Below are 72,089 nucleotides of genomic sequence, written 5' to 3'. Positions count from 1 at the left end.
CTCTCTCACATATACACATGTTCAGTTCTTTAATAGTAAAATCACTTAAACTTAGGGCTGTTAGCAGGGGAGACCACTAATCTAGGAACACACTAACAAGTTAGGACATAAAGCTTACTGCTAAACAATAACTTACAACAAACAGTAGATATTTATATATACATTTAACAGTTAAGTACCCATACCCCTACTTGTGCTTCTCTATGCTAGGTTTGATTTGTTAATCGAGTGCATCTATACATCAGTTATGAAGGACATTGATTTATAGCTTTGGGTAGGTATTGATTCAATTAAGGAATTAACTTAGAAAGCTACACCTTTGCTGAAACCATTTACGCAAACTACCATTGAGTTGAACCAAAAATATAGACAAACTTAATTGAAGTGGTTTTGTTGGCTGGGATACTTGATTTACACGACCACAGTGTCCTTGAAACTTGATCAGAACAACTCATCGTTTCATCCCTCAAAAGCCACAGGACATTGCAATTTTTTCACATAAAAAACTGATTATTAAAATGGTGATGTTTCCAAGTATTATTGGGCAGTTAGAGAGATTCAAGATTCGGACAATCTTAAAGTGTTTGTTTTCTTATGTTTGGCTATATTCACCTTTACTTTAAAGTTAGGTGGAAGCAGTGTGCATTAGTGTTTATTGTTTGGAAAATGTTAAAGCTTATTGAAACAAATATTTGATTTATATATTTTGCTCAAACCTAAGATTTATGAGATGTGCAATGAAAAACTATCAGTGTTTTGAAGTAATATTGTTCAAGTATCATACTTCTCATGTTGAATGTTGCAGATGGTGGAATATTTCAATCAAAAGGCTAATCTTTCTGGGGCCTTTCCTCTCGGTAATTTTAATGCTTCATTCAATTTCACTGGCACGAGGCATATTGACGCTGCATCCACAAAGACCCTTTCTATTGATGGATTCTACATTCCACTTTCCAAAGTTCAGCTTATGTCCCCACTTGTATTGAAAGAAAATGTCAAGCGAGCTGTACCAAGCAATTGGGACCCAGCAGCCTTAGCAAGGTATGCATTTTATAATGTTAGGTGAAATGTGACGATAAGATATTCCTGATCCCTTTCTGATTGCTTTTCTTTTTCCTCTTTATTAAGCTTCATAGAAAACTTCGGGACACATGTTATAATATCTGTAACTATTGGCGGGAAAGATATGATCTATGTGAAACAACATCAGCACTCATCCTTATCCACCTTAGAGATAAAAAACTATGTCCAGGATATTGGAAACCAGAGGTTCTCTGATGCAGATTGCAATACGAGCTCAGGTCCATTAAAACTCAAGGATAAGGCTAGTACCACACTTTTGTTTTTCCTTCTTGTTGCTTGATTTTTCTCAATTTTATAGCAACTCAACATGTTTTCTTAGTTTTTTTTTTCTGAATCCAAATTTTGTGTTGTTTAGGGTGTTGATCCTGGTTTATTTAACAGTCAAGGAGTCTATCCTCAACCCACCAACGCTTCATATCTTACTACTGCTGGGAAAGAAGTATGTATAATTAGTCTTATTTCTGTGCATAAATTCAACCCAGCAATTTTTATTTGTTTATTTTGTTTTTGTTCTGTGAATCTTTTTCTGTTTAATATTTTCACACTAACGGATTAATTGAGATTCTCATACACATCTTTGAGGAGACTTTATTATTTGTTTGGAAAAACTTAATATAAAAAATGATACCGCGCAAACCTTTTGCTTCTCTCTCTGGACTGTTATGCTCTTCTCTTGTGCGTGAAATTTCTTATTCTGCTTTCAATATTCAAAATTTCGTTAGTCTTTCGAGAGTTGTGGCATTCATTGACTCTTCTGTCTTCGGATACCATTATAAGATTTTCCTTGGTCTTCAGTTTCTGGTAATTAATAGCTATTGTTTTAATTTGAATTCGACATTAATTTTTATGTGACAAAATAAACCAACAATTGACCTTGGTCTTTCGAGAGTTGTGGCATTCATTGACTCTTCTGTCTTCGGATACCATTATAAGATTTTCCTTGGTCTTCAGTTTCTGGTAATTAATAGCTATTGTTTTAATTTGAATTCGACATTAATTTTTATGTGACAAAATAAACCAACAATTGACCTTTTCTTTTGCTAGCATAACTTAATGTCAGATTGATAGATAAAATTTTGAAGCGAAATCACGCACACACAAACAATTGGCCATTGTGTGTGTGTGTGTGTGTGTTTTCTTCAAAATTTTATCTATTTATTAGTTTAGGGATGAAAAGTAGGTATAATTTAATGTCAGTGTTAAGTTTTGTTCATTTGTTGTTCAATATGATGTTAAGTTTTTCTAGTGTTCACTAATAAGTTTATTTCTTTCTTTTTATTTATTTGTTGTTTGTGTTTTTTACCGATGTCACAGTTTGAAATCAGTTCACTGCATCTCCAGAAGGGCTTAAACTAAGAATTCCTTGAAACTGATATTTTATGCAGGATGTGACAGTCATTTTCCGAAGAAGGGGAGGAGACGATCTAGAACAAAACCACATCCGATGGGCAAGAACCATCAGGTCATCACCAGATGTCATTGAGATGACATTTTGTCCCATAACAGCTCTTCTTGATGGGGTAGTTGGAAAGGATTATCTTACTCGTGCCATTAATCTTTATCTTGAATGTAAGACAACCAAGCTTCAAAATGGGTACTATCATTTTCCTGTAATGTTCTGTAGTAGAGATTAAAAATGTAATCCTGCTTAATATATTGATTTATATGGGGGTTAATTTTTTTTTTACAGATAAGCCTCCTGCTGAAGAACTGAGATATTTTCTGGAGTTTCAGATTCCTCGACTGTGGGCTCCTGTACACGACAGGATTCCTGGCCACTTAAGAAAGGAACCTATTTGTCCATCTTTGCAATTCAGCATAATGGGCCAAAAGCTTTATGTCAGTCAGGATCAGGTACTATGGCTGTAATAGAAATTTTAATTTTTTTGAAGGAAAACCAGCAGTTGCAGTGCATTTGTATTGTGCCGACTAGATTAGTTACTGTCAGTTGTAAAAAGAAAATGACTTGAAAAAAAGATGTGTTGTTGTTATAATTCGGAACTCGGTTTTCCTTTTGGTCATAATGGGTTAATGTTTCCTTGATATACTTGAATGAAACTAGAAAACCCAAATAGACGAAGGAAAACTTCAAGTGAAAAACAATTCATTACTCGAGTCCTAGTATCGTATCTGTCATTCTAATAATCTGATTGAGTCATAATCCAATTCCCGCACAGTAAAGGAAGCTCTTATGACTCAGACCTTGAAATTTTATTGCAGGTATCAGTTGGGCGAAAGCCAGTAACAGGCTTGCGGCTGTGTCTGGAGGGAGTTAAGCAGAATCGGCTGTGTATTCATGTTCAACACTTAGCCTCTCTTCCAAAGATCCTTCAACCTTACTGGGATACCCATGTGGCAATCGGTGCTCCTAAATGGCAGGGACCCGAGGAACAAGATAGCCGATGGTTTGAGCCAGTCAAGTGGAAAAACTTCTCCCATGTGAGCACTGCACCTATCGAGAACCCTGAAACCTACATCGGCGACCTCTCTGGAGTCTACATAGTCACTGGAGCACAACTTGGTGTCTGGGATTTCGGATCAAGAAATGTCTTGTACATGAAACTGTTGTATTCTAGACTTCCAGGCTGTACCATACGAAGATCGTTATGGGATCATATCCCAAATGAAAAATCAAAAAAAGTATCAACCGCGAAAGGTAACTCTAATTCTGGAGACTCAAGTTCAGATTCTTCAAGAGAACACTCCGGTGGTAATAAGTTGGCGAAATTCGTTGATATGTCCGAGATGAGCAAGGGACCCCAAGACCATCCGGGGCATTGGATGGTTACCGGGGGAAAGCTGGGTGTGGAGAAAGGTAAAATTATATTGAGAGTGAAATACTCCTTGTTAAATTACTGATGTGAACTTGTACGATGATGTAGAGTTAAATTTTTGTTAGGTAGGGGTGGTGGTGTCATTTTCGGGTGGCCGGTATATGAAAACCTTTTGCAGTGTGAAGGGGAATGTTTAAATCCTTTTTTTCTTCTTTTTTTTTTTCTGGCTATTTCTCTCTTATAGTAAGGTTATGGCAGTTTTTGGTAGAGTTGTTTAGTGTTTTGTAAGTCTTAATGAAGCAAAAGCAATATGAATTATGAATGTGTTTATATTGATGCATATAGTCCCCCTTTTTGTTTTTCCCTATAATTATACATATATAAATATTGTGTAATTGAAGTAATTTATTATCAATTGTATCATTTTGTAAGGTTAAAAGTGTTTAATTGATTAATTAAGTGCTAAAAGACAATACTGGTGCCTAGCATCTTTCTTGATGTTATACCGCTATTAGTGTAATTAAGTATTGAGTTTCATATTACTTTTTTTTTTAGAGAATATCGTTAATCAATTGTAATGTGCTGAGTATTACTGTTGGTTTCCAATAACAATATTCATTTACCATTTATTTTTCTCACCAAATTGTTCTTAAGGGCTTGTATATTTTGAAACCCTTGACTAAATTAAATAAAGGTGAAAACTATTTATTCTCACGATTTAATTATTAGGTAGAGAAAAGGAATATAAACCCACCAAAGAGAGCTTACTTTAATTAAGTAATGCTCATTTTTTTTACATATACATTAATTGGTAATTAATTATAATTACACAACTCTAATTCATCATTACTCTCCCCCCACCCCACCACCAAAAAAACTAAATGGAATATTAGAAATAGAGAACAACCTAGCCCAAATGCCATAAATCTGGACAGGTAGTAATAATAATACTTACTATTAGCCCCACCTTTTTCTTTTTTACATACCAAAAAAGTTGGGACCTTTTTCTTCTTTCTAAACTTCTTAAATATCCCTTTTGTCTCTAATCAATAAAAGTAGGTTTTCAAAATTTAAAACCCCTTTTAATATCAAACCAAAGACATTTAACCAAACCACATCTAACTCTCTCTCTCTCTCTCTCTTTCTACAATATTGTTTAAACTTTTACACTCAAAAACAATTTCATCAAACATGGGGTAAATATATATATATAAGATAATAAAGTCTTAATAATTTTGATCTAATTAAAATTGAGGACCCTCAAAAGTTTGGCCAAATTGCCAATCAGCTGGTGCCACGTCATTGCATGTGATAGTACTTCCATCACTCCCTGTGACCTTAAATGAGAGTTTTTGACCATTGAGATAGGAATTGCTTTGCCAATTCTGACCCCAATTTCTTGACATCGGAACCCAACCCGTCCTCGACCCTTTTATCGCCACCGATTGTACCTCACCGGCACCCCCAACGTTTGTTATGAGGACCAAGTTGAAGTAGGAGTGTCCATTTATGGTGAACCTTATTCCTCCTTTCTTCTCACATGGAACTCTGCATGCATGCATGTCTCGCCATTAAATTATGCTAATAATAATATTACGTACACATTGATAAAAAAAAACTTTAAGTATATCAGTTAAATTACTGGCTAGGATTTCATTCAAGTTGAGGCAGAATAAAATATTAAAACATATAATCTACAAATGTAACTAAATATATTTATTTAGAAAGAATAGAAATTTATTTTATTCTATGTAATTAAACTTTTTATAATTTTTTGTCTTTAATTATAATTTTGCAATGTAGCAAATTAAATTTATATAAGTATTGCTATATGGTTCTTTCTTAGGGTGACCATAATTTAACTCCATTATATATCTTGCTAATTGTAATTGTATTGTGGATTTTATTTTATATGAGATTAATATTATTGGTGCAATTTATATAATTAGTTGAAGAACCTGTAGTACATATACCATTTTTTTAAAAAAATGTTTCATGACATTTCTCAATGTATAAATTATATTTGTTAGCAATTATTAATAATAATAATAAAGTCCTAGCAACCACAAGAAGTAATAAATATAAATTTGTCCACACAAAATATTAGACACATTAATTATAACGTGATAATAATTGATTTGAAAATTTACCACGTTTGGTTCATATTTTGTGTGTTCCCAATTAATAATAATAATAATAATAATAATAATAATAAGGCACTAGTAATATCTAATACCTTCTGAAGAGTACTGGGACTATTCCAGCACGGTACTCAGCAATTTGTAAGAAAGCAGGCTCAGCCAAATCAAAGTGTTCGCGAGGAGGATTACACCAACCACCGTTGTCGTTAGGCAAAGCCGAATTCGGGGGGCAAAAGTTGGTGGCCGTCACCGTGATCACACCCGAACGACACCATTTAGGGTCATCATTGCAACGCAATTGATAACACGCGCCACAACTTAATCCACTATTGAAAAGAACCGTGCTTAGCGCCGCGGTGCTTGTCCCATAACCTTGGCTGTACAAGTTTCCATAACCACAAGCTCCTCCTAATAAAAATAAAATAGAATTCACATTATTATATTATTAATTATTATTATTATATAGACAAAGATTCACAATTTAATCTTAATTTTTTTTTATAGATTAATCACACTAAATACAATATTTATCGAATTATTAAAATTCTATTATAGAATTGAGGCTAGTATCTGGATTTAATTATAAATTTAGTTAGTCTAGTAATTTCAACGGTAAAAAGAAAAAAATTTAGAGAATAATTTTTTAAGAAGAAAAAGATAAAAATATTATTTATAATTTTTTTTTAAAAAAATAAAATAAAAATAAAGACTATATTTACATTGCCTGAATATACATGGCCTATAAAAAGAAATATATATATATATATGTGTGTGAGTAAAATATTTTAGGGTGGTTTTACCCATGGTGCCGGTGGCATCACTCCCGCCGTAGAAGGTGGCATGAGCAGGCTGCCAGCCGCCGTCATAGGCGGCGGCGACGAGAGTAGTAGTGCCTTGAAAGAGGAGGTTGAATAGAGGCAATAAGAATAGGAAGGAAGATTTGATTGCCCTAAGAAACCCCATTACTATAGTTTATGGAAGGAGCTTATATTATAGGTGTTCTTCTATATAGTTAGATTTATATATGTTGCTATATATGCAGATTATATAGGAAAATGTGTATGTATTTATAGTTCAAATGAAGAGTAGGTGTGTAGTATGAACAAAAAATGTAATTGGAATTAATGAATGGGAATTGTTAAAAAGTATTATTGGTGTTTAACATTTTCTTCAGTATCATACCGTTATTAGTGTAATTAAGTATCATGTCTCATATAATTTAAGAAAATAATTTTTAAAAAATATCATTAACTAATCATTGAATGCTACCTATAAAAATTATTGGGTACTACTGATACCGAATAACAATAATCTTAATTAGTTTAAAATAGTAAAAAAAAATGATTTAGAGTTGTCACATCTGAGCAACTTAACTACGAAAACTAAATGGATTTTAATTGTAAAATTGAGTACAACAACTGATTATATTATTATTAGTAATATTATTGTATTAGATATGTGCACATGCATGTTTATGGTTTTTGATTGTGGTTATTAATTAGGACTTGGAAGGGGGTAGGATGAGTGTAGGACCCTTTTCAACCAAAAAATAAAAGAGACACTTAATTGGACCATCTAAAAGATAATACTGAAATTAATTAGGCATTAAAACATATTTATTAACAATTTTTAATATATATATATATAATAAATTAATATATAGTCTTAACAGATTGGTTTTTAGCTTTATAAAAATCAAATTATCGGGTCTTCACAAAATGAAGATGCTATCAGTTTATAAATTTGTTAGTTGGAGTAATGAAAATTACAGCTGATTTATCAAAAAATATATAATCATAACTTATCATTAATTTTTGAATAAATTATGCAAATTTATTAATAATTAGTTAAAGTAATAGCATGTAATTTAATTAGAACATTTTCTGTTGGAGACACGATTAAGATTAGAATAATAAAAAAAAACGAACCAAATAATTAGCTGCCTAATTCACATATCGTTCGACAAAAAAACTAAAAAAATTAAAATTAAAAACATTACAACATTACAATTAATTTTAAAAACACTTATATTCATCAGTTAACTTATCACTAATTAATCTATGTATTTATATAATTTTTCATCACAATTATATATGTTGACGCAGTAAGAATTCGTCAACGAAATAACAAGAACTTAAGATAATGTTTCAAGATCTTAGGAGAAAAACACTCAAAGTAAATACTATTCTAAAATTACATTAACTTTTTCTGCCAGAGAGTTCCCTTTACAATGAGTTCAATATATGACTTTATCTATAGTTATTCACACTTTACAACCTTACTAAATTCCTAAATCTTAAGACGTCAAATCACTTTCACACCTGGTAACATAATATCTCAAGTAGTTTGATATATCAGACATCTTAAGTTACACTAAACTGTCTATTTTACTTGTACTTCAGATGAAATGAGCCTTGTCTCCTATACTACTAATATTCATAGGGTAGTCGCTATCTTGTCCATGATCCCTAACTTAAACATCTCTAGCCTCGATATCTTCTTTTTGCTTCCATTTGTATGAGTAGACTAGATACACGAGAACCAAAGGCTGCAAGTGTTTAAGCTGAGCAGGCTGCTCACTACTGTGTGGAGCAGCTCGTTCGAGGAGCTGCCCTCAGCTGTGTGGAGCAACTTATTAGAGGATCTGCCCTCAGCTTTGTGGAGCAACTTGTTAAAGGAACATGCTCTTGCTGCGGGAAGCAACTTGTCAAAGGAGCCTCCTCCTGCTGCATGGAGCAGCTTGTTAGAGGAGCCTCCTCCTCGTACCAACACATCTTCTTAGGTGTATTTAGCAATTTACACTTGACAACTTTCGTGCATAACACTATTGACTCTAAAGATTACACTTAGCAATTTTTGGGGGTCAACAATATACAACAACGATTTTCTAGTGAAATTATTATTTATTTATTTATTATTATTGTTGTTGTTGTTGTTGTTATTATTTACTACAAAAAATCTTACTTTTAGTTACAACAAAACTCAATCGAATTTTTTTTTTTTTTCTTGGACCTAAATAGTCATTAGAGATTTTTTTTTTTTTTTTGCTCTAATACCATGTTAGAAATGTAGAAGTGTATGGTTGAGGAAGTAGGATTAGGTGAGTGTATGGGGTTCCATCTTAAAACCAATTAAAATGGAAGGAGTAACCCATTCATCTTATGTATGATATTTAATTTTTACACATTGTCAATGTGGGACTCTATAACAAGGTTTTGAATAATTTAGTCACAGCTTTCCAAATCCAAATCTTTTTTCTATAATTTAATGAGAAATGCTAAATGGCACCTATAGTGCTATTCTAGCACCCTTATGAGTAGTAATATCTCTATTGTTAACTCAGATTTTTGTTAACAGTAAATGAAACTTTGTAATAAAAAACTGATTGTTTATATTTAATAAATATGTATGAAACATTAAGAACTTTACGTAGTTTTGTAGTTAAAATCTACATACTCCACGAGTCACTATTATTTCCTAATAATATGTTTAGCTTACAAGAGAATTACTATGAATATTTACTCAATCTTACAGGGTCTTTCCATCCCAAAATAATTGATCATTTTCCCCTTAGGTTCTGTCCCTATATATATAGATTTTTTTAGGAAGGGCAGTTATTTCTCATTTTTATTTTGAGGAGGTACGATTTGATAGTTGTCAAAGTCTAGGGGTAGAGTTGCTAATTTACAAAGACATGTCAGTATTTAAATGGTGTTAACCTAGAAATTGATCTCGGTGACATGAATAACAATGTTTGACACGTGCCAAGAAAGAAAAAATCTTGAAGTTGAGTAGTCCTGAGTCATAGCAGTCGACGTGGGAGGGGTCCCTAGCCCTGCACCTAGGTTGACTTCAAGAACACCGGTGTTTGGATTTCGTCAAGTTATTTTTAACTCACTATCTTTAAGTATTATGTACCATAAAGACATGAAGCATCTAAGTCCAAGGCCCGGGAGCTAAAAATACACGAAACAAAACCACAAAAATCAAACCCGGGCGCCTAGGGTTTCACCCAGCACCCAAGTTGACAACCCCCAAGTAGGGTTTCAGTTCTTGGGATCTTCTTAATGTGAATGGGTCAAACTTTGTACTGTAACGTGAAGTATACATGTCACGAACATATTTGAGACATTAGAATTAGAATTAGAGAACTTTCATTTTTGAGCACCTGAAGCACTAGGTGCCCCAGGTGCCCCAGGTACCCAGCGCCCATGTTGACATATAACCTGGTGCACTGGGTTCTGCTTATCGGATTCTGATTTTGTCTTGACCATTCATCTAGTATTTTATAGTGATTGAGAGCTATGAAGTCAGAAGAGTCAAATTTATAATTTCATATTTTCACTTTTTCGGCAAAGTGACTTGCTTGCAAATCGGGCATTTTTGAGTCTCCCGATTTCACAAAACAACAACATCTCCGTGAACTGGTGAACGACTTCACCAGAGCGCAGAAACTAGCTAAGTTATATCACTTAGGCATCAAAATATACCACCCCAACACGTTTTCTCACTTACCCATCGTCCAGTTTGACGTCATAAGTCAACCTAGGAGCTGGGATGTCAATCCGGGCGTTGGTCCCAAAACAACCTTCAGTAAAACAGTCACAACTCACTCAATATTAATCCAATTGATACGATTCAACATGCATATTGAAGCTATTTTAATGCTCTATCAAGTCATGTCTAACACTCCAATCACAATTATAAAGTTATCAACTCCAAATTTTATCCTCAAGGGAGTTACGAATTTAAGCTACAACTTACCGAATTGGTCTGCGGATGCGACTCAAGCTCAAAAATTGACAACCGACCTCCGGAGTTAATTTGACAGTTAGATCATCATCAATGGCCAAAAATAGCCTATGTACTTTTCTATATTTTTTTAGAATATTTTATTATTATTTTAATATGATCTCTTTTCCTATAAAAGAAGAGCTCATCTAGCTCATTTTTTACATTCAGAAAAGTACTCAAAAGGTCAAAGCATCTCTCCCTAGAAATTAGAGCTTTTAAACTTAGCCAATTTTTTGTAATTCTCGTGAGAAATAAAAACTCGAAGTGTAGCTCCATTACTATCGCAACATGGGGAGTGAACTATTATAAATTTTGTGTGTCTCTCTAATTTTTTTACTTAAACTTATAATTCATCTCGTCAATCTAGCGAGCTGATATTGTCTACTTTTCAGCGTCAACAAACAGAATAATGGGATAAAATCTAATTGAAGGACTGAATTTCTACAAATGTAAAAGTTCAAGGAAAATTTTTAATAAGATATATATTTTATAGGACAAAACTAGATAGTGTGGAAAGTTTAGGGAATAAAATTGTTAATTATTCTTATTAATTAAATAAATATTTATGGTGTACGTATATAGAAATAGAGTAATTTGCAGCATAAATACTTAAGTTTAATTCTTAATTGGAGATAAATACTTAAGTTTAATTTTTAACGGTAATATACCTAAGTTATATTTCTGAAACTTCTGCATGTACTTAGTGGTTAAGTTAATGATCATGTGGCAATCCTTGATTGGTCCATGTCATTAAATTTTTTATTTTTTAAATTAAAAAAATATACCAATAAGAAAATAACACATGGATAGACTTAACATTTAATGGCCAAGTACTTATAGAAGTTCTAGAAGGTATTATTACCGTAAAAAATTAAATTTAAATATTTAACTAAACTTAATATTTATGCCACACGTTACTATATAGAAATATTGTCATTTGCAAAATGTAAGTGATTTTTGTATTTATATTATTTGCTCTCAATCTCTCATACTTTTTACCATTTTAGTTTATCCTTTTTTTATCAATTAATCAATTTGGAAAGTAAAATAAGTTAAAATATGTCTATATATTATATGCATGAACAATATATGTTACTTAATTTGTCGCTTAAAAAGACTTTTATTATGGAGGTACTGAATTTTTTATTTTTTTTAATTTATTTATTTATTTATTATTTTTTTTTTTTTTTGAGAAAACTACTATTATATTAATCATTGAAACAAATGAAATAGATATAATTGAAGGTAAATAATCCTCCAATTAAAAGGAAAAATCTATATCCAGCAATAGATTAGATTAGGCCAAAACATAAGCCCCAAGAAAAATAAACCTATGTACAATAAAGACTTGTAAAGTACAAGATTGTAACCATTTCACCAACAAGATCTATTGTACTTAGTTTTATTGATATGGTGTCTTCTTTTGAGTTAATTATTCATGATTGTAAGGTGTTATAATATATCTAAGATTCAAAAGGTGTTTGGTTAAGTTTTTTAAACTATCTACAAACTAATATTGTCCTATCAAGTCTTATATAATTCAATATAATAATTTTTATAAAATATTACTAATTAATTAACCAATGCAAAACAATACCACTAAATGGTATACAAATTTTACAACAATAAACTAAGTCGATTACCATATTAAAGCAAATTTGATCTAGAGCCAAGCTAAATACATCCCAAAACAAATATGACAAAACAAAAATAGTGGCTTTAGGGTATGTTTAGATGTTAGATTTTAATAAGAAAAGGAAAAAAAAAACGAAGAAGAAAAACGAAGAAGAAAGGGCCTGTAGAAAAACGAAGAAGAAAGAAGAAGAAGAAAAAAAAGAAAAAAAAAAGAAAATAAAAGGAAAAAGAAAAAAAAAAGTAAAAAAAAATATTTTTAATTTTTTTTTCTGATTTTTTTAATTTTTTATAATATTTTTAATTTTTTAAAAAAATTAATATTACGGGGACCACTAAAAATTTGCCACGTGTACAAGTGTGTACACATGGACAGTCTACTGTGGCACTTAACGGTGATTTTTGGACGGAGGTGTGCAGAGCAAAACGGAACCAGAGTTTAGGTAGTTTAGCCGCCAAAAATTCAGTTTTGGTGGTTAAGTGTTACAAACCGTAAAGTTTAGGTGGTTTAGCCGCCAATATCCCTTTTTTTTTTTATGTTGATATGAAAATTTTTGTTTCTTTCCATATCAAGTGTGTGAGAATTTATTATTTTCATTTTTTTTCCTACTTTGTTTTTCGTTACTTTTTTCTTTCCCTACTAACATATATACCATTTTTTTCAGTTCTGCATTAATAATCGTTTACTACTATACTAAAAGTTGATAAATTCAATACAGTAACTAGTTACCACTTGTCTCAATTTTGTAGCAGTAAATGGTAGGGGTGTTCACGGATTGGTTTGGTCCAGATTTTCATAATTTTTGAACCAAACCAGTATAACAGTTTTTTGAATATTAGAAACCAAACCAAACCAAAAAATTTCTCAAACCAAACCATTAAGAACGGTTTGGTTTGGTTCGGAACCACGTTTCAAGTGGAATTTATAATTATTCATATTTTTTAAGTAATTAAACTATTTTTACTAAGTTTTTAATTTTATTTTTTAAAATATATATTTAACATGATAAGTAATAGATCTATAACATATAAATAACAATATAAAAATATTCTCAAAAATCAAACATAACATAAAAATCTAAAATTCATGCAATAAAAAACTTGATACACAAAAAAGTTCAAAATTATACATATAGTCATACATAATATATATATATATATATAAATTAATTATTTATTATAAATGGTCCGATCTGGTTTAACCGTTAACTATTTATTACGAACCACAACCGAACCATTACACCGTAAACGGTCCGGATTGACCAAACCACTAAAAACGGTTTTCCCAATTACGGTTTACAGTGGTTCGGATTGTCATGGTCTGGATTTAAACTGCGGTTTTCCAGTTTATATGAACAGCCCTAGTAAATGGTTACTTGTATGCTAAATCTTAGAAAACTACCAACTTTTTCAACTTTTACATAAATAGTATATACGCTCTACTAATAATAAAGAGATTATTTTACAAAAAATAAAAAACAACAAAAAAATTACAAAAATACGGTTTCACGGAATTTAAAATATTTTTACAATTTTAATATTTTATTTACAGAAAATACGGTCTTTTTATGTTGTAATTTTGTAATTTGTTGTTGATTTTTTGTTATATGTATGTTATTTTTTGTTATTATTTTGATGTTATTTTTATATTACTTTTATGTAGTTTTCTTGTTAATTTTATGTTGTTTTCGTGTTATTTTTTGAAAAATCTTAAAAGTGTAAAAAAACATTCTTTGAACATAAAAATATAAATATTTTACAAAAAATTGTGTCATATATAATTATTTCATTAAATTAATAGCATATGTATATATTTATTTATAGATATATATATATATATGATGAAAGTTGTCTAATAATAACAACAATGGAAGTTGAGTTAGTTTTCGAAAATGAAGCAAAAACTTGACAAGGAAATAAGATACTAGAAACATATATAAGTGTGTAAGTATATATATTTGAAGAAATGATCTTGCATATCCACCATAGTTTATTTGTTTTAATATATATATTTTTTTTCATATTCGGTAAGAAATACTCACTCTTATAAATTATGTTTCCATTATACCTCTTAGATTAATGTAAATTATGTGCTAGAGTTAAGTGGAGAGTGAGATTATATTGGATAATTCACTTATAAAAGTTGGTATATTTTACTAAAATTAAATGTGAAGGTATTTTTGATTAATAGATAAAAAAATAGGTATTCCTCAAAAAATACCCACTTTTATAGATATGTTCTCATTATACCCTTTAGATTAATATAAATTATGTGGTAGAGTTAAGTGAAGGGTGAATGTATATTGGACAATCCACTCATAAAAGTTGGTACATTTTACTAAAATTAAATATGAGAATATTTTTGATTAATAGATACTAAAAAAAATATGTATTACTCAACTTATCTTTATATATTTATACATCAAAGCATTAGTGACAGAAGCAGAATTGGCCCTAAAATTTAGTGGACCATTAAAAAAAACTATTTTTAAGCTCTTATTTAGAATAAAATATGGTAGTTTTAAAATCAATTAAAAAATTTATATATTTTTAAAAGAGAAATTTTTTGGGGGGCTCACCTAGATACAAGCCTAGTCTGTCTATGCCCAAGGCCGAGCCTAGGCGGAAGAGAGCCGACAGCTCGATACCGACATAAAGTGTGACACTATTTAGAATAACAAAAATTAGTTACATTCTGTTATATTCCTGTTTTTAACTCTTAGGCTCTTGTAATCTGACTCTATATTGTTTTAGGCAGAGACAGAGCTATATAGATACTAATACTATAGGGTTCATGGCCCCCAAATACTTATTTTTCTTTCAAAATTTTTAGTTTTGATTTCATAATATTTTTATTTTTCATTAAAAATTAATTTAATAGAGCCCCTTCAAATTATATTTTTTACACTTTGGCCCTCCTCACAAATATTTTCTGCCTTCATTCCAATCTATAACTGTTATTATTCAATTTGTAGAGATTGAGTTTGAGAGAGCAAAAATTAGTGTAATTCTTCCTTTGCAGCCTATAATCTCTAGAGTATATATAATATCAACTACATTGTCTGTATTCGAACTAAGTATGTTTGGTGTTCTTTCTTTTATGTTTTATATATATAGTTGGTTTTACTTTATGTTTGATTACTTGTTTCTTCTTTGTTATTATTTTGTGTACTCTATTGATTGGTATTGTGTATATCGTATATCCCAACAAGTATATAGTAATCAAGTATATATATATATATAAAAGTATGGGTGACTATTCAATGGTTACATTTTTATTGTAACCATATGGTTACATTTTTTTTTAACCTGTAATAGCAGGTTACTAATAAGTAAACTTTCCTTTTTTAAATTTAATTAATTATAATTAACCATTTTCTTAAAATAATTAATTAAATAGACATTCCTTTTTTAGAATTATTTAATTATAATTAACTATTTTCTTAAAATAATTAATTAAATATTTAATAAGACATCTTTTAGCAATTAATATTTATATTTAAATCCTTACTTGACTTATTTTAATAATTAAACAATTTAATTATAATATTTACAATAAAATTTATTTTTTTTTTTACAAAAATTAAACTTTTTTTGACACAAATTAAAATTCTCTTCTTATAATAAATTTTCAAATAATTAAATATTTTTAAATGATATTTAATTATTTTGTTACAATTATATGAACTAAGTATGAGGCCTCAAGCTAATCAATCGATAACAAGTGCAGCCATTTTTTTTTCTAAAAAATCCTTCAACTTATTTCATTTTTTACTTTTTAAATATTTAAATAAAAAAATTAAATAATTAAGTGTAATAATTTAAAATTAAGATTACAAGTATAATAAAATTTAAATTATGAAATTATATGTGTATAATTTTAAATTATAAAAAGTTTTGCTATAAAATTTTAAATAATTTAAGTATAAAAAAATAAATTGCTAAAAGATCCTTATATAGTAATGAATTGCAAAAAATTAATTAATAATTATAATTAATTTAATTTTAAAATATAATTAATCTTAATTAAAGTTTTATAAAGAAATAAATGATTAGGTTACTTTCAGGTTACAAGTTATTTATTATTTATTTTTATTTAATTCCAAAATAATCACAACCATTTAATAGTAATCTAATGGCTTAAAAAAATGTAACCATGATGGTTACAATAAAAATGTAACCATTGAAACCTCTTCCATAAAAGTATATACTAATTAAGAATAATTATCTTTTTTACCCCTGTACTTATGACACTATACTATTATGCCCCTTAATCTATTCAGCTTGTTATAAATAGTCCTTGTATAATTTTATATGCATACATTTAGTCCTTCTGTTTATTTTGTTTAAAAATACCGTTTGTATTGATGATGTGGTATTATAACAAAGGATAGAGTAGTAATTTCATCTCTTTTTAGAGGGAAAATTGACTATGAGGTGGCATAATAACTGACAATGAAAGATGATTAAAAAATGATTTCATAACCTTTTAAAAAAATTTAATAAAAATAATTTTATTAAAATAATTCCAATCGTTTTTTAGCCGTTCAAATTAGAAAAAAGTGTAAAATTAGGATTCTACAGTATTTGAAGAGATGGATATCACTAGAAAGAACATGGGATTTTTGGAAAATTAAGGTAATGATATTCTATTTTTTGGGATGTTATTTTTCATTTTTTTTTTTCCTGTGATTGTAATTTTTGTGACTTGTAATTTATTTTCCTAATGGTATATAATTTTTCAACTACTATCTATGTAATGCCACATTATTAATTTAACAGTCAACTTTAGTCAATTTTAACAAAATTAGATAGAAGGATTATACTATTCCAACTGATATATTTTAGGGGTATTTTTAACTACACTTATAAATTAAGGGGCATCATAGTATAGTGTCATAAGTACAGGGACTAAAAAAGCTAATTATTCACTAATTAATTAGTTGTATATACTTCTATAAATATATATAGGGTGTGTTTCAATTAGGGATGTATATTTTTTTTTATAGGAGATTAGGGAGTGTTTCTTTTATTTCTGGAATTATTCTAGAAATATTACATTATATACCTACTTTATTTTATATATTTTTATTTTCTTTAAAATATACTCACTTTTATAGATAATATTCTCATTATAATTATTAAGTTAATGTAAATTATATGCTTGATTTAAGGAGAAGGTAATGGTGTATTAAGCAATTCACTTATAAAGTATATTTTAATAAAATATATAATATAAGGCTATTTTTAATTAATGAATGCAAAAAAAAAAAAAAAAATATTCCACAACTTATCCTATTATTCTATGCCTTTCAAATGCAAATACAGATATAAATATAAATATAATAAAATTAATCATGAAAAGATCAATAATACAACATTGGCGGTTTGCATGAAACCTTCCAACCATGATTTATACAATTCTTCACGTCTAGGACTCATTGGGTAGACCATATAGGATTCTTATTATATTAAATAACAAGTAGTATTATATTTTGGATGAAATTTTATATTGTATTAATTATTGCGACTATAAATTTTAATAAATTATTAATCGTATTAGCATGTATTAGAGGGTTGGGTTGGAGACCCGGATCGTAGCTAGATCCCGACCCCTGCTCCAGAGTTGGCTCTGGACTTGGGCTTGGACCCTAGCCATGGATGTGGACCCGACCCTGGACCTAGACTTAGACTTCGGCCAAACCTTTACTCAGACTCAACCCTGGATCGGACCCGAATCCCAAACCCAAACTTGACCCAAGACCCGGGCTCAAATCCTGGGAAAGGGACTCAAACATCAAGACCCTTGACCTCGAACTTGGCTCCTACCTCAAACCCTCTAGACCCAGATCCTGACTTAGACCTTGAACCTCAGGCCCGAACCCAAACTTTGACTTGGACCCCAAACCCCAGAACCCGACTTGGACGTTGCACCCCTGTCCCTAGACCCAGACCCGGTCCTAGGCCCAAATAACCTAGTCTCGAACTAGGGTTAGGGTGCGGGTGCGGGTTCGGGCCGAAGATGGGATCCAGGTCCAGGGCCGGGGTCGGGGCCAGGTCGAACTTACGGTAAAGATAGTGTAACTTTACACAATCTATTAATACAAATTAATACCAAACATAGTATTGTATTAAATAATACAATACAGCATAATACAATCTAACATAATATACAATAAAGTATATTACAATACAACAGGGTATACCAAATGAGCCTCTAGATATATAATTAGAGAGAGGTTTTTTTTTTTTTTTTGATGAATAAGAATTTTATTGCTCCAACCAAACTTTTACATCACTAATCTTTACATTTTGCTATCAATACATTTACATTTGATTCTATACAAGTTAAGTCATTAATATCCATGCTTTATCTTCATCCTTAGCTTTCTTAGGAAGCATCCCCTTGATTCTAATCTTACTCATTTGCTGTGTTTTCTTGACCGTGGTGTTGATAAGCCATTGTTGTTGATTCCATAACACCTCATTCCTTGCTTTCCAAACATAATACACCAAGCTTGCAAGTACAGTCTTCACCATACTCTTCCTAGCTGCTGAGAATCTCTTCGTGTTGTGGCAAGCTTGAAGCAGCTGCTTGATATTGATCAACTCATAATGTTCTTAGGAGGGCTTGCTTTAATTTTTGTAGTCTTGATGAATTTATGTTATTACGATCCCTCTGTTCATTACAAGTATTTATTAGTTTTTTACAATAATTATTAAATTAAAATAAAATTTATAGTAAATTACCTTACTAATAATAATACTACATAATACATTGAAGAGTCTTTTTTTCGACAGCGATAATTATTAATGGCGATTTATCGTCAGTGAAAAGTCATTGGTGATAACTCACAATGAAAGGCCCTCAATTTTTTTTTTCTAAAATAATAATAATTATAAATCTATTTTTTTTTTTTTATAAATATTAATTTGTATCAAAAATTAATTTTTCTAACTAATTAATATACAAAATAATTTAATTAAAAGTAAAATATGATAACAAACTAAATATTTTCATATCAAGTATTAAGAGTGAAACATAACTCGTTAAGTTAAGAGTACTTATTAAAAAAGAGTGTTCATAAAACAAAGATATACATAAACTAGATAGTGATGTAAATAAAAAATACTAAAACTAATTTGTAGTAGCGTCGTCGTCATCATCATCATCATCATCACCATCATCATCATCATCGTAATCATCATCATCATCACCATCACCACCACCACCACCACCATCACTACCACTACCAACATCATCATCATCATCACTACCATCTCTCGGAATTTGCTGTTGAGGAACATTAGGCATTTGTTGAAAGTATGGTGGCATCTGCGAACTCGTAATCATCTGAGATTTCTGCTGGTCATGTGATGTCGGCATCATTTGAGATGTCTGCTGCCCATGTAGCGTCGGCATCATTTGCGATTTCTGCTGCACATATTGTTGCTCTTGTGGTGTCGGCATCATTTGAAAATTCTGCGGCGTTTGTGGCATTTGTTGTGTCAGCATCATTTGTGGCATCCATGACTGTGAGACCTGAGACGTCTGAGGCCACTGCATCATCATCTGCATCATTACTTGTAAATTGTTTGGCGACTGTGACATCATCTGGATGAATGACTGGAACATCTGATATTGAACCATTTGTTCATGGGTCAAAGGTGCAAATGAAGGGACATGAGGTTGTTGTGGCAATTGTTGAAACGAAAGAGGGGTCTGTTGCAGCTGCGGATGCTGAAAATCCATTGGCTGAAAAGATGGACCAAATCTATCTCCAGACATATGAGAACAAGATGGTTGTGGACGCATTGGTTGTGTTGGAGCTGCATCAGTCATCTCAACATCCATTTGTGTACGTTCTTTCGGTAACAAAACTTGAGACATTACCTGAATTTGTCTTTGCAACTGAGCTATCGTTTGCTTTAAGTCGGGTTGGTCAGTAATTGTAGGTTGTGTGTGTTGACTTGATGATTGTCCTTTCAATTTGCGACCCACTCCTCTCTCATGGTCACGCCTCTCTCCAAGAGTCTCACGAAGTATATCAATCTTAGAAACTTGTGTAGAATCAGAAGTACTAGATCGACTGTCATAATTATTCTTCACATGCTCCTATTTTAAGAATAAATTAGAAATCAAACAAACTTACAATTATTTAAATATATTTAAAAGTAATTAATTAATATAATCTTACCCGTTCATTTTTGGCATACTCGTTGACAAAGGTGTCCATGTCTTTTTTTGTATGACAAGCTTCCCTATTCTCAACGTAACTTTTATTTTGCTGATAAATATACATTGTAAGAAAATTATAACTAAATTAAACTTCATAAAATAAATATTATATATGTTAACTTACATTTTTATAAAGGATCTCAGCCATAGTTATCGATCCTTGTGTTGAAGGGTATTTCATTTTTTGCCGATTAAGAGTGTTTCGCTTAGAACGAGCAATAAACTTAGGAGATGTGAACAATTGACATATTAGTCGCCATTGTTCCTCATTGAGTTCATCGGGGTGGTTCTTGACTGCATTTTCAAAATCTTCTGGTGTTTTGTAATATTTTTTGAAATGTGTTAGTCTAATGTTCTTTCTCGTCTTGTATTTTTCGGCCATCTCAGCTAACGAAATAGCTGTTAATTTTGCATTATTGTCAATCTGGTAATAATGCTGCATTTGATTAAAAAAAATTGTAATAACATACTAATAATAACATTTATTCATTTAGATTTAAATTTTAAAAAATTTACCCGAAGTTTGGTTAAGATGAGGTGTTTGTATTGCTCCGGGACATTTGCCCAACTGTCAAAATGTCCAGGAACATGCAATGCAATCTCTCTCCCTACCAAACGAGGGAAAGCTTTACTCTCCAAGCCTACTATTTTGTTAGAGGCATTGTCCAATACTAATGGCAACGGGACCCCAGCTTTTTTTCTTCTATCTTCCAAATTTACCAAAACATTTATCCCACGACCTTTCTTTAATTCACTAGCTATTTTGCCATTGAAAATGTATTTGTAAGTGTATTTGAGTTAACAAATTAAACACTTTACTTAAAAAATTAAAAAAAAAATTACCAGAAGACTCGCACGAAGCAGGTACCCTAGTAGGACCTAATGGGTCATCCCCACCACCATCTCCACCATGATAACTAGTAACATCTGCAGACATTTTATGCTAGAAAGGAATCATAAAATCATATGAGCTCTTAGTTTAAAAGAATAAAAATAACTAATCAACTTAGATTAAACAATAATAATAGAATAATCATTCCTCAAAATAAAATAAAATAAGAACAATCAGTCATCAATACAAACAATACTAAATACGTTAATCACCATGATGTAATATCTAAATGATATAATTTAGTATTCTTGCATCTAACACAAGAATAGAAAATTCTCCCGTTACAATTTTTGTGTTTAGACGCGAGTGCCATAAAGACTGGAGACCTTCCTAGTAAACTATATCCTTACGACTTTTTATGGTCATCCAAGTCTTATAATTAAATTTGTTTGTGTGACAAAAAATTTATGATTTATATACAAGTTGAACTAAGAGTGTTTTTACGTCATTTAATGATTTTTTTTTTACTTTTGTTTTAAATATTATTTTGATAATTCTAAAGGAAAGTCAACTAATTAAACATAATATTTTTTATATATTTTAATAATAATTATACATTAAATAATTTACTTATTAAATATTAAATTAAAAATCTAATTATAAAAAAATATTAAACTTTTTTATAATCTTTTTTTAATAATTAGATATTAAATCATTTAAAATATTTTTATTCAATTAAATATTAAATTAGTTATCTATTTTTTTTTTGGAGCTTAGTTATCTAATTATTTATTAATTATTAAATTAATTACTAATTATTTAATTTTTTTATTATTTTTTCATGAAATATGCAAAAATATTTTCTTAATCAAATTACTTAAAATTAATTTCATCAATTTTTTTATATAGTTAATTATTTAAATAATAATTCATTTTAATATTAAACTTTTCAATAATTTTTGATAAAATTACTAACTTATTATAAATTATTAAATTAACATAATTTTTTTTTAAATAATTTTAAAACATGCTCTAAACACTCTAAAAATTTCGAAAACATCACAGATCTATACTACAAAAAATTACATATATCAAAAAAAAAAAAATAATAATAAACAATTAGTAACACTTTAAAAAGAAAAAAATATCACATATAATTTAATTTTTTTGTTCTTATTATTTCAAAACTATATTAAATCTGATTTTAAAAACTTACACCAAAAGAATAATTTTTTATACAAATAATTAATTTATATAAAACAAATTAGACATATATTTTACAAATTAAAAAAATAACATATAATAAACAAATATAAATTGAAAAAAAAAAAATCAACAGACTCCAGTGACTGAAAAATAAAAAAAATATATATATAAATATAAATATATATATAAAATATTCAAGTAATATATATATGAAAAGAGAATAAGAGTAATAAAATTATATTACCGGTGATGGGCGGCGGCAGTAGTAGCAGGCGAAGCTTCAAGCGATGGAGAGGAATTGGGGATAAAGAGAAGATTTTACAGAGAGATAAGAAGAAGAGAACGAATTAGGGTTAGCTTTTTAACCATTTTTTACTGACGACAAAGTCGTTAGTGATAAACTTTTTACTGACGAAAATGTCAGTTTATTATTCACGATTTTTTCGTTATTGATAGTTTTGGAGGGAAAAATCCCGCCATTTTCAATGATTCTTTTTTTTAAAAACAAAATTTTATTAGTGATGACATTATCGTTATTAATAGTTAAAGTGGTTTGTTGATTTGTAATTTTACTAAAATGAAAAAAAGAAATTTGTGTTAATTAATATTGGACGGTGACCTAACCTAACTCGATCTTTCCAAGGCTATATAGGTAGGGCCCTATGACAAAGATTACATATATATAGGGCATAGAAAATGGTGTATTATTTTCATATATATGTAGATATGGTAAATTAGTAATTTAAGTATTAAGATTGTTAAATTTAAAGATTTTTATTTAATTTTAGTAAAAAAATTCTACCATGAATGAAAGTTCAGGGGCATGATTTAGTATATATCAAAATCAAAGTTTGAGGGGAATGATTTGGTAGATATCAAAGTTTGGAGAGCATGGTTTAGTACATAAACAATCTCTGAAACAGTAAAATTAAATGAAATTACTCAAAAGTCCTTAAATTTAACAATCTCAATAGTTCAAGAGGAATTTTTAACGGTTAAACAAAAGTTCAAAGAGCATATTCCATGTCCTTAAATTACTCTATAGATACATGTATATAGGTATATAGGTATATAGGTATTGTGGAGTGGTGGAGCACATGCAATGAACATAAGCATTAATATGGTATAGAGTTGGAAATAATGGAAGGGTGTGTAGGCACACTGCCCCAAATTTAAAACGTCTGATTCTGATTATATTAGCATGCCATGCATGCCCTGCATGGATATCCATATTTTTACACCAATTTCCCAAAACCCAACTTAAAGATAACAAAAATACTGCACACTCTTCTTATTCCATGTGCACATATATCTTTATAGATAGGAGGATTATTATTAATGGCCACTAATAATTTTGTTTTTGGTAAATGACTACAACTTAATTACAAAATAATTAAAAAATTAAAAATTATTTGAAAAACTAAAATAAATAAGATTAATGCACATTGTACATTTTTCTAATAATAGATCTATTTATACATAATACATTTATATATAAATAAAAGAGAAATGCTAAAGAGTATTAATAGTGCTTAACACTTTTTTATATATTAATATCACTATTAGTTTAATTAAGTATATCGTGTCTTATATAATTTAATGTAATAATTTTTAGAAAATATCGCTAAGTAATCATAAAATAATATGTCTAGAAAATATTAAACATTACTGATATTTAATAGCAATGCTATAAATTTTATAAAAGACATTCATGCATGGGTGGAGTCGTGTCATATGTAAAATTAAAATGTGGAGAAGTCAATTAAAAGCATTAAAATAGTTGACTACTTATACCTAATTACTACCATCCAACTACTCCTTCATGGGATCAGTAGTTTATTTATTATTTTCCTCTCTTGAAAATTAGATTACATATATAAATTATAATTAAGGTTTAATTTTCTCTTCAATTAGTATCTATCTAGTGGTGTTCAATAACTTTTTCTGTCTAATAAACCCCAATAAATTATATACTATTATGTCACCATTTTTCTTATATAGGATTTGTAGAATTTGCTCAAGTAAAGCACACTGATCTCATATATATATATATATATATATATATGATAAAAAAGCATGTATGTTTACACATTAGGCCTATTCAGATTCGATCTAATTATATATTAAATGTTAAATTTTACTATCTGATCTGATCCAGTTGATTACAGTCATCTAATCAATTCAACATCCATTAAATGTTGGATTGAATCGGTTCTATCTGTTGGATGTATTTTATATATATTTATTGGTTTAATATTTAGACTTATTCAATATTTTAAACTAGTATTTTTTTGGATCGGATCGGATTCATCCAATATTTTAAGTCCAATATGTATTGGATTAAACTGGATCCATCTAATCCAAGAAAAAACGAGTAAAATTTTAATGTTAATTTTTATGTATACATATATATTTTACGTATAACATTATAAAATCTAATTACTCATCCAAACTAAATGAAAATAGTAATTAGTTTAATTGGATGTTGGATGTATGGGATTTTTAGACACTCTATCCAACATCCGATCCGATCCAATTGGATATTCAAAAATAACATCCAATCCGATCCGATCACAATTGGATATCCAATATTTGGCGTTCGGTTGTGATTGGATCAGTCGGTTGTCATTGGATTGGATCGATTTATGCACACCCTTACATGTAATTATTAAACAAAAAATCAAAATCCCTACATTAATTGCTTTATATATCGAAAAATGAAAAAAAAACCACCAATTTTTTCATTGTTTTCTTTTATTAGAGTTACTCATATTGCTAATGTGTAAAAATAAATTGTCATATATAAGATGAATGAGCTATTTCTCATATTCTCAATTAGTTTTAAAATGGAACTCCTTTCATCTTATCTTAAATTCTAACAAATTTTATTAACAAATTAAAATTTATTACACGAGTCACTATATTAATTGAAAAAACACAAAAATAATTTTCAACTCTAAAGTGAGTTGTTACAATTATAATAATTTGTCCAAATGAAAATCATTGTACCAGCTGAACTTCGTAAAGCTTGAACCACCATTGAATAGTCAGTTTCAATGAGAACTCGCTGCCAATTATGATTTTTAATCCAACTCAAGGCTTCACGGACCCCTATCTCTGCTACTTCCAGTATTAGCCCTAATTACAATATATATATATATATATATATATATAAATACATGCATATAATTCAATATAATCTATCCCAATAAGTACTCATTAGAAAAAATAATTACTACAAAAAACTAGTACTTTTAGTGATAACTTTTTAATCACAATATAATTTTTTTTTTTTACAAAAAATGACTTTTAATTACAACAAAATATTACTTATTGTGACTATAACATAATATTTATATATGCAAATTGTCATTAATTTAACAAATACTGTGAATAAAAATACATTTATAATTATAATAAATTATAATTTTGTGATTAATTAATACTTTTAGCCATAAATATTTTAGTCACAATATAAAAATAATAATTTATAAATAGTCAGAATTTTTTTTATTTTTAATAACAAATTTTGTTGTGATTAAAAATAATTTTTTTTAATAAATATTAGCTTTAATTATTATGATTACTTTCAATTAACAATATTACTATTTTTAAGTCATGATGAACATGATACTTCACCTTATAACTATTAACATTTTTCGGTTTATAGGTGAACAACAAAAATGTATAATATATACACATTCTATATTTTATATATATTAATTTATTTGACATTTATTAATTACAAGATCTTGAAAATAGTGACACACACACATAAAAATATAAAAATATTCTTTCTCAATTAATTGCTCCCTTTTTTTCCCTATATAAACACACCCCAAATTACAAACTCAAACACACTCACATTTTCAATTTGAATCATCATCACTTAGCAATTATCAATAACATTAATTTCATCAAAATTATGGGTATCAAGATTGTTATGGTATTAGCCATTGTGGCTCTTGTGGGTGCAACTATGCCAATGATGACTGAATCTGCCCTAAGCTGTGGCCAAGTGACAAGTTCACTTGGCCCTTGCTTGAATTATCTTAAGAACGGCGGAGCACCCGGAAATGGGTGCTGCGCTGGAATTAAGAGGTTAGTGGGAATGGCACAGACCACCCCCGACCGCAGAACTGCTTGTAATTGCTTGAAATCCGCCGCCGCAAAAGTTCCCGGAATTAGCCAGAATTTTGCTTCTTCTCTCCCTTCCAAGTGTGGTGCCAATATTCCTTACAAGATCAGCCCTTCCACCAACTGCAACAGGTATATATATAATATATATAATGTGTAAATTATTAGGATAATATATATATATATATTCATGTTTTTAATTAGGGTTTTCATTTTTTTATTTGAATATTTAAAATATATTTTATTTTTAATTTTGTATGTGTATTTTTTATGGATATAAAAAAAAAATTAGCATATATAATTAATTAAAGCTATAATTTTTTTATATAATATAAAATTATTGAATGGAATGTTTTTACGGTTAGGTATAATTTAAGTTGTTTTTATTCACAATAATAATATATGCTTTTAAATACAAAATATATCTATAAATACTTTGTCAAAAAAGTATATATTATATTGTATATACACATGTGTCTAGTTATTTTACTCAATTAATTTTACATTAATAATTTTTTTATAATATATATAAATAATATTTACTTAAAATGTTTGCTATGAAATTTATATTATTAATGTAATTTATTTATTTATTTATTTATTTTTGCAGCATCAAGTGATCAACAGTGGAGATCTGGTGATGGGGAAGAGTAGCAAATATATATTATAATTAAGAATAAAAATTACTTAAAAATATAGTAATTAATTAAGTCTGATGTGTCTTCACTTTTGTTGAGCCAGTACTCATTAATTATTATGATCAGACTATATATTATATTTTAATGGACTGTTTTTTTAATTTTAATTTTAGGGTCAGTTTTGTGTTGGTCTGCAAACAATTATTGTGCAGCAGATTTCAGAAAATTGTTCTAAATTTGAATATTTATATTTATATATATATGGTTTTTATATTATATCTTTATCAAGTTTATTTAATTATATTTCCTTTTCAGCACTGTTACATTAATTCATTCATAATTAATAATCGTGATCAAATTAAAATTAAAATTATATAGGTGGATTATAATTATGACTCTTCAAACTACAAATTAAATAAGATTATATAAGTAAAATTAATCATACATATTAATATCAACGATTCAACATATTACATTTTTATAGATTAATATAAATTAATATGTAAAACAAGGTAAAAGAATCATTTTATTCAGGAAAAAAAAAAGAAAAGAAAAGGTATAAGAATCATTTAATACTATAGATTATATAAATATGCTTATATTTATTTGAGACCGGTGTAGTGCTGATTGATTTAATTGTAATAAAAATATAATTATATATATATATATTTGAAATAATCTCAAACTTTATTAATCAAGTTACTATGAATGGCTAATACAACTAATAATGTCATAAGACTCATCACTATGTAAGGTATGGGCCAAAATATTCTCTCACCAAAAATAAATTGATAAGAACCAATATTGCATTAAAAAAAAAGACTGTGTTTGGATATCTCCAACAATGAATCAAGTTCCTCTGTTCGAAAATTGTATATAAAGTTCTATCCAACAATGAATCAAGTTCTTCTTTTTGAAAGAACCATAAGTTCATTAGAAAAAGAAAAAAAGTGGGAATCACAGGGTGAATTCCCTCCCCTAAATAGGAGCCTTCAGAATCGCCATTCTGTCTGACTTTCTTAGCTAAATCATCAGCTACATAATTAAATCTACGGTTAATGAAATAAAACAAACAAAGTCTAAATTTTTTAATTAGATCTAAAACACTTAAAGAAAGACTAGTAAGCGGCCAGGAAGGAATGCAATTCCTTTTCTGAAGAGCATTAACCACCACTTGAGAATCATATAGGATAGATATTTCTGTCCAGTTGTTTTGAAGAGCCCATTCTAAAGCAAAACGAATTGCTTTTAACTCTGCCTCAAGAGCTGAACCAGCAGAGCATTGACAGGAGTTGAGGTACCAATCTTCCCTTGCATTTTCCACTTTGATCATAGCTGCGCCCATTACTCCTTCACCCCAAAATGCATCAACAAAAAGCACCACATGCGTCTGAAGATGAACCTGCACCTGACTGGCATCCCCGACTCTGGTGTTGCTTCTGCTGCTGACCATATGATGCAGCATATCTTGAACTGTACTACTAATCTTGGTCAGCACTCTCCCCAAATCAATCCTTTCCCCTTTGCAAACCAATTTATTCCTACAGTCCCATATTGCCGAGAAGGTACAACCCATATGAATGAGCAATTTAGTCCTGTAAGCTTGTGGTGCCACAGATAAAATTTGCTCGACAAATTCTGCAATTGTGGGTGCTGGAATACAATCACTTCTAATCGAAAACTCCCCCATGAACCAAAGAAGCTTTGCGAAGTGGCACTCCTTAAAGAGATGAAGACTTGTTTCCTCTCCATTGTCACAGAGGCAGCACTCTTTGTCATGGATAAAAGGAAGTCTGCCCTTGGTTGGTAATGCATCATTAATAGTTCTCCATAACACCAAAGAAACTCTCGGATGAATCTCTGGATGCCATATCCATTTCCACAAGTCCTTCTTAGCTCCAAACCTATGATTTTGATCCTCAAAATATGCACTCTTAACTGAGAATTTTCCATTATTGCTACCCTTCCATATTATATTGTCCTGATGAGGGGAGGGAATCCTTGGAATTTCTAGTATTTTCCTTCCCAAATCCATGCCAAATACTTGTAAGACCACTTCCTTATTCCATTGATAGTCAAAAGTAAGATCAGCCACATACCTGAAGGTGAACCCTCTCGGCTTTAAGCTGTCCATTAACCCCTTGAATTCTTCATACTCTAGCCATGGAATCCAAGGCTGTCTCCAAGCATCGATTGACTTCCCATCAGCTACCAGCGCCATACTTCCTTTCAAGACAATGTTTCTAACTTCCAATAAATTTTTCCATAAGTTAGAATTATTGCTTCTTGGCTTCACCTCCCAAAAACTCTCTGAAGTACAATATTTGCTTAATAAGCAATTGACCCACGGCTTATCCTCTTGTTGAGCTACAGACCAAGCCAATTTTGATAGCAAAGCTCGGTTCATGTCTTCGAATTTTCTTATTCCCAAACCTCCGTGAGCCTTTGGTTGGCAAATAGCATCCCAAGCCCGAAAAGCCATGTATCTATCCTTTGAACCATTGCCTAACCACCAAAATTTTCTCACCATCGCATCTAACTCACGGCATGTCGATAGGGGAACCTTACTTGTGGACATACTATACACAGGCATTGAGGATGCCACTGATTTTATCAGTGTTAAACGACCCGCATATGAGAGGAGTTTAAACTTCCATCCCTCTAACCGCTTCAACATCTTTGACTTCAGGACCCTATAATCTTCCAGTTTTCTTCTCTTGAAAATAAATGGGTTACCAAGGTGTCTTTCGTCCCCTTGAACTTCCAAGATTTGCAATGCTTGAAGAACTTCCTTCTTTCTATCCCCTTTAATGTTGCTGGATATAAGTACACTTGACTTGTTTTTACTATAAACTTGCCCAGACCATTTTTCATATTTCTCTAAACATTCCAATAACGCTTTTGCTTCATTCATATTTGCCCTAGAGAACAAGATAGTGTCGTCCGCAAACATTAAGTGAGAAATCGGAGGAGCGCTTGTTGCAATTTGTCCGCAAACATTAACTTAACTTATTTATTATTTGTGAAATAGGATGGTTTCCTTGGTGGGAGTGTCTAACTTATCATATATCATTTCTCAATATATAAGTATAAAATCCCGTGAATATTATGATAATTTTCAAAATAAAATATATAATCCTTTTTTAATTTTAAATTACTACACACATTTATAATATGACATGTCAATTTAAAACATAATTAGTGTATTTTTAAAGGTAAATATTGAGGAGGGAATTAAAGAGGCTTTTAGTTGGGTTAAAAGCCAAAATTGACACTGTGTTGAGATCGAAACGGACAGTGTGATTTTGGCCAAGCCATTCGTAGTAATCATGCAATGTGTTAAACTTTTGGCCTTCTCATTCAGGATTGCCAATTTTTATTATCTACGATGTCTAATGTTCAGTTATATTTTATAAGACGATCAGTATATTGAGTAGCACACTATTTTGCTACGCACTCTCAGTAGTAGCATTTCTGATATTTCAATTTCGGTTGATCTTCAACATTTTTTGTATTCAGAATGCTAATTTATTTTATTAAAGTTGATATTTCATTTAAAAAAAAGGTAAATATTGATACTATTGAAATCTGAGCATTGCTATTTAGTATTTTAAGATGCTTAACAATGCATGAGAAGGTATTTTATAATTAGTTAGGGGTTTCTTATATCATTTATTAATTATAATGTATGAGATCCGATATTAAAATGTATCAATAACAATATATTACTTTTTGTAATGCATGATACCTTAAAGTGTCCCTAAGCATTTCTCATTAAATATAATCTAGTACTTAATACCTTCAAATACCACTAGCATTTTATTTTAGTTTAATTATTAAATTTAGCATTTTATTTAATTATTTGAAAAAATTAAAAACCATCATAATTTTTGTAATCAACATGCACCACTCAACAAAAAAAAGTTTTAATCACCATTATCCATAATTATAAATAGTAAAATCTTAATCTATCCATTGCATATGTTAGCCCCCCTACTATCTAATTCTGGCTCCGCATGTTAAACCAATTAAATTTAGCCAACTCAACTAATTTAATTTTATATTAAATATGATGATCCTCATTCCTCTAACAATAATCCCATCTCCAAAAATAAACGAATATGCATTAATTTATAAGGACTACAAAAAATATTACTTTTACCAGCACATTTCGTTACTGTGATAGTAAAAGTAACTTTTAACAACGCATTTCGCAAACTGCACTGATAAAAAAATCAAAGTTTTACCAGCGCACATTTGCAGTGACTAAAATCTAACTTTTACTAGCGCATTTACGCGTTAGGAAAAATCATTTTTGTCAGCACTTTTTATTATTTTGCATGTGCTGGCAAAAGTTCTATTACCAACGTTGATTTGCCAACCCTTTTGCCAATACATTAGAGTAAATTCAATTTTACTAGCGCAATACCGAACTTTTACCAGGACAAAATGTGCTAGCAAAAGTGACATCCTTGTAGTGAGGGTAGTTTGTAGTCCACCGTCTAAAAAGATGTTGTGGTAGATTATTCTCTATTTATTTCGGTACACAAGATTATTATTAAGTCAATTATTTTTATGATTATATATGTTATAGTTATGTAAGTACATGTAAATTTTTTAGAAATTTTCGAATACTTTACTATATATGTATGCTAAAAATAAAATTTACATATTTTGTTGTACACGCAACTTTTTTTTTTTTTATACACATGACAAGTAACACTACAAAAATAGCTACTTTTAGTGACAATTTTTTAGTCACAACATTTTATGTAACAAAATATAACTTTTAATCACAACAAAAAGTTATTTGTAACTAAATTAGTTTTAGTCACAACAAGTATGTGACTAAAAACACATTTAGTCACAAAATTTTTGTGACTAATACTTTTAATTACGACCTTTTAGTCGCAACATAAGAAGGATAATTTATATAGTCAGAATTTTTTTTTACTTTTAGTCACAAATTTTATTGTGACTAAAAATAAAATTTTTTTATAGCTAACTATTTAAATTTTATTTTCGGTATTGTAAATTATTCAAAAAAATTTAAAAATTATAATAATCCTAAATAATTACAATATACACGATTATAAAAAAAAATTATAATAAAATAATTTTTAAATACCAAAACAAATAAAATGTCAATCTCCTGAAACGGTGTACTACATATATTTGGTAAAATGTAATACATAGTGGATAGGTAAAGGGGCAAGAATATATAAATGTATATGATATATATATATATTAATAATTAATTAATGAGAATTGCTAAAAGGTAATAAGGTATTATTGGTATCTAGCATCATCTTCCGTATTATATATATTATTTTTAGTGTAATTATTAAGTAACAGTCTCATATAACTTTAAAAAAAAAAATTTAAAGAATATCACTAACTAATTGTAACACAACTATAAAAAATATATCCAATAACAATGTGCGCTATGTATGTGTTTACATGTACACTTGTTGAAATAGAAGGAACACGTATACAATGGCCATATATAGTGTACGAGAAGGGCAAATTAAGCTCTTCTATGTACCCATCAAATCAAATCAAATCCATACATGCAGGGCCGACCCTGAGAGTAGGCGAGTTAGGCGTGCGTCTCGGGCCCCTAACCGCTCAGGGCTCCGAAATTGTGAAAAGAAAAATATATATTAATATATAGATAAAATATTAAATAAAAAAAATATAACAAATATTATTTGGTGTAGTAGTGAAAGGTTTTACTTTAAGCCAAGAGGTCAAGGGATGAATCCCTAATCTCTACCTTTTTATTTTTTTTTAAAAAAATATTTATTGTGTAGCTATGGAGAATTGAACCTTGAGCTCTTACGAGTTTTTTAAAGCTTTACCATTACACTAAAATATTAGAACTATCATTTTGATTATAATTAAACTATATATATAGGTCCCAAAATTTGATTTTACCTTAGGCCCCATATACCTTAGGACCGGCCCTGCATACAAGCATACTCCCACACGCAATATACGCAATTTTTACACACATATGGTCTTTTATTAAAGGCTAATTAGGTTGATATACTTGCTGATTCATAGAAAAAAAAAGACTAATTAGGATTTTCGCCTTTTAAATTTTAATATGTATTAAATCATGTCCCTGAATTTGTAAGGTTGTTAAAAAATTTTCTTGAATTATTGAGATTGTTAGATTTAAAAAATTTTATTTAATTTTAGTAAGAAAAGTTTATCATGGATAAAAGTTCAACGGGAATAATTTGGTAAATGCCAAAGTTTGAGGAGCATGATTTGGTAGATATCAAAATTTGGGTACCACGATTTAATACATGGATACAATCACCGAATTAATAAAATTGAATGAAATTAGACATAAGTCCTTAAATCCAACAATCTCAATAGTTCAGAGGGAAATTTTAATGAATAAAAAAGTTCATGGGCAAAAATCATAATTAATCTTTATTAATAATAGGTTGTATTTTTAAAAGCCACTTAAAAAATATGTTTAAAAGAAATATTTTTTTGCCCTTGAACTTAGTGGGCCATAAATATAGGTCTAACTTGTCTTACCTCAAATGCTGCATATATATGTGGTATTTACATAAATATAGAAAAAATAAAGCTAGTTTAGATAAATATGGTAATGAAACTTAATAAGAAAAAATATGGTATTTAAAATAAAAATTAAACATATGGGATATGCCACTTTGAATTACCATAAAAAATATACAAGTTCCCTTCATATTTTTTTTTTTAAAAAAAAATAAAACAAATAAAAACTACATTGATCGTCGGAGTTGTCATTAGTGCTGGAAAAGGCGCTGGAAAAGTCGCCGGAGTAGATGTTGGCGCTGGAAAAGTTGCCGGAGTTACTGTCGGCGCTGAAAAAGTTATTAGAATTTGTATTGTCGCCGAAAGAATTACCAAGAAACTGGTTTCTTGGTAATTTTTCCGGCAACAATATAAATTCCGACGACTTTTCCATAGTTTGCTGTCGTTACCAGAAAAGTCGCCAGAGTAGCTGCCGGTGTCAGAAAAGCCATCAGAGTTGCTGTAGGTGCTGAAAAAGTCGTCGAATTGGCATTGTCATCGGAAAAATCACCGAAAAAATACCAAGAAACTGATTTCTTCATCAATAAATTTCTTGATGAAGAAACCAGTTTCTTGGTGATTTTTTCGGCGACTATGCCAATTTCGACAACTTTTTCAAAGTTTTCTGTCGGTGTCGAAAAAGTCACCGGAGCAGTTGCCGGTGTCGGAAAAGTCGTCAGAATTAGTATTGTCGCCAGAAAAATTACCAAGAAACTGGTTTATTCATCAAAAAATCGGGTTTTTCATCAAGAAACCGGGTTCTTCATCAAGAAATCGGGTTCTTCATTAAGAAACCAGCTTTATGATGATTTTTCTAGTGATTTTTTCGACTACAATGCCAATTTGATGAATTTTTCAACGTCGGCAGCAACTCCGACGAATTTTTCAGCATCGACAGCTACTCCAGTGATTTTTCTGACCCCGACAGCAAATTCCAGCGACTTTTACAGTATTAGTGACAAATAAAACTGTCTAAACAAATAAAAACATTAAATATGAGATTTGAAAACCTAATTTACATATATATGATATATTAAATACTATAAAAATACCTAAAAATTAAAAAAATACCATATAGATTGGTCAAACTTAAAAATATCATATTCAAATAAATAACTTTTAAAATCCCATAATAAAGTTCACACAAAACATTATTTTAAATATCAAAATGTGTCGATTAGACTTTTCTCTTTCGGTAATTATAATTTTACCTATTTTTATACGATGGTGCATATTATTTTTTCAAGTTTTTAAAGTTTATATAGATAGTACTTAATTATTTGATTTTATACATGTAAAATATATTATTTGAATTAATCTTTCTATATTATATATTATTTTAAATTTTTATAAAATTTATTAAATGTCTTAACTAATTATAATATACATTATATATCATTATAAAAAAAAATGCATGATAGAATAAATAGGATTCGTACTCTTGAATTATAGCCCTTGTAGCATTTTGTTCTTTATTTTTTTTTTTTAAAATAAATTCCTCTAAACTATAAAGTTATTGTAAACACACCCTTTAGTTACATTCTACTTATTTTGATAAATAATTTAATGATATAGCAATTTTTTTTAAAAAAAATTATAAGTATCATAGTTGAGAGGTAAAAAATCCTAAAATCCTATAAATAGTTATAAATATATTATGATATATATGTGGGTGGCCCACATGTTAGAATGGGTTGTGTAATTGTTGGTTTTAGTGACAAATAGACAAGAGTATTTATCAAAATGAAAATTAAAATAGAGTACGTAATCAGTTTACAACTTTTGTTCTCTATATAATAAAATGTTAAAATTGGACAAGAGTTGGGAAAAATATTATCAATTTTTGTATAAAATCTTAGCTTAATTTGATATTAAGAGAATGGATATGTATGTTAACTATTTATAATATTAATAAATAAAGGAATATTGGTATGATTCTTTGAATGAAAGAAATTCTTCATATTATAATGCTGCTATTTTGAAATGATTGATCACCAAAATATCTAAACCCAATATAATTCAAGGCAAAGATAAAAGATTCAAGAACAATGAAATATTTAATTAAGTCTCTTGCATGAATTTTACTTTTCCTAATAATTCTCTATATGTTGTAATTAGTCATTATTTAAGGAGCTCTTTTAGTACGTTGTGTTATATTGTATTGTATTGTGTTGTATAATATTGTGAATTATATTATATTATATTAATATTATTTAATACAATACTATGTTAATTTGATATTGATTTGTATTAATAGTGTAACGCCCTAATGCTAAGGCACGCTACAGTGCTTTTTCAATTACTGTGCAATCTTTGCTAATCAAAGAAATTTCTCGAAAAACGTGTTAAATTAAAACTTTTGCTTTAAATATTAAACTTTGTAATATAATATAATATTTACAAATCCCGGGATCCCGTTTTCAAACCTTGTAAAATTTACTTTTCAAATTATACATTTCAAAATACACAAGTTCTAGGTCGCACAGCGACTTTCAAAATACAACTCCCAGATGTCCCGAGACCGAACACTCCAGGTCGCGCCGCTTGACATGTACAATCCCATCTGAGCTCGGGTTCACTCCTGTTCAGTCATAGCCTTTCCTTTACCTACACATGAAAGTAGAAACTGTGAGTCAACAGACTCAGTAAGAAATGCATATAACACATCATATAATTTCCGACCTGTAAATAGGCGCCCATACACCTATTTACAGAGCTTAACAGATGAGTATGAACGTTCTAACTAGGATACGACCATGTACCATGTACCACATGCACTCAGTATACCATCGTACACTAGTGTAGGTAGGGTATGGACCGCACCTTAAGTACCGTTAAGTGTTGTACCACAGACACCTTGTACTTTTCCGTACAAGTGCTGGTAACACCATGATGTACTTATAAACATCATACACCTTACCAATGCACTCTGTATCGCAACCGTACAAGTGTTGGTAGTGTATGAATCACAACAAATAAGCATGTATATATATTAACACATACATACATTCGAATATTCATATCACACATTATACACAGTTCTTACCTGTTTTCCGAATTCAAGTGTGCTGGCCAACCTGAACGGAAATCTCGTGCTAGATGGATGCCCTAATCACAACAATTGCAACACAAATGAGTGACTCACTAAATCACTTTCCGGGACTTAAACTTGAAACTAAACGTTTCCCTATCGATAAACCTCATGGCAATACCCTAAATATCTCAAAATTGGCCAAAACTAGGGTTCTGGAAATTCCCCCAACAAAGTGCACGGTTCCCAACCGCATCCCGGTTCTGGGTCACCAACCGGTCGACCGGTTGGTACAGACCACCCAGAACCGGAATTCCGGTTCTACTGCTGGGAACCAAAAATCATCCCCCTTGATTCAATTCAATCCCAAACTTTACCAAACTCTCCAGTATACCTATACAATGTATAAACATCCATTTCCAATCAACCAATCACAGAACAAACCAATAATTCAATTTATGCCATTAAAGCTCAAAGCTTGAGTTTCCAAAACTCAAGCTTGCTTAGAACCATTATCAAGCATCAAAACCAGCAACTAGGGACTTAAACTAACTTAAAATAACTCTAGAATTCGAACCCTAAACATTTTAAAACCTAACAGCCCCAGAAATTCAATTTCACACCTTCAACCTAAGCTTAAAACTTGAAAACTAAAGAAGAGTTCCATTGAAGCTTACCTTAGGTTGTTTCCCCTTGAATCTATGGCTGAAAACACAGAAAAATCCCAGCCCCTTCCCCCTTGTTCTTGCTGCCTTCGAAGAGAGAGAGAGAGAAGAAAGAACTTCTCACCAATTTCTAATTTTCCAATTTCTTTTCTTTCTTCTTTTTAATTAAGTTAAGCAATATTTTTAACTTATCTTGGCTGAGAAAAAGGGGTGCTAGGTGTCACCAAAATAACCAGCCACCTAACCTCAAATAGATCAAATGACTAAATTGCCCTTAGACTTAAAACTAGGGTATTTTCAAAGCTAGGGGTAAAATGGTCAAAATCCACAACCCCGCTCAATCCCGATAATTTATTTTCTCTAAAATATTCCCCACTAAGAAATAGGGTTCTAAACTTACCCATGTGATCAATCTAGCCATCCATCGCATTTTCCGTTGTCGCCGAGCAAAAATTACAAAATTAACATATTTCATATATAAGCTAAATAATACCCCTAGAGTTTAATAAAATCTCCGGAATTGAGAAATTATAACTCTAATATTTATTTCTAAATATTGGGGTCCACAAATAAATAAATTAATAAATAATAATAAAATAATATAAATTAGCGCTAATTGCCTTTACTAATCCACACTACTAGAGCGGTCATTACAATTATCCCCCCGTTAATAGGATTTCGTCCCCGAAATCTAACCTGAACAGCTCTGGATGTTGAGTACTCATATCTGACTCCAATTCCCAGGTGGCTTCTTCCACCTTACTGTTCCTCTAGAGCACCTTAACCAGTGCAATAGTCTTGTTGCGAAGAACTTTTTCTTTTCTATCCCAAAATCCGAACAGGTTGTTCTTCATAGGATAAGTCTAATTGTAGTTCAAGGGCTTCATAACTCAAGACATGAGTCGGGTCTGATACGTATTTCCTTAACATAGAGATGTGAAATACGTCATGAACAGCTGATAATGCTGGTGGTAAGGCTAGCCGATACGCTACCTGCCCGACCTTCTCGAGTATTTGAAATGGTCCAATGAACCTAAGGCTTAACTTACCCTTCTTCCCGAAGCGCCTAATACCCTTCATGGGTGAAACTCGCAGGAAAACATGTTCCCCTGCCTGAAATGTAACATCTCTGCGCTTCGGATCAGCATAACTTTTCTGCCTGCTTTGAGAAGCAAGCATCCGAGCCTTGATCTTATCAATAGCTTCATTGGTCTTTTGCACCAACTCTGGACCTAGGTACTTCCTTTCTCCTGTCTCGTCCCAATGAATAGAAGAACGACATTTCCTACCATATAACATCTCATAGGGAGCCATCCCTATTGTACTTTGGTAACTGTTGTTGTAGGAGAATTCAATTAAAGGCAAGTACTTACTCCATGAACCCTCAAAGTCCATGACACAGGCTCGCAGTAAATCTTCTAAAATCTGGATAGTTCTTTCTGACTGACCATCAGTCTGAGGGTGAAAGGTTGTGCTAAACTTTAACTTGGTACCCATAGCCTTCTGAAGACTCACCCAAAACTTTGATGTGAACTTTGGATTCCTGTCTGACACAATAAATTTAGGGGCTTTATGGAAATAAACGATCCCCTTGCATACAACTCAGCCTACTAATCCACTGAATATGTAGTTTTCACTAGTAGAAAGTGAGCTGATTCTGCAAATCCGTCCACTATGCCCCTTACTGAATCATACATTCCCGTAGTTCTAGGTATTCCAATTATAAAATCCATTGCAATGTCCTCCTACTTCCACTCAGGAAGGACTAAAGATTGCAATAACCCTGCCGACCTCAGGTGTTCAGCTTTAGTTGCTGGCAGGTTAAACACTTGAACACATAATCCACCACTTTTCTTTTCATCTCGTACCACCAAAAATAGGATTTTAAATCCTGACATATTTTGGTGGTTCCTGGATGCAATGGATAAGGTGTGGCATGAACTTCTTCAAGTACCTTCTTCTTGACCTCTTCAACATTAGAAGCACAAACTCAAACTTTAAATATCAACATTCCACTGTTCGAAACTAAAAAGTCTTTAAGTTAACCGACCATTACATAGTTTCGAACTACAACTAGCTCAGAGTATTCCAATTGCGCTTTTCTGATCCTTTCTAATTGATCAAATTGAAATATTAAATTGTGTAACTTTCCAACTATGAATTCAACCCATGCGTTAACCATTTCAGAGGCTAGTTAAGGGCTATTAAAACAGTAGTACAAACTTGCCTGCAATTCTTTCTACTCAACGCATCGGCCCCATCGTTGGCCTTTCCGGGGTAATACAAAATCTCGCTATTGTAGTCTTTAACCAAAACCAGCCATCTTCTCCAACTCATGTTTAAATTCTTCTGGATGACAAAGTATTTGAAACTCTTATGATCATTATAAATCTCACACTTTTACCATAAAGATGATGTCATCATATCTTAAAAACAAAATCACCGCAGCATGGCCTAACTCATGAGTTGAATAGCGCTGCCCATAATCTTTCAGTTGACGAACAGCTTAAGCTATAACTCTGTTGGTTTGCATCAGAACACATCCCAGACCTTGTCTGGATGCATCACAAAAACTACAAATTTCTCTTGATCTGATGGAAACGCTAACACCGGAGCTGTTATCAAACGTTGTTTTAACTCCTGAAAACTTGTTTCACATTTATCTGACCACACAAATCTCTTATTTTTCTTGGTCAATTCGGTTAGGGCATAAAAATTTTAAAGAATCCTTCAACGAAACATCGATAATACCCTGCTAAACCGAGAAAATTTCAAATTTTTATCACAGACTTGAACCTCGGCCAATTCTTCACTAATTTTATCTTGTTTGGATCAACCATAATTCTATTTTTCCCAACAATATGGCCCAGAAAGGACACCTCGGACAACCAGAATTCGCACTTTTTAAACTTGGCATAAAGCTTGTGATCCCTAAGTCGCTGTAACACCATTCGAAGTTGACGCTCGTGCTCCTCTTCTGACTGAGAGTATACAGGAATGTCATCGATAAACACTATAACGTAGTTATCGAGAAAATTCTCGAATACTCTATTCAAAAGATCCGTAAAGACCGCAGGAGCATTAATCAATCCGAATGACGTTACCAAAAACTCATAGAGCCCATATCTGGTTCTAAAAGCAGTCTTTGGTATGTCCTTCTCCCGAGTTCTAAATTGATGATAACCAGATCGTAAATCAATCTTCAAAAACACAGTATTCTTAATCATCAGCTTGTTTAGTTCCCGATAATCAATACACATTCTGAGGGAACCATCTTTCTTTTTCACAAAAAGAACCGGAGCTCCCCAGGCGATACACTGGGTCGAATATACCCAATATCAAGCATCCCTTGAAGTTGTAACTTAAGCTTATTGAGTTCTGCTGGAGCCATCCTATATGGAGCTTTAGAAACGGTTCGACTCCAGGTACCAAATCAATTAAAAAGTCAATCTCTCGCTGTGGCGGCAATCCCGGCAACTCCTCGGGGAACACATCAAGAAAATCTTTAACCACCCGGACTACCTCAGGCCCAAATGTTTCAGGTCTGCTGGAGTCAAATACCACCGCTAGAAATCCTACACAACCATTGCATAGTAAATCCCTAGCCCTCAACACAGAAATAACCGGGATCCGAGACCCCTGAACCGATCCATCATAAACAAATGGATCTTCACCTTCCGGTTGAAAAATCACCATTTTACACCTACAATCTATACGGGCCGAATACTTGGATAGAAAATCCATTCCCAGTATAATATCAAACTCCGTTAATTTCAATTCTATAAGGTCAATACTCAATTCCCTATCCTCGATCCCAATTGGCATAGACCTAAAGCGCCTATTAGAGATAACCAATTCCCCGCTAGGCATTAAGGTTCCAAACCCTCTTACAAGAAAATCATAAAGTCTATCCAAAAGATTAAATACTTTCGATACTACATACGAGTATATAGTCCCAAAGTCAAATAATACATTAAAATGGGAGTTGCTGATAAGAAGCTAACCTTTCACCATAGAAGGACTGGATGCAACATCAGCCTGAGTGATAACAAATGTCTGAGCAAGTACAGGCTTTACTTCCAGCTTCTGCTTATCTTTCTTTGCCTGAGGGCAATTTCTCTTAAAGTGCCCAACCATGCCGCACAGGAAGCATGCTTTTCGGTTGCACTCCCCGGGATGATGTTTCTTACATCGCGGGCACTCAGGGTAAGAATAATCCTTGCGTACACCCTTGCCTCGATTTCCCCGGAACCGCTTGTTCCGTTTTAAACCCACCATTGATGACGTAGGTTTACTCTCCTGCTCAACCATGGAGCCCCTACCACTTCTGCCATAACTAGAAATATGGCAAGCGGTATCCCAATTTCGTGGCATTACCTCTGAGGCCCTAAAATACATTCTTTAGAGCTTCCAGTCCAGAGAGCATTCTCCATATCTGAATCTCCCTGAAAGACTGTAGGTTCATTTATCCAAATTCTCTCATGCCATGATCCCACTTGGTTATCAGCCATACTATACTCTGCTGGTAATACCGAATTGAGAATGCCTGGCATACGAGGTAAAGGTAATACAGGAAACCTTTGTTGTTTCAACCTCTGAATCTCCTCATCGTGTCGTTGAATCATAGCTTCCATTTCTGCGAATCTTTGCTCCAACTCCCACGAAGCCTGTGACGAACGACCATCACTCCCATCAGAAGCCATCCAAAGGCTTTCATCTTGGTTGCGGGGAGAACTCAAACTCCATTCTCTCCAACCGTTACTAGCCCTGACCACACTATCCAGACTCCCCAAATTGCACCAGGTGTCCATACTATAGGACAAACCTGCCAATTAGTAAGTCAGTCTGGTCAGGCAACGACCCCATTACAAACTTTCTACCGCACTTATGGATTCTAAGGCAACGCACTTAAAATAATTAATTAAAATCTAATATGCCTCCTAACATGCTCTCATATTCATTTTTATTTAAAATACTAAACAAGTACGGGCTTACTGAACCGTGAACCGAGCTTTCTCTGATGAAGATTGTACATGTCATAGCAAGCTTCGGTAGACAAACCTGGCGGCTCTGATACCAAAATTGTAACGCCCTAATGCTAAGGCACGCTACAGTGCTTTTTCAATTACTGTGCAATCTTTGCTAATCAAAGAAATTTCTCGAAAAACGTGTTAAATTAAAACTTTTGCTTTAAATATTAAACTTTGTAATATAATATAATATTTACAAATCCCGGGATCCCGTTTTCAAACCTTGTAAAATTTACTTTTCAAATTATACATTTCAAAATACACAAGTTCTAGGTCGCACAGCGACTTTCAAAATACAACTCCCAGATGTCCCGAGACCGAACACTCCAGGTCGCGCCGCTTGACATGTACAATCCCATCTGAGCTCGGGTTCACTCCTGTTCAGTCATAGCCTTTCCTTTACCTACACATGAAAGTAGAAACTGTGAGTCAACAGACTCAGTAAGAAATGCATATAACACATCATATAATTTCCGACCTGTAAATAGGCGCCCATACACCTATTTACGTAGCTTAACGTATGAGTATGAACGTTCTAACTAGGATACGACCATGTACCATGTACCACATGCACTCAGTATACCATCGTACACTAGTGTAGGTAGGGTATGGACCGCACCTTAAGTACCGTTAAGTGTTGTACCACAGACACCTTGTACTTTTCCGTACAAGTGCTGGTAACACCATGATGTACTTATAAACATCATACACCTTACCAATGCACTCTGTATCGCAACCGTACAAGTGTTGGTAGTGTATGAATCACAACAAATAAGCATGTATATATATTAACACATACATACATTCGAATATTCATATCACACATTATACACAGTTCTTACCTGTTTTCCGAATTCAAGTGTGCTGGCCAACCTGAACGGAAATCTCGTGCTAGATGGATGCCCTAATCACAACAATTGCAACACAAATGAGTGACTCACTAAATCACTTTCCGGGACTTAAACTTGAAACTAAACGTTTCCCTATCGATAAACCTCATGGCAATACCCTAAATATCTCAAAATTGGCCAAAACTAGGGTTCTGGAAATTCCCCAACGTGCATCGGTTCCCAACCCCGCATCCCGGTTTCGGGTCACCAACCGGTCGACCAGGTTGGTACGGACCACCCGAACCGAATTCGGTTCTCTTCTTGGGAACCAAAAATCATCCCCCTTGATTCAATTCAATCCCAAACTTTACCAAACTCTCCAGTATACCTATACAATGTATAAACATCCATTTCCAATCAACCAATCACAGAACAAACCAATAATTCAATTTATGCCATTAAAGCTCAAAGCTTGAGTTTCCAAAACTCAAGCTTGCTTAGAACCATTATCAAGCATCAAAACTAGCAACTAGGGACTTAAACTAACTTAAAATAACTCTAGAATTCGAACCCTAAACATTTTAAAACCTAACAGCCCCAGAAATTCAATTTCACACCTTCAACCTAAGCTTAAAACTTGAAAACTAAAGAAGAGTTCCATTGAAGCTTACCTTAGGTTGTTTCCCCTTGAATCTATGGCTGAAAACACAGAAAAATCCCAGCCCCTTCCCCCTTGTTCTTGCTGCCTTCGAAGAGAGAGAGAGAGAAGAAAGAACTTCTCACCAATTTCTAATTTTCCAATTTCTTTTCTTTCTTCTTTTTAATTAAGTTAAGCAATATTTTTAACTTATCTTGGCTGAGAAAAAGGGGTGCTAGGTGTCACCAAAATAACCAGCCACCTAACCTCAAATAGATCAAATGACTAAATTGCCCTTAGACTTAAAACTAGGGTATTTTCAAAGCTAGGGGTAAAATGGTCAAAATCCACAACCCCGCTCAATCCCGATAATTTATTTTCTCTAAAATATTCCCCACTAAGAAATAGGGTTCTAAACTTACCCATGTGATCAATCTAGCCATCCATCGCATTTTCCGTTGTCGCCGAGCAAAAATTACAAAATTAACATATTTCATATATAAGCTAAATAATACCCCTAGAGTTTAATAAAATCTCCGGAATTGAGAAATTATAACTCTAATATTTATTTCTAAATATTGGGGTCCACAAATAAATAAATTAATAAATAATAATAAAATAATATAAATTAGCGCTAATTGCCTTTACTAATCCACACTACTAGAGCGGTCATTACAAATAGTTTGTATAAAATTATATTATCTTTATCATAAATTCGATTATAGGGTCTAAGGACCAAGTCCGGGTACGCGTTTGGATTTGGGACTGGGTTCGGGTCCAAATCTAAATCTGGGTTTGGAACCAAATTGGATCTGGGGCCGAGATTCCCAATCTCGAACCCTTTATAAATATTATAATACAAATTATTACAGATAATTTGATATGTATTAAATAATACGATTAGGGTACGTTTGGTACGCCGTATTGTAATATATTGTATTGTATTGTATTGTGTTGGATTGTGTTGTATTGTATTAGTATTATTTAATACAATACAATGTTTGGTATTAACTTGTATTAATTGATTGTGTAAAGTTATAATATATTTTATAATACACTCGATCTCAACACCAACTACAGGTTCGGGTCCGGGGTTTGGGGTCCAGGTCCAGATCCAAGTCTGGGTCTGGGTCTGGGTCCGGGTCCGAGTCCGGGTCTAGGTTCGGGTCTCGGGTCCGGATCAAGGTCCGAGTCCCGGGTCCGGGTTTGGGTCGGAGATTGGTGTTGACCCCAAATCCTTTGTAAATATTATAATACAAGCTAATACAGACTATTTATTATGTATTAAAAAATTTGGTCGTAATATTTAATACAATACATTGCTTTATCTAAACATAGTATTATTTATTATTTAATACAATACGACCCTTATACGAGGTACCAAACGAGCCCTTAATTTCTTAAAATTTATGGCCGTAATAATTAATACAATACAATATTTTATACAAATTTAATGTTACTTGTCATTTAAATACAACCTACCAAATGAGTTCAACTAGTATTAATTAATCTAAGTTAAAAATAAGATATAATAATTAATTAAAAGAAAAATTCTACGTACACGTAAAATATAAAAATATTCTTTCTCAATTAATTGTCTCACTTATTTTTTCCCCTATATAAACACACCCCAATTCTCCACATTTTCCACACAAATTACAAACTCAAATTCAATCTCACAATTTCAATTTGAATCATCATAAATTAGCAATAATCAATAACATTAATTTCATCATCAAAATTATGGGTATCAAGATTGTTATGGTATTAGCCATTGTGGCTCTTGTGAGTGCAACTATGCCAATGATGACTGAATCTGCCCTAAGCTGTGGTCAAGTGACAATTTCACTAGGCCCTTGCTTGAATTATCTTAAGAGCGGCGGAGCACCCGAAAACAAGTGCTACTTTGGAATTAAGAGGCTAGTGGGGATGGCACATACCACCCCCGACCGCAAATTTATTTGTAATTGCTTAAAAGCTGTCGCCACAGAAATTCGCGGAATTAACTTGAATTTTGCCTCTTCCCTCCCTTCCAAGTGTGGTGTTAATATTCCTTATAAGATTAGCCCTTCCACCAGCTGCAACAGGTAATATAATATATATGTATAAATCATTAAGATAATATATATATATTCATGTTTTTAATTAGGGTTTCTATTTTTTTATATGAATATTTAAAATATGTTCTATTTTAATTTTTTATATTTTTTTATGAATATCTGAAAAAAAAATTAGTATAATTAACTAAATAAAACAAAAATTATTAAATGAGATGCTAGTATAATTTTTTGGATGTAATTAATTAATTTATATATAAATACGGTTAGGTTTAATTTAAGTTGTTTTTTAGTACAACCATAATATATGATTTTAAATACAAAATATATCTATAAATACTTGTCAAAAAAGTATATATTATATTGTATATACACATGACATGTGTCTAGTTATTTTTCTCAATTGATTTTCGCCATGTACATATAATAATTTTTTTTATATATATAATATATATATAAAAAAATATTTACTTAAAATGTTTGCTATATGAAATTATATTATTAATTTTTATTTTTCAGATTATATATCATTAATGTGTTTTTTTTTTTTTTTGCAGCATCAAGTGATCAACAGTCGAGATCTGATGATGAGGTGTCATGAGGATAAAGAGTGACAGTAGCAAATATATATTATAATTAAGAATAAAAATTTACTTAAAAATATAGTAATTAATTAAGTCTGATGTGTCTTTGTTGAGCCAGTACTCATTAATTATTATGATCAGAATATGTATGGGTTTTTCTTTTTTTTTTTCTTTTAATAAAAATGATAAGATCTATTTATCAATAAATTTGTTCAAAATAATAGAACGCACTTTAGAGGAATAGTCCTCTAACGGAAGCACACGACTTGTAGAGAAACAAGAGTTTTTTGCCAAGCAATGAGCCAATTTATTTACAAATCGTTTTACAAAATACAAATTGTGAAGGCATAAAATACCGCTTTGAATTGCTTGAACACACACCAAGCTATCTGTTTCCAACATGACTATCCCACGAATGAATTGCAATCCAACTCAATGCTTCTTTAATATATATGGTTTTTATTAATATATATACTTATCAAATTTACACTATAAAATTTTTTACTTTTAGTCACAATAAAATTTATGATTAAAAGTTAAAAAGTTGTGACTAATAAAAAATTATTATTCTTATATTGTGACTAAAAGGTCCGTAACTAAATGTATTAATCACAAAAATTACAATTTATTGTGATTAAATATATTTTTAGTCACAATACTTATTGTGACTAAAACTAAATTAATGACAACTTGTGTCTAAATGGTATGTTTTAGTAGGGATAGCAATTCGTGTTCGTGGATCGTGTTCATGTCGTGTCGAGACCCATATATAGCAGGTACATGCTTGATCTGAACACGACCCGTAGGGGTGTTCATTCGATCCAATCCGCACTTTTTTGGTCAAACAACATCCAATCCGCACTAAGTGCGGATTTCATATTTTGGATCCAATCCGATCCGCATAAGAGTTTGATGTGATCAAACCGATCACAACATCTAATTATCAAGAACAGACTTAATTGATCAAAGTCTAAAAATAGATTAGCAAAACTCAACATAAAAGAAATGCAATTTAAGACAGTAAAACAAACTGAATTCAATACAATAGAATGAAATCAAAGCATTGTCATTATGACACTCCTCATTAACCAAGTGTACAAAGATTTAGATTACAAGTATTGGTGGTTGAATGAACAAGATGAAGAGATAAGTACATGAGTAATACACACACCAGAAACTGGTTTTGAAAGAACCAGAATCGACAATTACCCTCTGTCTCTTCTCTCACTCTCTCTGATTTACTAATTTGTAATAAATGAACCACACCACCTATAGAACTAGGAGTGACTATTTATAGACACCAACTACCATAACTGTTTTAATTGAAAGTTAGTTAAAACAGTTAGGAAAGTCCAAAACAGTAAGTGTCCACCTAAGACTTAGTTTCTAGGCCATAATACAACAATTCCACCTTGGCATAAACACTTAGACTTAGGTGATTTAAAAAAATGACAGACTTTGATGAAAGATGGAAACTCAACCAGTTTCCTTGAAGTTGACCAAGTTTAAACAATGTCTAAACTTGGTTTGAGTGACACATTTTGTAAAAATATCAGCTGGGTTGTGTTCAGTGCTGATCTTCTTCACTTTTACCTCTCCATTAGCAATGATCTCTCTGATAAAGTGTAGTTTGATGTCAATGTGTTTTGACCTATCATGGAACATAGGATTTTTCATCAAGTGCAATGCACTTTGGTTGTCACAGTGGACTGTCATGTCTTCAGAGCTAAACCCAAGTTCCTTTGAGAGACCTTTCAACCATAATGCTTCTTTTATTGCCTCAGTTGCAGCCATGTACTCAGCCTCTGTGGATGACAGGGCTAAAACCTTTTGAAGATTCAACTTCCAGCTAATGCAACCACCCAGAGCAGTGAATATGTAGCCAGTTAATGATCTTCTAGTGTCTATGCAGCCTGCATAGTCTGAGTCAACGAATCCTTCAACCTCACATCCACCTTTTTCAGTTGTTTTGTAGATCAAACCCATGTTCAGAGACCCTTTAACATACCTCATAACCCATTTGACTGCCTCCCAGTGCAGTTGTCCAGGATCAGCAACAAATCGACTCACAATGCTCATGGCATAGGCTAGGTCAGGCCTTGTGCACACCATGGCATACATCAAACATCCTACACACTTAGCATATGGTATGCCATCCATGTTTCTTCTTTCTTCTTCAGTCTGAGGGGCCTGTTCTTTAGTGAGTTTGAAGTGTTGAGCTAATGGTGTCATCACAGGTTTGGCTTCATTCATGTTGAACTTCATTAGAACTTTCTTCAAGTATCCCTGTTGTGTTAACATGATGAAACCAGGTCTTTTCCTTCTGATTTCGATTCCAAGAATTTTCTTGGCTTCTCCCATATCCTTCATCTCAAATTCACCTTTGAGTTGACACTTCAACTCACTGATTTTGTGTTTATCCTTGCCTACTATTAGCATGTCATCAACATACAATAGCAGGTAGGTTTCCTTGTCAAAATAAACACATGGATCATATCTACTCTTGGTGAATTTTATTCTTGACATGAACTTGTCAAATCTGATATTCCATTGTCTAGGTGCTTGCTTTAGGCCATAGAGGGATTTGTGTAGCAAGCATACCTGGTTAGGGTTACCATTGTCAAATCCCTCAGGTTGCTTCATGTAGATTTTCTCATTCAAAGTGCCATGTAAGAAAGCTGTCCTCACATCCATTTGATCTATTTCTAGATCTTGAGCAGCAGCTTTTGCCATAATGGCTCTAATAGAGGCTTGCTTCACTACAGGTGCAAATATATCATTAAAATCAACACCTTCTCTCTGAGTAAATCCCTTTGCCACAAGCCTTGCCTTGAACCTTACTGAATCTTCATTAACTCCCTCTTTTTGTCTAAACAGCCACTTGCTATCAATCAATCTCTGCCCTGGTGGTCTGTTCACAACAGACCATGTTTTGTTCCTGATCAATGACACTTTCTCTTCATTGATTGCCCTCAACCAGTGTTCCCTGTTTCTGCATTTCAGTGCCTCCTTGTATGTAGTGGGTTCAGAATTTTCAAGTTCACTGGCAGCAGCTAGTGCAAATGTAGAGAAATATGCATACCCAAGCTTTGAAGGAGGTCTGATGTCTCTTCTTACCCTATCTCTGGCCAAGAGATAGTCATCAAGATTTCCTTGTGTTTCATGAGATTGATCATCATGCTCTTAAGCTTGGTTCTCATCTGCATCTGAATCTTTATCTGTGCAATGTGACTGATCCACCTCAAGATTAACTCTGCTATATGACTCTTCTGTCTGTAGTGTTGGGTTTGGTAAGGGTTTCATGGCCATTTCTTCTTCTCTGAAAGTGACATCTCTGCTGATGATGCACTTCTTGAATCCTGATTCAAGACACCAAAGCTTGTATCCCTTGACACCTTCAGGATATCCCAAAAACATACATTTCACTGCCCTAGGCTTCAGTTTGTCTTGCCTTACATGAGCATAAGCAGTGCACCCAAAAACCTTTAAATGGTCATAGGTTTGAGCTTCTCCAGTCCACTTTTCTTGTGGTGTCATGAAATTTATACCAGTGGAAGGACATCTATTTATTAGATAGCATGCTGTGTTCAATGCTTCACCCCAGAATTTTCTCTCTAAACCAGCTCCTTTAAGCATGCATCTAACCCTTTCAAGCAGTGTCCTATTCATCCTCTCTGCCAGGCCATTTTGTTGAGGAGTGTCTCTAACTGTCAAGTGCCTGGCTATCCCTTCTTTGCTGCAGAATTCTTTGAACTGGTTTCAACAGAATTCCCATCCATTATCTGTTCTAATCTTCTTGAGTTTCTTACCAGTTTGATTCTCAAAAAGTTTCCTCCAATTGATAAATGTGTTGAAAGCCTCATCTTTGGTTTTCAAGAGATAAACCCACACTTTTCTTGAGTAATCATCAATGATACTCATGAAATAGTAAGCACCACCAAGTGTGGGAATCCTTGAAGGACCCCAAAGATCTGAATGCACATATGCCAATTGCTCTTTGGTAGTGTGCTTTGCTGGTGTGAATTTCTGTCTGCAGCTTTTGCCATATATGCACTCCTCACAGAAATCCATCTTGCATGACACCTTTCCTTTAAGAATTCCTTGCTTCTTCAATTCCATCAAGCCTCTTTCACTCACATGTCCCAATCTCAAATACCACAGCCTTGTCAAGTCATCATCACCTGTACCTGTAACATTTGAAGCTAGGCCTTTAACTGATTTTCCATTAAGAAAATACAAACCATTTCTATAGATTCCTTTCATTACAGTAGTGGAACCTTTGATTACATTGAGTGAATTTTCATCAATTTTAATTTTACATCCTTTTGAGGCTAAAACACCAATTGACAAGAGATTTCTCTTGAGTTCAGGAACATACTTGACATCAGTGATGGTTCTTTAAGCACCATCATTCATCTGCATCACAATTGACCCAATCCCTTGAATTGTGCATGCTTTGTTGTCACCCAATAAAACAGTACCCCCTGTTTTCTTTTCAAGATTGCAAAACAGTTCTTCACATGGACACATGTGAAAAGAGCAACTAGAACCGAGTATCCATTCTTGTCCTGAGTCAGTGTTTGACACCACCAGAACACCAGTTGAATCATATCCATCAGCAACATCAGCTTGCCCCTTCTCTTTGTTCTTTTCTTTCTTCAATTTGTTCTTCAAAGCAAGACATTCATCCCTGAAATGCCCTTCTTTCTTGCAATAGAAACACTTCTTGTCAGTTGTGTTTCTTGAACCTGTCTTTGCTTTCTGGTTCCCTCGATCACTGCCATGTTTGTAGTTCTTGTGCCCTTTCTTGTCATGTCTTCCTTTGACAAATAGTCCTTCTCCAGTGTGCTCTGTTTTATCATCTGACTTGCTTTGAATTTCCTTGGAATTCAAGGCTGCTTTCACTTCTAACATAGTAAGAGTATCTTTGCCATAAAGAATTGTATCAACAAAGTGTTCATACAATTTTGGCAAAGAACTCAGTAGGATTATAGCTTGATCCTCCTCATCTACCTTCACACCAATGTTGTTCAAATCAAGAACAATTTTGTTAAAGTCATCTAGGTGTCTTCTAAGCTCCTTGCCATCTTCCATCCTCAAGGTGTACAGTTTCTTCTTCAAGTACAACTTGTTTGCAAGGGACTTCTTCATGTAGATTGTAGCAAGCTTTTTCCACAGTCCAAGAGCTTTCTCCTCATCCGCAACTTCTCTCAGCACTTCATCTCCAAGACTGAGTAAGATTACAGAATGTGCCTTGGTCTCGATTTCTTGTTTCTTCCTTACATCTTCAATTGCCTTCAATGCCTCCACATTAATGGCTTCAGCAATACCTTGATGCACCAACAAGGCCCTCATCTTGATTCTCCAAAGACTGAAGTCATTGGCTCCCGTGAACTTGTCAACCTCATAATTGGTTGTTGCCATTTCTTGATTTCAATCTTGCCGCAGTAGAACTTTAATCAAACACTTCTTGATCTCCTTAATTGAACCTCGACTCTGATACCATTTGATGTGATCAAACCGATCACAACATCCAATTATCAAGAACAGACTTAATTGATCAAAGTCTAAACATAGATTAGCAAAACTCAACATAAAAGAAATGCAATTTAAGACAGTAAAACAAACTGAATTCAATACAATAGAATGAAATCAAAGCATTGTCATTATGACACTCCTCATTAACCAAGTGTACAAAGATTTAGATTACAAGTATTGGTGGTTGAATGAACAAGATGAAGAGATAAGTACATGAGTAATACACACACCAGAAACTGGTTTTGAAAGAACCAGAATCGACAATTACCCTCTGTCTCTTCTCTCACTCTCTCTGATTTACTAATTTGTAAAATGAACCACACCACCTATAGAACTAGGAGTGACTATTTATAGACACCAACTACCATAACTGTTTTAATTGAAAGTTAGTTAAAACAGTTAGGAAAGTCCAAAACAGTAAGTGTCCACCTAAGACTTAGTTTCTAGGCCATAATACAACAGAGTTTAAATCCAATCCAATCCAATCCGCAATAGTGCGGATTGGATCGGTTATTTTTTTAATAATAAATTATTTAATATTTCATAGAATTTTTTTTTTAAAAAAAAACTATTATTTCTTAATCTCCAATAATAATCTATTTCCATATCTATTTATATACAAATTAAATCGATATATATTAATATATATATACTTATTTTTATTTAGATTTACACTAAAATATATATATATTTATTACCAAAATAAATAAGCTAGTATATATATATATTTAAACTTTATGTGTATGTGTCTATGTGAATAAAAATTATTTTTCTTGTGTTTTTTATTACAAAATAAATAAAATGCACCAACTCAATATATTACTAAAAAAGATTAAGAAATTAAAAGTTTGTATCTTTTTTTAATTAATATATATTATATATTATAAATTTTTTTAAAATTATATATAATTAAGTGCGGATTGGATTGGATCGGTTATTTTTTGAGGTTAAACAACATCCAATCCGCACAAGTGCGGATTTTAGATTTTTCAATCCAATCCAATCCGCACAAGTGCGGATATCCGCATTTTGCGGATTTTAGATTTTTCAATCCAATCCAATCCGCACAAGTGCGGATATCTGCATTTTGCTGATTGGATTGGATTGGATCGTGCGGATTAGATTGGATCGGATACTTTTTGAACACCCCTAACGACCCGTTTAATAATTGTGTCAAAAAATAAAACTCGAATACAACTCATTTATAAACGGGATTGACACGATACGACCCTGTAATCCGTTTATAAACATATTTTATTTAAGTACTATGTCAACCAATAACACGTTTATGAAGTATTCAACACGTTGATAACCTATTTATGACTCGTTAAAGTATTAAAATAACTTTAAATATGTCATTAACATGTCAATATCATTAATATAATTTTTTTTTTAAAAAAATAATACCTCCTATAATTATCTGTAGAAGAAATACTGTTAGTTATCAAATATATTATGACATATATGTGGGTGGCCCACATGTTAGAATGGGTTGTGTAATATATTGTTGGTTTTTTTAGTAACAAACAGACAAGTGTATTTATCAAAATGAAAATTAAATAGAGTACGTAATCAGTTTACAACTTTTGTTCTCTATATAATAAAATGCTAAAATTGGACAACAGTTGGGAAAAATATTATCAATTTTTGTATAGTATTTTAGCTTAATTTGATATTAAGAGAATAAATATGTATGTTTATAATAAATTAATAATTAAAGAAATATTGGTATAATTCTTTGATAGGAAGAATTCCTCAAAATAGTATATTATTATTGCCATTTTAAAATGATTCAAGATCACCGAAATAATATCTAAACCTAATAATTGAAGGCGAAGATAAAGGATCAAAAACAATAAAATATTTAATCAAGTCTTTTGCATGAATTTTACATTTCCTAATAATTTTCTTTGTTGTAATTAGTTACTAACTAGTACTAATTAATCTAAGTAGAGAATAATCATATAATAATTAAAAGACAATTCTACGTACACGCAAAAACAATAGCATTAAATCCAAAGAGTTATAGCACCGTTCAAAATATGAGTATAGAGCCAAATTAGTATAGTTAGCCATTTTTGACTAAAAACTTTACTTTAAAGCACAACCACTACCAAATATCCTCCAAAGTCCCAACCTCATCACTACAACACAAAAATTACTATCTATAAATATATAACACTCCACAACTTCAAATTTCAAACACAAAACCCTAGCTACTTTATTGAAGTGTCATTATCACTATCATTATTAATTTTACACAATATTATACTTATGGGAGGATCCATCTTTGTAGTTATGAAGCTAGTTATTTGGTTGTTATTGGTTGTGGCCATGCCATTGAGCCATGCCTTAACCTGTGGCCAAGTGGCCACAGGTATCAAACCGTGCATAAACTATCTTAAGACAGGTGGGGCTTTACCGCCGCAATGCTGCGACGGTATTCGATCACTGAACAATGAGGCCAAGACCACTGTTGACCGAAAGGCAGTTTGCAATTGCCTAAAGTCGGCTGCCAAGAGCATAACCGGGATCAACCTGAACATCGCCGCTGGACTTCCTGGCAAGTGTGGTGTCAACGTGCCTTACAAGATTAGCCCTTCTACTGATTGCAATAAGTAACATTCTTTAACTTTACACTAAAATTTACACAATATATAGGTTTCGAATGTAGTACTGTTATTTTTAATTTTGTAGAATATATTTTATTTTAGAGTAAATTAATTTATTATAATAATATTAAAGTAATTTAGAAAAAAATACATTCATAATTAATTTTTGTATTTATATATATACACTATAAAATTTTTTACTTTTAGTCACAACAAAATTTGTGATTAAAAGTAAAAAATTTCTGACTAATTATAAATAATCATTCTCATATGTGACTAAAAAACTTATAACTAAATATATTAGTCACAAAAATCATATTTTGTTGTGACTAAATGTAGTTTCAGTCACAATATTTATTGTAACTAAAATTAAATTAGTGACAACTTATATCTAAATACTATATATTTTAGTCACAAATAATTTTTTATTGTTATGATTAATATTTTTTTTTAATAATATATAAATATATAGATATTTAGATATATAAATTGGATTGACGAGTGAATTTTGTTATGTTGTTATATGCAGTGTGCAATGAGCTTAGATCATGATGGTGCAAGACAACAAAATAAAGTGCAAATGGAGCTATTAATTCCTTATATGGAGTTTCTTTAATAAGTTAATTATAGTTGTATAATTTCATCATGTACTTTTGTCATGAATAATAATAATGGAGTTCTTACCTTCTTTATACTAATTAAATTAATTAATATTGTATTTTATCACAAGAGTGTTGTTATTTTGACAACTTATACGTAAAATTTATAATTAGTTAGCAGTTTTTTATATTATTTATTAATTAAAATGTGTGAAACACAAGAATAATAAAATGCATAGCAATAGGTGATATCTTAAAGTGCTCCATAATATTTCTCTTTTCGCAATATTGCACTATACACTGATGTAACTGCTTTTTATTTTTGGTATCTAGAATTCTCTGCACCTAGGCCCGGCCCTGGGCATAGGCGGGCTACGCCTGTGCCTAGGGCCCACCTAGCCTAAGGGCCCCAAAAAAATATTTCCCTTTTGAAATTATACAATTTTTTTTTACTGATTTTGAAAAATATCACATTTTTTCTAAATAAGGGCCCAAAATAATTTTTTTTCTATGGCCCACTAATTATCAGAACCGACCCTGTCTGCACCTTGTCGAAAAGTTATAAAAATTTAGAATAAATAGGATTAGTCCCCCTCCAACTATAATCTATGTAGAGTTTTATCCCTTGATTTTTTTTTACCGTGAAAATTCTTCCTAAATTATAAAGATTGCTATAAATATTCCCCTCCAGACTCCAGTTACATTGGTTTCATTTCTTTAAACATATTGTTAATATAACATTTGTATAAAAAATAGATATATAAAAAATAGTATAATGATAAATTATGGAAATATGTATATATACCTTTAGAGCTAATTTTTGTATATTTAATTTTAAAAAACTGGATTTCAAGTATCTTAAATTTATTATATAGATTCTTTATTGCAAGTATATCTGTAACTTATGACCATATAAACAAATTGTTTTAAAAAATGATCAGAATAACTATAAGAAGATATTTGCAAAGATTTGTATATTTCAGAAGAATTTTTGCAACAAAAAAAATTTCAGAGGACAAAAAATTATTAGAAAATATGAATTATTTAATAAATACTAAAATCCTTATAAAAATACAGATTTATAATATTTTTAACACTTTTGCAAATTATAATTTTTTAACAAAAATACTAAACATTTTTCAAGGGTTGTTCTCAAAACAATATTCTCTTTCGTGTTACTAATATATTAAACTATAATTTTGCGGGTAAATACTATTTTGGATCCTGTGTTTTATAAAAGTTACTGATTGGACCTTCTGTTTTGTTAAATAACAAAATGGACCCTATATTTTCCAAAATGGTAAAATGTAACGCCCTTACTTACGTAAAATAAGATGCCATAAATAAACTGGCGTTAAGATACTAATGTTGCCTTTATTAAAAAAAAAAAAAAAACACTTTTCAAAACATGGGTACCCAGTTGAAAATAAAGTATTACCACTTAGGGAAAAGTAATAGAAAATTTAAACGACAACATCCTCGATAAGTTTAATAAATTTAAAAAAAAACTTTCAGCGGAAGATGGCCAAGACCACACGCAGTTACATGATCACACGAGATACACCCCATGCTGCCCAGACTCAACTTGTCACCGAAAGCTTACAGGCTTACTTATCTGCACATAGGGGGTAAATAAGGGGTGAGCTGCAAAGCCCAGTAAGGAAAAACAAAATACTATGTACCAGCATTCACACATCATAGCACAAACATATACATCAAACATACAACAACCTAATCATAAGTATAAATAGAGGCAGCCACACAAATACTGAAATACCACACACTCACACTCACAATCACACTCCAGCTTCCATACAAATCTGGAGTGTCTTACGTTCTTAACCAGAACGCAGTACCAATAACCAGTGCACCTTTACGTACACTGCCTCACTTACCACATCACCATACATGTGTGGTTTCCAACCACTTCCAAGTGCCTGGAACATGATTAAACAGCCATATACAATTCATCGATAAAACACTATTTCACCGAAACTATCACATTCCACAGTTTCAATACAATTTATTCAAGCAGTCATACTAGATACTCAAACCATATAAAAAGCAAGTATAAAGTATAATTATTTTTCCTTACCTCAACTCCGCTGTAATTAACTCCTACGATACCTTCTAGGCCCTATAACAATTAGTGAAACCCTAAGTCCACCGATAAACTCAATATATTTATTATTCTTTCTGTACAGCAAGTTTAGCCTAGAATTTGACTTATAAAACGTTTGAATTAGAAGTTCTACTGTTCACAAAGTTTTTAGTTAATTGAAAGACCTTTCTAACGGTATAAAGATCATCAAAATCGGAGCTATAACCTAGGAGTTATGCATGTTTTCTCAAAACAGTTTCTTTAAAATCCTGGATCATGCCGATTTCTGAATACAGCCTAAAAATAAAAGGTTTAAAAATAGTTACACCCCGATCTAGACAATACTTTCTTCATAAAAAATGTAGCTATTTTTCTAAGCTTTAAAACGAGATAAATATCTTTTAAAATGGATCAAAAGTGAGAGAGATATTGAATTTTTACTGAAGATACTTTTTCTGAAACAAAACTTAAAACGAAATATCATAACCGAGTAAAGATACTAACGTTTGATTGGTAAGAACTCCGAATTAGGGAAAGGTTTCTTCAAAGAAAATATGGATTATTGAATTATCTTTCTAACAGTACAAGAATCGCTTGAAAATAATAGATATCGAGAGAGATATCACACTTTTACTAAGGCAATATCGAAAAGAAATTTAAAAAAAACTGTAATTCGAAAGTCAGTGTAAAACATGAATTTTTTGACATCGAAATAATCAGAATTAGGAAAGAATTTCTTCATAAAAAATATAGATCATTAAATTATCTTTAAAACGGTACCTAGATCACTGAAAACGGACCTATGGGGAGAGAGATATGATAGTTTTATGAAAGCCTATTTCTCTGAAAACGAAAATAAAAACAAGTACGAATTTTACCTGAAGATTTCGAAGACACGGAACGATGATCGGTTGATTGCTAACCCCGAAGCTCTTAAGATTAAACAATTGATTTGGTTCAATAGAGAGAATAGAAAAAAGGAAATTGAGAGATGGTGAGAATAAAGGAATACGATACTATCTGGCTGCTAGGGTTCTAGAGTATATACGTATATAACATATCGTATAATAGGTTTAAATTTAAAAATAAAAATCTAACTAATCAGATAAAATTATGCTGATTTAAATTTAAATTTTAAATTTTAAACTAACTAATCTAATGCTTCACTATTTATTTATCTCACTATTTAATATATATATATTTTTCTTTTCTAGTTACACACGCACAACAACAACAACAACAACAACAACAACAACAACAACAACAACAACAACAACAACAACAACAATAATAATAATAATAATAATAATAACAATATAATTATATCACACTTAATATACCAAATACCAATATATGTATATAAACTGGATATTACATTCTACCCTCCTTAAAGGAAATTTCGTCCTCGAAATTAGACTTACCAAAAAGTTCGGGGTACTGTTCTTTCATGTCTCCCTCCATTTCCCACGTTGCCTCCCTTTCTGAACGGTTGCTCCACAGAACTTTTACTAGAAGAATACTTTTGGACCTTAACTCCTTCGCTCCTCTCTCTATAATGCGAATTGGTCGCACTTCATAACTCAAGTCCTGCTTTAGCTCCATTCTTTCATAGTTCAGCACGTGTGATGGATCCGACACGTATTTTCGTAGCATAGAAATATGGAACACATTATGCGTCTCAGCTAATACTGGTGGCAATGCCAGTCGATAAGCTACCTGTCCCACTCTGTCCAATATCTCAAAAGGACCTATAAATCTTGGACTTAGCTTTCCTCGCTTTCCAAAACGCATAACCCCTTTCATAGGTGACACTCGAAGGAACACTTTATCACCCACTGCAAATTCCACATTCCGTCTCTTTGCGTCGGCATAACTTTTCTGGCGGCTTTGTGCAGTTACCATTCTATTTCGAATCTTTTCTACCGCTTCAGTGGCCTCTCTTACTAGGTCTGGGCCTAAGTATCGCTTTTCGCCAACCTCATCCCAGTGTAGTGGTGATCGACACTTCCTCCCATACAACATTTCATAGGGTGCCATCCCTATTGTAGATTGATAGCTATTGTTGTACGAGAACTCCATTAGTGGCAAATAGTTGCTCCAGTTACTTGGGAAATCCAACGCACAAGCTCGTAGCATGTCTTCTAGTATTTGAATAGTTCGTTAGATTGTCCATCAGTTTGAGGATGGAATGCTGTACTCAACTTCAGTTTTGTGCCCAAAGCACGTTGCACACTTTCCCAAAACTTAGAAGTAAAAGCGAACCTCTATCAGATACAATGGTCTTTGGGACTCCGTGTAGCCTTACAATTGCTTTTACCTACATTTCAGCATATTGCTCTGCATTGTAATTAGTGCGCACGGGCGAGAAAATGTCTTGATTTAGTGAGTCCGTCGATAATCACCCGAGATGGAATCCTGTTGTTTCTTTGTTCTTCGGTAACCACTGTCACAAAATCCATAGCAATATCTTCCCATTTCCACTCAAGAATATCAAGAGATTGCAACAGCCCCCCAGGAGTCTTTGGTGTTCGGCCTTAACTTCTTGGCGGAGTAAGACATTTCGCTACCAATTCTCGCTATATCATTTTTCATTCCCGGCCACCAATACCTACCTTTCAGATCATTGTACATTTTGGTTGATCCTGGGTGTAAAGAATAGGGTGTAGTGTGCGCCTCTTGTAAGATTTTTGATTGCAACTCCGCTTTCTTAGGTACACACACCCTTGCCTTGTATAGTAGAAAACCCTCTTCATTAGCGAGAAGTCCCGGCTTTCCCATTTTGTAGTTCGACCCGCTTCTTGATTAAAAACTCATCTTGGGCTTGTTCTTCTTTGATATTCTCTAATAAATTTGATTCAATTGTGAGGTTAGCTAGCTTTCTGTTACTAACTCTATTCCGGATCTCTCGATTTCTGTTGCAACGGCACTTTTAATGCCCTTAACATTGATAAGCTTGCATAGTTGCGTCTGCTAAGTGCATCCGCCACTACATTAGCCTTTCCAGGATGGTACAGTATCTCACAATCGTAATCTTTTACCAGTTCCAACCACCGCCTCTGTCTCATGTTGAGCTCTTTCTGCGTAAAGAAGTATTTTAGGCTTTTGTGATCTGTGTATATTTCACACTTCTCTCCATAGAGGTAGTGCCTCCAGATCTTCAATGCAAAGACCACCTCTTGCCAACTCTAAGTCATGAGTTGGGTACCTTGTCTCATACTCCTTTAGGCGCCTAGAGGCATAGGCTACCACCTTCTCATGCATCAACACACAGCCGAGCCCTTGCTTTGATGCGTCGCAATATACTACAAATTTGTCTTTGTTAGTTGGAACACACGGGACAGGTGCTGTTATGAGTTTATCTTTCAATGTCTGAAAGCTTTTCTCACATTTATTTGTCCATGCAAATTTTTGTTGCTTTCGAGTCAAATTCGTCAATGGTGTGGCTATTTTTGAGAACCCTTCAACGAATCTCCTATAATATCCAGCTAGTCCGAGGAAACTCCGAACCTCACTTGCGGTTTTTGGTTTTGGCCAGCTCTTCACTGGTTCAATTTTCGCAGGGTCACCTCTACCCCATCTTTGGACACTATATGGCCTAGAAACGCCCACTTTCTCCAACCAGAACTCACACTTTTTGAATTTGGCGTACAATTGGTGCTCTTTGAGTCTACTTAGAGTTAGCCTTAAGTGCTCCTCATGCTCTTCCATTGTCCTTGAATAAATGAGTATGTCATCAATGAATACCACCACAAACTTGTCAAGATATTCCTTGAATACTCTATTCATTAAATCCATGAAGGCTGCTGGGGCATTGGTTAACCCAAATGACATCACTAAAAATTCATAATGCCCATACCGTGTTCGAAATGCCGTCTTTGCTATATCTTCCTCTCGGACTTTCAATTGGTGGTACCCAGATCTCAAGTCGATCTTTGAAAAGACGATCGCCCCTTGTAACTGATCAAACAAATCATCGATGCGAGGCAAGGGATACTTGTTCTTTATAGTCACTTTGTTCAGCTCTCGATAGTTTATACACATCCGCATACTACCGTCCTTCTTCTTGACGAACAACACTGGCGCACCCCAAGGTGAGTAACTTGGTCTAATGAACCCCTTGTCTAAAAGATCTTGTAGTTGAGCCTTCAATTCCTTCAATTCATTGGGAGCCATGCGGTATGGAGCCCTCGAGATTGGTCTTGTGCTCGGCGCTAACTCAATCACAAATTCTATCTCTCTATGCGGGGGTAGCCACAGTAGGTCTTCGGAAAAACTTCTTGGAATTCACATACTATGTGGACATTCTCTGGCTTGAGGGTGGTTTCTCTTGACTTGTCTACTATGCTGGCCAAGTATGCTTGACATCCCGCACGTATCATCTTTTGTGCCTTCAGGGCTGTAACTAGCGGTAAGCTTGACTTGACTTTGATTCCTTCAAATATGAATGCCTCTCCAGATTCAGGGGTGAAAGTCACTGTCCTCTTTCGGCAGTCTATTGTTGCTCCATGTCGTGATAGCCAATCCATACCCAAGATAAGATCGTAATCCCTCATCTCCAGCTCTATCAGATCTCCACTAAGTTCCTTGTCTGCAATCCTTATTGGCGCATCCCGCACTCCTCTAGATGATATCATAACCTCGCCCGAGGGCAACTCCGTCATGAACTTATAACTAAAGTTTACATACGGTAGTTCTAACTTATCTATCATCTTTAAAGCAATAAATGAGTGCGTAGCTCCAGAATCAAATAAAACAGTACATAGTTTTCCAGAGATAGAAATCTGACCTGCAACCACAGTGTTACTAGTCTCAGCCTCCCCTCTGGTTAGTGCAAATACTCGAGCTGGGACAAGTTTGTCATCCTTGAGTTGATCACCCTTTTGTGGACAGTCCTTCTTATAGTGGCCTGGTTGCCCACACTTGTAACAAGTCTTGCCTTTCAGTCGACATTCTCCCGGATGCTTACGACCACATGTTGGGCATAGGGGGTACTCCACATATGGCTTATTCCCTTTGTAGTTATTGGACCCTATCTTGTTTCTCTTGTCGGCTTCGTTGTGTTGGTTACTTGGCAGTTTTCTTTTGTTATCACCACCTCCATTACTGGCCTTTCTGGCCTCCCACCTAGCCATATTATCTTTATGTATACGACTTTCACACAACTCAGCTTCTAGGGCTTTTTCCAGTACCTCAGCATACGTGGTTGCCCTTACTCCTGACATCGCTATGTCCCGACTTATTCGGGAGTCGAGCCCTTCAGTAAAACGATGAATCCTCAAAAACTCAGTAGGAACCAGATCTGTGGCAAGCTTTGCTAATCTGTCAAATTGTCAAATTGTCAGATCTGTAACTTTGTAACATCCCCGCTTCAAGCCTCCATTGGGCCCTTACACCCACGGAATGAATGGCTCTTATACACGAGTACGTCACTCTGGCTGCTTCCTGGATCACCGCCTCGGCAGGGACATGCTGGTTTCCCCTGCCTCGACCGCGAGCACTTCCTCGCCCTCGACCTCTAGCTCGGTCTCTTACAGCCGCTCTTTCATTCAACCGGGTTGATCTTCTGGGTTCACCGTTTTCCATCAAATCCCTTAACTTGTTCTTCAAAAGAAAGGAGATGGTAGCGGTAAGAAAAAAAAATAACCAAAGATGTATCTCGCTCAAAAAGGAAATATCTATACACTAAATTATATAAACTTAAAAAAAACGTAAATCATCAAGCAACAATTCACCATGTAAAATAAATAATCTTCACTCATAAAAAAATTACACTAATAAGAAAATTGTTTGAGTTATACTAAAATTCTAACTCCGAAGAATCGGTTAATTGTTTCGATTAACCATACCCTAAGCTTCTAGCTAACTAAAGGAAAATCAAAAGATAAAAACTAAACTAAATTTAACATATAAGACATAACATATATAAAGCATACATACTAGATGACAAGTTGATCCTTTGCAGCGATGGTGTGTATGTCGCGTGAATTCAAGATCAATGTAACTGTGGCTCTGATACCATTTGTAACATCCCCGCTTCAAGCCTCCATTAGGCCCTTGCACCCACGGACTAATGGCTCTTATACACGAGTACGCCACGCTGGCTGCTTCTTGGATTGATGACTGACCCTACAGACCAACACGAGTGTTTTCAGCGTGCTTTCTCCTCACTCACACGCATCCTGGGAAAACTTCCCAGGAGGTCACCCATCCTTGAAATTGCTCCAGGCCAAGCACGCTTAACTGTGGAGTTCTTTCGAGATGGGCTACCGAAAAACAAGATGCACCTTGTTGATATAGGTAGTACCAATCAATCCATTTAAGCCCTCTTCAACTGTGTACTCCCATACCTACACAGTCTCAGAATCATCCCACTTGACCTTCCCCAGGCGGTGTGGGATTGCACAGCTTACCCGGTGTTTCCCCTTACGGATCACGGGACTACTGACTGTCACATTCTGATCCTGGAGAAATGGCCATTGTCCGGTAATTGGGGGGATGCATGGTTAGACAAGGTGTTGTGTTGGGTCAAAGTCAAAGGACTGCCGATCAAACTCTTCACGAAGAAAAATGTGACTCGATTAGGTGAAATGGCAGGGGAAGTGGTGGAGATTCGTTGGGGAGATGAGAATCGCATGTTTTCAAATGGTTATGTGAGAATGAGGATCGGGTTTCCGTTAAATACGAGTATCTTTGTGGGGAGATTTATCCCATGTGGGGGGAAGAAGCATTGGATTCATTTCAAATTTGAACATTTACCTATGCTTTGCTTCAACTGTGGAATTTGGGGACATGAACAAAAGGATTGTGCTGGTGGGATGCGACGGGAAACTGATGATGCTGGGAATTTAGTTCCGAAGTACGGATCATGGCTGAAAGATGATGACCCCTGTCCCAATGGGTTTGTCTCTGTTGGAATAGTGAACTCAGCCCCTCCTATCGATAATGGACGACATTGGGGGCAAGAACGAAGCTCGGGGAATGAAGGTGTCGTACATGGTGGTCCGGCCAACCATGGTGGAGAGTGTACAGCTGAGGGTGGGGAACAAACGGTTATTCGAGGTGTGGAGGAGGGAGTTACAAAAATCTTGGAGGGGGCGGTTAATGAACAGATGGATATTATGGGGCATACACTCCACGTGGAACCCAAGGAAGTCAAGGCCACAACTGTTGGGCCAAGTTTGAAAGCAAGTATTGGGCCTGAAATTAAAGGCCCAGAGTGTGGTATTGGGCCGACTATGAGTAATACACACCCTTGTATGGATCCTACTGTTGCATCTGGGTCAGTTCACTCAACTTTGCCTGTTGTTGCGATTGCTGAACATGATAAGAAAAAGGGGAAGAATGGAGAAGCGGCTGTTGCTATTGATTCTGAGGAAATTCAGCGATTGAGGAGTAAAGGAAAACAAGTTCAACAAGCATCAGTGGGAGTGGATGGCAATGAGAATTTTGCAATTGGGGTATCAACTGGGGAGACAAGAGGACCGGCTTCCACATCAGGTCAGCGTAAGAGGGTGTCCATTAAAACTAGAGCTAGGCTTGTGAAGAGCAATGGGAACTCTCGGGGGCATTCGAAATCGGTTTTGGAGGAATCAAAGGCCCAAGTTGGTGTTCCAGGAGGTGTTTTTTCGGTGGCAGAGTCTCATACTGGGGGAAATCATGGTGGTTTGGGTCTTGGGGAGAAGGAGGTGCAGTTGTTGGTTCCTGAGGTGGGTATTTCTAACGTGTTGGATTTACCATCTCATCTTACTAAACTTGAAGCGGCGAGCCTTGCGCAGCAAGGCCGCCGAGCACAATGAAACTCCTAAGTTGGAATGTCCAAGGAATTGGGAACCCTTGGACATTACGTGCTCTACAGTCCCATGTAAGAGATTTTGATCCTAGTATTGTGTTTTTAGCTGAAAGTAAGCTTAGTAGATCTCAGGCACAGCGATTGAGTGCCACTCTGCAATTTGGGGAGAACTTTTGGTCTGTTGATCGGGTGGGATTAAGTGGTGGTCTGTTACTAATGTGGAAAGAAGAGGTTACTGTTCGGGTGGACTCATCATCACCATGCCATATTCATGCTATGATAGCTGGTAAGGACTTTCTCCCTTGGGCATTGACTTGTTTTTATGGTAATCCTGATGCTTCACAAAGGAAATTTTCTTGGGAGCTACTTAGGAATATTAGGAGGGAAGTTCATGGAGCTTGGCTGTGTATTGGGGATTTTAACGAAATTGTTAGTTTGGCGGATTAGGTTTGGGGTAGGATTAACAGTGCGGGTGCGATGGAAGAGTTTCGGGAGGTTACTGATGATTGTAGGTTGATTGATTTTAGTTCTAGTAAGACGGATCTTACTTGGTGTAATGAACATGAGTCCAATCCTATCATGGAAAGTTTGGATAGGGGGGTTTGTAATGAAGAGTGGTTACAATGTTTTGTTGGGGCGGATATCAAAGTTTTAGATTGGTGGGCCTCGGATCATCGGCCTTTAGTGGTTGAAATGCCGCTGGATAATGATAGTCAGGGGGAGGAGCAACGTAAGAAGAAGGGAAGATTCTATTTTGAGGAAGCATGGTGTGAGGAGGATCAATGTAAGGACATTATAGAGGAGCAGTGGAGGGATGATATGGCAGTAGGATCGGGGAGAGACTTTAAAATGAAAACAGAAAAGGTTTGCACTGCTCTTGATAGTTGGAATAGTAGGAAAAAGAAGATGCTTAACCAGAAAATTAAAAAGTTAAAGACAACATTGAATGCTTTGTCTTCGTTGTTTGATCCTGGGGCTTGGGTGGAAGTTAAAAAAATTGAGAGACAATTGAATAGGGTGTTGGAGAAAGATGAGAAATATTGGCGTCAACGTAGTAGAGCCATGTGGTTGAAGTGGGGGGATTTGAACACTAAATACTTCCATCGTAAGGCTTCGGCTAGGAGGAAAAAGAATACAATTAACGACTTGATGGATAGTATGGGCATTTGGCGAACTGAGACGAGTATGGTACAGAAGATAATTGAGGAGTATTTTAGGAATATCTTTCACTCTTCTCCTGCAGAACCGGACACTTTTACGGAGGTTGTTTTGGGAGTTCAACCGAAAGTGAGTGAGGAGATGAATGAGTTATTGATGGGAACTTTTATTGAAGAAAAGGTGGTTAGGGCCGTCAAAGATATGAATCCTACCAAAGCCCCTGGCACCGATGGGCTTCCTGCCTTGTTTTATCAAAAATTTTGGGGTAAGCTTAAACAGGATGTTGTTTGGATGCGTTTGAAGGTTTTGAATAATGGTGCTGATTTGGCTTGTTTGAATGAGACTATTATTGCACTTATACCGAAAGTGGATAGGCCTAGTAGAGTAGAGGAGTTTCAGCCCATTAGCTTGTGTAATGTTATATACAAGATTGTGTCGAAGTATTTGGTGAACCGATTGAGAGGTGTGATGGGGTCGGTCCTCTCGGATACTCAGAGTGCATTTGTCAAGGATAGGCTAATCCATGACAATGCAATTGTTGCTTATGAAGGGCTCCATTGTATGCGTAAGAACAGATTCCAGAATGGTGATAAGATGGCTTTAAAACTTGACATGGCGAAAGCTTATGATAGAGTTGAATGGTCCTTTCTTCAAGAGGTTATGCTAAGGCTGGGGTTCAACCGCATATGGGTAGATAAAGTCATGAGGTGTGTAACTTCCACGAGTCTTTCCTTTTTGATCAATGGTGAAGTTAAAGGGAAATTGATACCGGAGCATGGTTTGCGTCAAGGTGATCCGTTATCTCCTTTCTTATTCCTCTTTTGTGTCGAAGCATTCTCGAATTTGATCCAAAAAGAGGAGAGGGAAGGTAGGCTAAGAGGACTTCGGTTTGGCCGCCAAGGTCTTTCGGTATCCCATCTTTTTTTCGCGGAATATAGTTTGGTTTTCCTGGATGCTACTATGATGAGTTGTCAACAGTTTCAACAAGTTTTGAGCAAATATTTGGCTGCCTCGGGTCAGCTTATTAATTATCATAAGTCTGAAGTTTGTTTTGGTCGAAATGTGGCTAATGAGACTCGGAGCCACCTTGCTGAGTTTATGGGGGTGCGGTTAGTTGATAACCATGGGAAATACTTGGGATTACCTTCATTTGTGGGCCGTAACAAGAAGGAGTTCTTAGATGAGATTAAAAATAAGGTGTGGGCAAAAATGAAAGGGTGGAAGCAATCCATGTTCTCGATGGCCGGGAAAGAGGTGCTAATTAAAGCTATTGTGCAAGCGATCCCAACATATACTATGTCGTGTTTCAAATTGCCAAAAAAGACTATTTCAAGTCTTCATCGTATGGCGGCAGGTTTTGGTGGGGTTCATCCGATAAGGATAAGAAGATCCACTGGTGTAAGTGGCGGTATTTGTGTAAACCGAAGGATAAGGGAGGACTGGGGTTTCGAGACTTGGGAATGTTTAACCAAGCGCTACTCGCCAAGCAAATTTGGAGATGCATACAACATCCCCATCATCTATGTAGCCGGGTCTTAAAAGCATCTTACTTTCCTCGTAAAGGTGTGTTGGAGGCAAGTTGCGGGGTCAATGCATCCTTTGTTTGGCATAGTTTAGTGTGGGGTAAAAAGCTGATATTGAAGGGCTATCGATGGCGTGTTGGTAATGGGGAATTGGTCAAGGTTTTAGAAGATCTGTGGTTACCAAGACTTGTCACTTTCAAGATATATGATAAACCTCCATTACCTGCCAATCTTTATGTTGCTGATCTTAAACGTGCAGATGGTCGATGGGATGAGAAGTTTATAAGAAATGTGTTCAACAAGACGGATGCAAACTTGATTCTGGCCATACCTTATTCGGATTGGGATTTGGATGACAAAATTATGTGGCACTACAGTAAGAATGGGGAATATACTGTGAAGAGTGGATATATGATGGCTAGTTCATTGGATTCTGAACAACACCATTCGGATGATCATGCTGGATATATGATGGCTAGTTCATTGGATTCTGAACAACACCATTCGGATGATCATGCTATTGTTGAGTGGTGGAGGAAGCTATGGAGATTGAAGGTACCCCCAAAGATTAAACATTTTTTTTGGAAGCTTGCTCACAACTGGCTACCATCTAATGCTGTTTTGGCTAAACGTGGGGTTCCATCAGGGTTGTGTGTGTTCGATGCTCTAGTCAAGCTACTGAATCCATTGGTCATGCCTTGTGGGAGTGTACGACAAGTAAAAAGTTTTTGCGTGTGAGTGGTTTTCTGCAGGATTTGAAACGGTTTGAGGGGGAGGATCACTTGTCATTCCTTATGCGCCTGGCCAGGGAGTGGGATAAGAAAAAATTTGAGTTCTTTCTGGTACTATTGTGGCAGATATGGAATGTTAGGAACTCTGTGGTTCATGGTGGCTGTAGTCCTAATTCGGGGGATATGGTTGAGTGGTGTGGTAGTTATCTAGCTGAATTTAGAGGGGATAGGGGTGGCAGTAAATCGAGGGAGCCGAGGTCAGTTCAGAGATGGACGCCTCCTTGTGCGAGTCAAGTGAAGATTAATGTCGATGCGGGGGTTAAACAGGGTGGTACATGTTCGGGTTTAGGCTGTGTCGTCCGGGACTTGGCTGGAGCGGTTCGGTATGTTGTAGCAATTATAGTGCAGCAGGAGCTTCCTCCTTTGCAGCTGGAGTTGATGGCGATTCACAGGGGTATTCAAATGGGTATACATCAGAGGTATGATCAGTTTAGCATTGAATCTGATTGTCTACAGGCGGTCCAATTAATCCAAAAAAAGGAGGACGGATATCGAGACATAGATGGCTTGCTGAATCAAATTAGATCTCTAATTTGTCATGGTAATTTTGTTGGTATCTCATTTGTATTTCGCGAGGCCAACCGAATTGCTCATGAATTAGCCAATTATGCTTTGGTTCACAAGGTTAGTGCCATATGGATTGGGATCATTCCTCCTTGTGCTCATCAAGCTGTGTTGCTTGATGTGCTGAATCCTGTGTAATGATGTTTGTTAATGCAAGAACTGTTTCAAAAAAAAAAAAACATAAAATCATTAAAATTTTACAAAAAAAATAGTACTTTACCTAATTATTTCAATTTTAAAATTATTGTCATTATAATTTGTAGAAATAAATTTAAGAAAATGAGTGACAATGTTAAAAAAAATAAAAAATAAAAATTTTAGGTGTTTTATTTAAAAATCCTTAAAAGAAAATTTGATCCTTCACTCACTCTCCCCTGACCGGCGTCGCCACCGCCACCGCCACCGCCACGGCGAGTCCCAACCTTGTTTCTCGTGGTTCCTCCTCCAATCACTTCTCCGCTGAATTATTAGGTAAAATCAGTGTCCTTTCATCTCTAAGTTTGGTTTTTGTTCATGTTTATTCTTATGCATTCGATCACTTCACTTCACTTGTGTGTTTCTCAAGTGAGAGTGTTGTTTGCATTATGGTTTGTAATTAGTTGTTCTTGGTGTGATTCACTGTGATACGTATCTGATTTTGTTTATTTCTGATCTCTTCTTTGTAATTGCTTGTTCTTGGTTGCTCACTATGTGTTTGTTAAAATGCCTCAAAAGTTATTAGCTTGTGATTACTTTATGTTTATGTTTGATTAAATATATATTCTAAAGATTGTTTGAATTATCTCTCATCAATCTTTGATTTTGATCTCATCTGTCTGTAATATGATAAAACCATGACCAAGGATGAGTATGAGAATTTTTGTTCATTTCTTTAATCTTTTCAGATATGTATATTGGTTTATATATAGATGTGATGGTTCATAGTATGCCCAAATTTTCTTACTAATTTTTCCATGTAGTATCATCCTGCAATGGAAGTTTGCTAGAAGGAATTAAGCAAACTCACATCGAAATCAGTACTCTTGTCGAAAAAGATAGTCTATTTGTTTCTGGAGGGTTTCAAGGAGAACTTATTTGCAAGGTGAATTTTATTCTGGGTCTTTTGTTTTTAATGATTTGAATGTACTGATTGGTTGGTTACTTGTAGTCTTACCATGTATTGATTTAAGATTCTGCATTGAATGACTTTTTGCACTGCTGCAGTGTTAAGTCTATGTATTTGTGGTCTTTGTTGTTTGAAAACTTTCTTGTTTTGTTGGAATGTCTTTGGATTATTCAAATGTTATAATCAATTCTGAAGGAATGTTTGAATACTAAACTTTTGTTCCACAAGAGCTTATTACTTATCACCACTTTCAGTCAATCTGATTTTTATTCAGTTTTCTTACTGGCTTGTCCTTCAATTGTCTTCTAAGAACTATTGAATTTCTTCTTAAAGCTTTAAAACCAGTAAAGAAGACCCTTGCTCCTTGTTTTTTATTGGAACGCAACATCTTGATCGTTCTAGATTTAGCTACCGAACCAAGACCTTTGTAAGGAGAGTTCTAAGAAAACTTAGATTTAGTGTGATAATATGGCAGATATTTTATGGTACATGTACTTTTTAGAGATTGGTTGGGGTCAAAATGAGAATGGTTTATGATACAATTTCGGTTTAAATTGTTTTTGAAAATGATATGTATTTATTGAACACTCCTTCCTCCATTTCTCTCTCAAACTTGAGATTTTGCAGATTGTTGGAGAGCTCATTTTCCAAATATGCTACTCAAAACCCGAACTATTTGCTCATACTTACCAAAACTCACACAGCTCTTAACATCCCATACAAACCCTGGATTCAACCTTCAAGCAAAAGCTATTTCGAGTCTGAAAGTGGTATGGCGTAAGGATGTTAAACTAGACCATGCCATAGAGAAGGACAAACACTTCAAGCTCTGTTCCCGGGTTGTGAGGGAGGTCCTTAACGAACCGGGTCAAGTAATTCCACTTCGGTACCTCGAGAAACGCCGCGAAAGATTACGCCTTAACATCAAAGCTAGAACCTTCCTCACCAATTACCCTGGTTTATTTGATGTTTATTATGATAGGATCAAACCCAAGACCGCACCAGTTCAGTTTCTCCGTGTTAGTAATAAGCTTAAACTATTTCTCGAAGAAGAGGAAAGGATTGTCACAAAAAATGAGCCTTTGATTGTGTCTAAATTGTGCAAATTGTTGATGATGTCCAAAGATAGGGTTCTCAGTGCAGATAAATTGGTTCATGTGAAGAGAGAATTTGGTTTCCCGAATGATTTTTTGGTCAATTTGGTGCCCAAATATTCACAGTATTTTAGGTTAGTAGGGTCTCCAGGTGAAGGGAAATCGTTTCTGGAATTGGTTTCATGGAACCCCGAGTTTGCAAAATCGGTAATTGAGCAGAGATCAGAGGAGGAATCAAGGGTGACCGGAATCAGGCCTCGGCCTAATTTCTATTACAAGCTTCCATCGGGGTTTTTCTTGAGAAAGGAAATGAGGGAATGGGTTAGGGA

General features: G+C 33.4%; 6 protein-coding genes and 1 long non-coding RNA gene across 10 annotated transcripts in view; 4 read left to right on the top strand and 3 right to left on the bottom strand.

Moving 5' to 3' along the window:
- Nucleotides 1–4,197, top strand: part of LOC115697320 (MACPF domain-containing protein CAD1) — a 6,148-nt gene extending 1,951 nt beyond the window's left edge. The window contains exons 3-8 of the mRNA XM_030624266.2: nt 806–1,041; nt 1,129–1,324; nt 1,439–1,522; nt 2,469–2,652; nt 2,774–2,937; nt 3,304–4,197. Coding sequence (XP_030480126.2) covers nt 806–1,041; nt 1,129–1,324; nt 1,439–1,522; nt 2,469–2,652; nt 2,774–2,937; nt 3,304–3,942 — 1,503 coding nt within the window. The 3' untranslated portion in view covers nt 3,943–4,197. The remainder of the gene's footprint in view (nt 1–805; nt 1,042–1,128; nt 1,325–1,438; nt 1,523–2,468; nt 2,653–2,773; nt 2,938–3,303) is intronic.
- Nucleotides 4,198–4,602: 405 nt separating this feature from the next.
- Nucleotides 4,603–7,069, bottom strand: LOC115698238 (expansin-A4). Its single transcript, XM_030625439.2, has 3 exons — nt 6,799–7,069; nt 6,094–6,406; nt 4,603–5,405 (listed from the first exon to the last, which is right to left on the bottom strand). Exons 1-3 carry the CDS (start codon nt 6,959–6,961, stop codon nt 5,102–5,104), a joined length of 780 nt encoding a protein of 259 aa, XP_030481299.1. The 5' UTR covers nt 6,962–7,069; the 3' UTR covers nt 4,603–5,101.
- An 11,296-nt stretch (nt 7,070–18,365) lies between these two features.
- Nucleotides 18,366–23,357, bottom strand: LOC115697929 (uncharacterized). Its single transcript, XM_061101737.1, has 6 exons — nt 22,946–23,357; nt 21,507–21,606; nt 21,180–21,421; nt 20,788–21,099; nt 20,623–20,712; nt 18,366–20,540 (listed from the first exon to the last, which is right to left on the bottom strand). Exons 2-6 carry the CDS (start codon nt 21,598–21,600, stop codon nt 19,563–19,565), a joined length of 1,716 nt encoding a protein of 571 aa, XP_060957720.1. The 5' UTR covers nt 21,601–21,606; nt 22,946–23,357; the 3' UTR covers nt 18,366–19,562.
- Nucleotides 23,358–26,548: 3,191 nt separating this feature from the next.
- Nucleotides 26,549–47,082, top strand: LOC115696872 (non-specific lipid-transfer protein 1). 3 transcript variants are annotated; one of them, XM_061101736.1, is made up of 2 exons: nt 26,549–26,970; nt 46,860–46,884. In XM_061101736.1, the coding sequence occupies exons 1-2, from the start codon at nt 26,627–26,629 to the stop codon at nt 46,867–46,869; spliced, it is 354 nt and encodes a 117-aa protein (XP_060957719.1). In that variant the 5' UTR covers nt 26,549–26,626; the 3' UTR covers nt 46,870–46,884. The 3 variants fall into 3 exon arrangements, with proteins under 3 accessions (XP_060957719.1, XP_030479618.1, XP_060957718.1); XM_030623758.2 differs by lacking the exon at nt 46,860–46,884 and adding an exon at nt 27,449–27,752 and having other exon boundaries at nt 26,550–26,970; XM_061101735.1 differs by lacking the exon at nt 26,549–26,970 and adding an exon at nt 45,883–46,332 and having other exon boundaries at nt 46,860–47,082.
- Nucleotides 47,083–54,613: 7,531 nt separating this feature from the next.
- On the top strand, nt 54,614–55,739 carry LOC115697117 (non-specific lipid-transfer protein 1-like). Its single transcript, XM_030624023.2, has 2 exons — nt 54,614–55,042; nt 55,566–55,739. The coding sequence occupies exons 1-2, from the start codon at nt 54,699–54,701 to the stop codon at nt 55,573–55,575; spliced, it is 354 nt and encodes a 117-aa protein (XP_030479883.2). The 5' UTR covers nt 54,614–54,698; the 3' UTR covers nt 55,576–55,739.
- A 1,279-nt stretch (nt 55,740–57,018) lies between these two features.
- LOC133029263 (uncharacterized) lies at nt 57,019–59,246 on the bottom strand. The gene is made up of 2 exons (XR_009683414.1): nt 59,158–59,246; nt 57,019–57,250 (listed from the first exon to the last, which is right to left on the bottom strand). It is a non-coding gene; the product is annotated as an uncharacterized LOC133029263 (long non-coding RNA).
- A 10,566-nt stretch (nt 59,247–69,812) lies between these two features.
- Nucleotides 69,813–72,089, top strand: part of LOC115698202 (protein WHAT'S THIS FACTOR 1 homolog, chloroplastic) — a 3,313-nt gene continuing 1,036 nt past the window's right edge. The window contains exons 1-3 of one of the 2 annotated variants that reach the window (XM_030625393.2): nt 69,813–70,032; nt 70,521–70,642; nt 71,294–72,089. The exon at nt 71,294–72,089 is cut by the window's right edge and continues 467 nt beyond it. In XM_030625393.2, coding sequence (XP_030481253.2) covers nt 71,320–72,089 — 770 coding nt within the window. In that variant the 5' untranslated portion in view covers nt 69,813–70,032; nt 70,521–70,642; nt 71,294–71,319. The remainder of the gene's footprint in view (nt 70,033–70,520; nt 70,643–71,293) is intronic. The other variant, XM_030625395.2, reaches the window with a different exon arrangement.

The sequence above is a fragment of the Cannabis sativa genome, chromosome 7 (genome assembly GCF_029168945.1).
Source record: "Cannabis sativa cultivar Pink pepper isolate KNU-18-1 chromosome 7, ASM2916894v1, whole genome shotgun sequence".
In the NCBI taxonomy this organism is placed as follows: domain Eukaryota; kingdom Viridiplantae; phylum Streptophyta; class Magnoliopsida; order Rosales; family Cannabaceae; genus Cannabis; species Cannabis sativa.
The sequence above is the reverse complement of the archived record's forward strand: the minus strand, read 5'-3'. Positions and strand labels throughout refer to the sequence as shown.

What these genes read in the sequence shown, in the direction of transcription:
- LOC115697929 (XM_061101737.1), bottom strand. Translation starts at nt 21,600, where the DNA reads ATGTCTGCAGATGTTACTAGTTATCATGGTGGAGATGGTGGTGGGGAT. An exon ending in TCATCTTAACCAAACTTCGG is followed by an intron (nt 21,100 to 21,179) that starts GTAAATTTTTTA and finishes AATCAAATGCAG; the next exon opens with CATTATTACCAGATTGACAA. An exon ending in CTGAGATCCTTTATAAAAAT is followed by an intron (nt 20,713 to 20,787) that starts GTAAGTTAACAT and finishes TATATTTATCAG; the next exon opens with CAAAATAAAAGTTACGTTGA.
- LOC115697117 (XM_030624023.2), top strand. Translation starts at nt 54,699, where the DNA reads ATGGGAGGATCCATCTTTGTAGTTATGAAGCTAGTTATTTGGTTGTTA.
- LOC115696872 (XM_061101735.1), top strand. Translation starts at nt 45,989, where the DNA reads ATGGGTATCAAGATTGTTATGGTATTAGCCATTGTGGCTCTTGTGAGT.
- LOC115698238 (XM_030625439.2), bottom strand. Translation starts at nt 6,961, where the DNA reads ATGGGGTTTCTTAGGGCAATCAAATCTTCCTTCCTATTCTTATTGCCT. An exon ending in TGATGCCACCGGCACCATGG is followed by an intron (nt 6,407 to 6,798) that starts GTAAAACCACCC and finishes TATTTTTATTAG; the next exon opens with GAGGAGCTTGTGGTTATGGA. An exon ending in GTCCCAGTACTCTTCAGAAG is followed by an intron (nt 5,406 to 6,093) that starts GTATTAGATATT and finishes GCATGCATGCAG; the next exon opens with AGTTCCATGTGAGAAGAAAG.